The following is a 72,089-nucleotide window of genomic DNA, read 5'->3' as shown; positions in this document are numbered from 1 at the left end:
CTGTAAGATCCGAAGTAGATCTTTATCAGATCAATAGAAGGCAGACATTGTTGTGTGCAGATCTAGGAAGGAATGAATGTTTTGGAGTTAAAAACGGAGATCCAAATCAAACTGGGAACTCCAGTGACATACCAAAATCTGTTATTTTTAGGACTGTGCATGCAGGACCAGCACACACTTCAACACTATGGAGTTGTTAAAGATTCAACCATCATCCTCAATATGAGACTACGAGGCAGGTGCAAAGGAACCAGTTCAAAAACCACAGGTTCCTTCCGAGATGCAGTCAAAGGAAAGGAACCATTACAACACAGTCTAGCACCCACATCAGAGCTTCCAGGCCCCTACATAGTGGAACAAAAGCCAGAATCACCCATGCTTATTGTATCGTTGCCAGAGGTAACATATCTATACACAGATTTAATCCACAATGCTATTATATAGAGATTTGATGGTTATTGGCCCAAAGCAGATTCTCTGCACTAATGGGTTTTTACATCTTGGTCACCTAAATGTGAAATATATCTATGCCCTAAAGGTTTTTTCATAGTCAGATTTAGCACAGAACTGGAATGAGACAATACCATTAATCAGGGACCTTGGTTTTGGGGTAGTGCTAGCCTCTTTATCACCCCCTGGTTCCTGGGTTTTGATGCCAATACCATGGTAGTTTCAACGATGCCAGTTTGGGTAAGGCTGCATAACCTCCCACTGCATTTTTGGCACCGAAAAGCTTTAATAGCCATTGGGAACTCCCTAGGAAAACATCTTAAAACAGATGAAGACAGAGCTATTCGAGGAATTTTCACATATGCCAGAATATGTGTTGAAGTGGATCTAAGTCAAGGATTCCCAGATCACATCACATTGAATTTTAATAACTCACTGTGGATGCAACAACTTGACTACGAGAACACGACATTCAGATGTCGCGGCTGCTTGCAGACAGGGCGCCTTCAATATACATGTCCACAGGCTAGCAAGGAGCCAAAAGGGAACAAGAAACAACAGAAGAAACCCAAAGGTTGGCAGCATACCGAACCACTGGAGGAAGAGGCACTGAACACAAAACCCACAGACGCATGTAGGAGAGAGGAAAAAACATAGGAAGAGAGCACCGAGGGACTCAATTTGGAGCCAGATCACTTGGTACGGCAACAAGAATCACCGCTGGAAATAAACAGCGCCAAACAAGCATATAGCTCCAAAGGATCAGAATCTGATAAAGGACAACCAATGTACACAGAGGAAAACCAACTTGCTATAATTGTTCCCACTCCCAACACTGGAGTCTGGCGCAAAGTAGAGAAGAAAAAGGCAGGAAAACATAGGCCTGCTGGCACAACATTACCTTTCTGTTATTTTTGTTACCTTCCGCTCATTACAGGAACAACCATCCGCTATTTTGTGTTGATTCTACTGTGTGCTGCCTGTCATTACATAGGAACAGCCATCTGCATATGCTTCAAGCATCTACAAAATGTAATTTTGTCAATATGAATAAAATTACGATTTTTTATACGGGAAAAAAGCTATATTAATAATTTAAATTCATGCTATTACTATATTGTTTGTTTGTTTTATGTTTTATGTTTCACTATTTTGGAACACTATTATACTAATCAAGCTCATTATTTAATTCATGTTATTACTATATTGTTCGTTTGTTTTATATTTTATGTTTTACTATTTTGTAACACTATTATACTAATCATTATCATTATTTAATTCGTGTTATTACTATATTGTTTGTTTGTTATATGTTTTACATTTTACTATATTTTAAGACTATCTTGTAACAATATTATACTAATCATTATCATTATTTCATTAATGTTATTACTATATTTTTTGTTTGTTTCATGTTTTATGTTTCACTGTTTTGTAAAACTATTTTGTAACACTATTATACTAAACATTAACATTGTTTAATTCATGTTATTACTATATTGTTGTTTGTTTTATGTTTTACTATTTTTTAACACCATGTTGTAACACTATTATACTAATAATTATGATTATCTAATTAATGTTATTACTATATTGTTTGCTTGTTTTATGTTTTATGTTTTTTGTAACCCTATTTTGTAACACTATTATGCTAATCATTATCATTATTTAATTAATGTTATTACTATATTGTTTGTTTGTTTTATGTTTTGTGTTTTACTATTTTGTAACACTATTATACTAATCATTATCATTATTTAATTCATTTTATTACTATCTTGTTTGTTTGTTTTATGTTTCATGTTTTACTATATTGTAACACTATTATACCAATCATTATAATTATTTAATTCATGTTATTACTATATTGCTGGTTTGTTTTATGTTTTATGTTTTACTATATTGTAGCACTATTTTGTAACACTATTATACTAATCAATATGATTATTTAATTCATGTTATTACTATATTGTTCGTTTTTTTTACTTTTTATGATTTACTATTTTGTAATACTGCTATACTAATCATTATCATTGTTTAATTCATGTTATTAGCATATTGTTTGTTTGTTTTATGTTTTATGTTTTACTAGTTTGCAACACTATTTTGTAACACTACTATACTAATCATTATCATTATTTAATTCATGTTATTACTATATTAGTAATTTTAATTCATCTTATTACTATATTGTTTATTTGTTTTATGTTTCATGTTTTACTATTTTGTAACACTATATTGTAATAGTATTATACTAATCATTATAATTATTTAACTCATGTTATTACTATATTAATAATTATAATTCATGTTCTTACTATATTAATGATTTTAATTTATGATATTAATTTTAATTCATGTTATTACTATATTGATTGTTTGTTTTATGTTTTACATTTTACTATATTGTAAGACTATTTTGTAACACTATTATACTAATCATTATCATTATTTATTTCATGTTATTAATGTATTTTTTGTTTGTTTTATGTTTTATTGTTTTGTAAAACTATTTTTTAAAACTATTATACTAAACATTAACATTATTTAACTCATGTTATTACTATATCGATTGTTCGTTTTATGTTTTATGTTTTACTATATTGTAACACTATTATACTAATCATTATCATTATTTAATACATGTTATTAATATATTAATAATGTTAATTCACTTTATTACTATATTGTTTTTTTTTTTTTTTATGTTTTACAATATTGTAACACTACTATACTAATCATTATCATTATTTAATACATGTTATTAATATATTAATAATTTTAATTCACTTTATTACTATATTGTTTGTTTTTTTTTTTTTTTATGTTTTACAATATTGTAACACTATTATACTAATCATTACCATTATTTAATTCATGTTATTACTATATTGTTTGTTTGTTTTATGTTTTACTATTTTGTAACACTAATATACTAATCATTATCATTATTTAATTCTTGTTATTATCATATTGTTTGTTTATTTTATGTTTTATGTTTTACTAGTTTGCAACACTATTTTGTAACACTACTATACTAATCATTATCATTACTTAATTCATGTTATTACTATATTAATAATTTTAATTCATGTTATTACTATATTGTTAATTTGTTTTATATTTTATGTTTTACTATTTTGTAACAATATTTTGCAGCACTATTATACTAATCATTGTCATTATTTAATTCACGTTATTACTATATTAATAATATTAATACATGTTATTATTATATTCTTTGTTTGTTTTATTCTTTTTCTAATACTATTCTGTAACACTATTATACTAATCATTATCATTATTCAGATCATGTTATTACTATATTGTTTGTTTGTTTGTTTGTTTTATTTTTTACTTTTCTTATAACACTATTTTACTAATCTTATCATTACTTAATTCATGTTATTACTATATATTTTTTTTCATGTTTTATGTTTTACTTTATTGTAGCATTATTTTGTGACACTATTATACTAATCAATATAATTATTTAGTCCATGTTATTACTATATTGCTCGTTCGTTTTATATTTTATGTTTTACTATTTTTTAACACTATTATACTAATCGCTATCATTATTTATTTCATGTTATTACTATATTAATAATTCTAATTCATGTTATTACTATATTGTTTGTTTGTTTTATGTTTTATGTTTTATGTTTTACTATTTTGAATAACTATTTTGTAACACCATTATACTAATCATTATCATTATTTAATTCTTGTTATTGGCATATTGTTTGTTTTATGTTTTACTAGTTTGCAACACTATTTTGTAACAGTACTATACTAATCATTATCATTATTTAATACACATTATTACTATATTAATAATTTTAATTCATGTTATTACAATATTGTTTGTTTCTTTTATGTTTTATGTTTTACTATAATGTAACACTATTTTGTAACATTATTATACTAATTAATATAATTATTTAATTCATGTTATTACTATATTGTTCATTTGTTTTAGATTTTATGTTTTACCATTTTGTAACAATATTATACTAATCATTATCATTATTGATTTCATGTTATTACTATATTGTTTGTTTGTTTTATGTTTTATGTTTTACTATATTGTAAGACTATTTTGTAACACTATACTAATCATTATCATTATTTAATTATTGTTATTAGCATATTGTTTGTTTGTTTTATGTTTTATGTTTTACTATTTTGCAACGCTATTTTGTAACACTACTATATTAATCATAATCATTATTTAATTCATGTTATTACTATATTGTTCGTTTGTTTTATGTTTTATGTTTTACTATTTTGTAACACTATTATACTAATCATTATAATTATTTAATTCATGTTATTACTATATTAATAATTTAAATTCATGCTATTACTATATTGTTTGTTTGTTTTATGTTTTATGTTTCACTATTTTGTAGCACTATCTTGTAACACCACTTTGTAACACTATTATACTAATCATTATCATTATTTAATTCATGTTATGACTATATTGTTTGTTTGTTTTAATATATTGTAACAATATTATACTAATCATTATCATTATTTAAATTCATGTTATTACTATATTATGCGTTTGTTTTATGTTTTATGTCTTACTGTATTGTAACACTATTTTGAAACACTACTATAATAATCATTATAATTATTTAATTCATGTTATTACTATATTAATAATTTTACTTGATGTTATTACTATATTGTTTGTTTGTTTTAAGTTTTATGTTTTACTATTTTCATCACTATGTTGTAACACTGCTATACTAATAATTATGATTATTTAATTAGTGTTATTACTATATTGTTTGTTTGTTTTATGTTTTATGTTTTACTATGTTGTAACACTATTTTTTTAACACTATTTTGGTTCATGTTATTACTATATTGTTTGTTTGTTTTATGTTTTGTGTTTTACTATTTTGTAACACTATTATACTAATCTTTGACATTATTTAATTCATGTTATTACTATATTGTTCATTTGTTTTATATTTTATGTTTTACTATTTTGTAACACTATTATACTAATCATTATCATTATTTATTTCATGTTATTAATATATTAATAATTTTAATTCATGTTATTACTATATTGTTTGTTTTTTTTTTTCCGAAGAAAAAGCGAACTTTTTATTAAGAAAATAAAAAGTTACATTGCATATGCTGAGCATTTCCAATACTGCTGATTGATTGACCATGCAATCAATCAAAATCCTCCTTTCTGTCATTTTGTTCCACTATTTTCAGAGCAAAATTCTGCTGTAGGTAGGAATTTCGTCAGCTGTGTTTGTCTTACAGCCATGATCAAAAGATGTCCTCCCCAAGAGAGGCAGTTTTAAAACAAAATTATATCATATCATTTGGGTCTCCTCAACAGAGAGGAAAACAACCCATATAAAGTAAAAAGAACCATAAAGTCCAGTTGCTTAAACAAAAAAAGAAGTCTGTGGTATATGTCTATGTATGATAAAAATATGAAAAGATAAGTAAAAACAACAGCTGTAGATTATGCATATGGCGGCTCATCTGATGATAGAACCTGTCCTTGGTAGTCTTCCACTATTTTCCAACCTCCAAAAGCTTGCTGCAGACCTTCCTTAGAAAGCTTGTCCGTGGATTCGTTGTTGTCCCTGTAGATATGGCATAGAGAGAAGATGTTAAAAGATGATTTTAATACCTGCAGTTCTTCCAGCATGGGTTTCAAAATTTGGTTTTTGCAAGTGCTTTTCCCATTGACCCAATTTATGACATTGAGAGAGTCTCCAAAGATCTGAATAGTGAAGGTGTTTCTTTGAATTAGCCAACATAGGAGGAGTCTCAGAGCTGACATTTCGGCAAAATTGTTTGATCCTGACCCCAATCCAACTGAGGCTTTGAGGGAGTGGTTTGCATTTAGATGGATGATGATCCCTGCTCCTGCTAGGTTGTTTTGAGAGGCTCCGTCAAAAAAAGCCCATGGAATGCCTTCTTTGATTTGCACTGTCTTATTTACATTTTGAGGTCTTTTCTCCTCTGGTTCTGGGATAGAAGTGTAGATGGAAACCGCTTGAATGGCAGTGGCATTTGGTGGTGTTCCCTTATCTTGAAAAATACTTCTGTTTCTAGGGAGCCAGACTCCCCAGCAGATGATGGGTAGAAGGTTTCTCAAGTTCCCTTCCGGATATTGATGCCACCATTTAGACCATGCCTCGTCCAGATTCCCATTTCCCCAATGAAACTTTTTATTCATCAGTTTCTCTACCTCCCCCCAGATTTTTGTAGTTTCAGTGCAATTTAGAAAAAGATGGTTGATTGATTCCTCTTCATTCTTGCAAAGAGTGCACCTCCCAGGACCATGCATGTATCTAGACTGAAGAATGTCCCAGGTTGGAATTTTCCTTCTTAGAAGGCACCAGAAAAAGAGTCTGGCCTTTGCTGGACATTTTAGCTTCCAAATATGTTTCGACCACCACTCTGGTTCTCCCCATCCTTTCCTGGATAGAATGAACTTGTATCCGTCTTTTGGAGAATAATCTCCGGTTTCTCCGTGGGCCCAAATCAGACTGTCCGGACTGTCTTTAATCCTTACATTGGAGCGAAGAAGTTCTTGAGTAAAAGAATGCCATTCATTCCACCACCTCTGATCCAGCTGAAGGTCCCCTCCATCTTTCCATGCCTGACTCCACAAGCTTGATTGACCTACCTTTTCCACCTGGTCTAGTGTAAAAATGTTTTTTCCTTCTAAATGCCTGATTAATCCAGGTGATAAGGCATAGTTTTCATTGCATCCTATCCAAGGATCTTTCCCAATCTTCAGATTCCTACCATTCCCGATCTTCCATGCCAATCCTTGTTCAATTACCTTGAAAGATTCCACCGTTGCCTTCCATATCACAGAGACATTCTGCTTGTTCTTAACCGGGTTTCTTATCCAATCTTCCAATGGGACAGGGTCTATATATTTTCTTTTTACCACTCTGGTCCATAGGTTTTCCATCTTTATAAGTCTCCAACCCGATTTTGCTGCCAGAGAGAGACTAAAGTCGGGAAGACTTTTAATCCCCCAACCTCCCCATTCCTTAGACCTTGCCACTTTATCCCAGGCCACCCATGGTAGCACCGAGTTTTCCTTGGAGCCATCCCATAAGAATCTGCTACATAGTCTTCTGATCTTCTCCATGATGCCCTTGGGAACCCACGTTAGTGCTGCCCAGTATACTGGTATGGCCAAAAGCACTGATTTTATAAGAGTCAATCTCCCCGCTCTAGAGAGCCATTTGAAACTCCAATGGGAAATCCTGGATTCTATCTTTGCAATCAGCCAGTTCCAATCCTCCTTCTTGTAAGCATTTGGTTTTAGCCAGAAACCTAAGTACTTGAAAGGAAGATCCAAAGTACTAGGCTGGAAAGGGAAGAAAGATTGAAGCCTTGCCCTCTCCTGAGCTGCTATACCTGTCATTATCAGCTGGGATTTCCTGGAGTTTATCTGCATGCCTGTTGCTTTCAGAAACAGATCTAAAATAATTTTTAATTCCTTTGTTTCAATTTGCTCAGTATTTGTGAAGATCAAGATATCATCAACAAAAAGGAGATGTGAGATAAATAAATTAGTAGCTACTTCAATACCTTTAACCTTCCCCTCCCTTCTGGCCTTGTGGATCAGCTGGCTGAGGCCCTCTGCAACTAACAGGAAAAGGAGAGGGGACAAGGGGCATCCCTGCCTCAGGCCCCTTTGACCTTTGAAGAAAGAAGTAGCTGCTCCATTGATGAGAATTGCATAACTTACGTTCGAGATACAACCCATAATCCAGCTGATGAAATCAGGTTTAAAACCAAGATGAGTTAGAAGCAGCCTGATATATAACCAATTTATCCTGTCATATGCTTTGGATAAGTCAATTTTAATAACAACACCCTTCTTATTCTTCTGTCTGACACTATGCATGACCTCCTGAGCAACTCCTATGGCTTCATGAATTTGTCTTCCCGATAAGAAGCCAAATTGCTCCATTGAAATATGCCGCGACAAGATTGGTTTGATTCTGTTCGCTATCACTTTTGCTATGATTTTATAGATACTGTTACATAGCGAAATTGGCCTGAAGTCCTCAAAACAATCAGGAACTTCCTTCTTTGGAATGAGAGCTATAAAAGTAGCATTAAAAGGGCTATAGACCTCACCTTTTTTCCTGGATTCCTCCACCACTTCTGTGATTTCAGCTCCTATTAGGTCAAAGAAGTGGAGGAATAGTTCGATAGACCATCCATCTGGTCCAGGACTTTTCTCTTTTGCCATGGATTTTATTGTTGATTCTACTTCCTCCTTTGTTACCTGGCAATATAGGTCCTCCGCTTCATCCTCCTCTAGGAATCTTGGAAAACATTGAGCAGTCTTTATTACCTCAGCAATAGTGGTCTCTCCTGGATCTGCAAATAGCTTTTGGAAGTGTCTTTGTCCTAACTCAGACAAGGATTTGAAAGTCTGCACTTCCCTTCCTTCTTCGTTTTTTAGGGCCCAGATGGTATTTGCCGATTTCCTCCCTTTAGCATAGTTGTGGAAAAAACTGGTGTTTTCATCTCCAGCTTTTAGCCATATTGCTCTACTCTTTAGTCTCCATTCCTCTTCTTTAGCCAGAAGAATTTGGATCTTGAGTTTCTCAAGGTGAAGAATTTTATCCTTTGAAGCCTGAGACATATATCCGTCCTCCTCTATGCTTTCCAGCTTTTTAAGCTCCTCACATATCTTATTGAAGTCCTCATTCTGGGCTTCCTTCCTAGCCTTTGCCCAGCTTATGGTAGCTTTCTTCAGTCTTTTGAGATTTTCCATAAACAAGAAGCCTTTGTCCTCTTGGACATTGGCTTCAGGGTGCTTCCATGTTTGCTTGAATAGATTGATAAAAGAATCATCTTGTAACCAGGAAGAATTAAATTTAAAAGGTGCAGGAGGCTTTGGAGGGGGAATGGAGAATTCTAAGAAAACTGGGAAGTGATCTGAGAGCCCTCCTTCTTCAATCCATTGTCGAAACATGGGAATCCTGGCCGCTAACTCATCATTTATGAGAAAACGATCCAGCCTTTTTGCCACTCTAGCATCCCCTGTTCTCCTGTTCCTCCAAGTCGGCTTTAATTTGAGCAAATTTATATCGATTAGATTGTTGACAGTGAACATATTTAAGAAAAAACTGACAGGGGGTCTTCCCTGGCCGAAGGACCCCATGCCTCCGCTCTACCTATAGAGAAGTTTAAATCCCCTCCCAGCACCAAGTTTTTATCCTTCAAGAAAGATTTTGACATCAGATCATTCCAGAAAGACACCCTATCCTGGCAGGGGCCATATACATTGCAGATGGTTAGGGGAAAGGCAAAATCCGTGGACTGAACTTCCATTCCCAGCGCCTGTTTCGTCCCCCACTGATTGCAAACCTTAATTCTTCCTTCCCTATAGCCTATTGCCAATCCTCCAGAGTGACCTTCAGAATCAATTGCTAAGAATCTCCAGCCAGGCAACAGAGCATTTAACACTGTCTCCACTTCAACTCCACTTCCAAGGGTCTCTTGAAGAAAAAGGATGTCTGTTTTTGAGTTTAGAAACATCTCCCGGATGGCTAGTTTTTTGGGTTTACTGGCTAAACCCCTACAGTTCCAAGAGGTCAAGATCATTTTATAACCTCTTCCGGGGCCTGCACTGCTCTAAGAGCCCCAGTGATAGACTGTTGTTTTCCATCAGCTACATCAAACTTAGCTTTTATCTGAGCCATGGAGAGGTTGGATTTTCTACCTCTTTTTTTCCTTTTTTGGCTTTGGAAGGGGAGCAGACCAATACCTCCTACAGAATCGGAAATAACAGGCTTATTGTCGAGGGATCTAAGATTGTAGGGGCATGAAGGGAGAATGGCCGAGGGGCCAGGGTCAAGAGAAACACCTTCACTGTTCAGGTCTAGGGAGGGCAAAGCAGCCGAGATGTCTTCAATTCCGGATCCATCAATGATTTCATCATGTTTTATTAATCTATCATTTATATTAGAAAAGACAAGCGTATGAGGAGGAGATTGGTCCATACAAACATCCATAGATTCAGAGATTTGAACAGGAGGAGTGGATGATTCAAAACACATACCCATTGCTCCATCGGTAGGCAGTGTCGTCCCTTCATGAAGCTCCTCCTTTGCTGGGGCAGTCTCCAGTTCCAACTCTTTATCCGCAATAGTGGGCAGAGGAGCCTGTTGAGCTGTTTCCGGCAGCTGCACTTCCATGTGGGCCGCGGTCTCCATATCTACATTTATCTGTTCTGCTGGGAGCTCCTGTCCCTGAGAATGATGGATTGGACTGTAAGCAGTCTCCCACTGAGCCGTTGCCCTTTGAAATCGCCGCCTGCGCCTTCCTAGGGGGCATTCCTTGGCCAGATGCCCATATTCGTGGCATCTGTGGCACCTGAAGGGCAGGTATTCATAATCCAAAATCTGTTCGAACACCATGTCCTTGTATTGCAGATTAATCTTCTTTGCAAGTCCTTTGCCAGGGTTCAAACTGACTAAAATCCGTGCCATGGCTTTGTTCCGGGTTTTCAGAAAGGACATGTCAGCTTCCAGATAATTACCCAATCTGTCCCCTATGGCTTTGAAGACAGATTCGGTCCATAAGAACGATGGCAAACCCGGAGCCCTGACCCAGACCGGGAAGACATCCGTTTTTTCGCGGCCGGCATCGAACAGAGGTGTCCATTTTTTCATGAGAACAAGGATATTCCCAATAACCCAATTCCTTGCAGTCACCCAGTCAGCCGCCTCTTTGTTCTCAAACCGAAACATAAACCATCCTTTCGCCAAAGTTGAGGCTTCGAATGCCCTTTCTTGACCTGACAGCCAGTTCTTTTCTCCCCATTCTTGGAGGAAACTAGAGGAAAATTTCTTCCCTCTCGCCCTACCCACCACAGTGCAGTCTGCCACCTCCAAAGTTTCCTCAATGCTCACTTCCATTCCCAAAACCAGGTTCCCTTCCAATTCCTGATCGCATATGGGTCTTTGTTTTTTCCGCTTCTCCCCTCTTTTCTTTCCGCCGGAGTCTTCCTCCCTTGCCTCCCTGTTTAAATCAGACCCTTCCAAACTAGGGTTTGTTTGAGTGTGCCCAGACTCGGGCCTAAACGATATTGGATTATCCACAGCCTCCCGAAAGAAATTGGCAGGAGATAGATGAGTTACCTGAAGACCCAGGTCCTCTGCATGTGTTGCCTTTTGTAGATCTGAAGAAGAAACAGTCGCATCTTCCGGCCGACCTCCATTTCCCTTTGAAGCGCCCTGATCTTTCCCAATGGAAACCCTTGTTAACGCTGAAACTCTTCCTGCCTTCTTTTCACCCGACTGCTCGGAGCTTGTAATGAAATTTACTATATCCTCTAAACCCCCAGATAGCACTGGCTCCACAGCGGGCGATTTCCCTTTATTTCCTTGGCTCGGATGGCGGAAAACTGCATGCAATGAACCCTCGCCTGGTTTGGCTGGCTGCTGAAAAACATGAAGATCTTGATGAAGCAGAGCGTTCTCATCATAACCCTGAGTCAGTTGAAGGAAAGATTGATTGATCCTGTGCGTTTCCGGCGAAAGGGTTCCGGATCTGAAAGTCCCTGCCTCTCCAAAATACCGTTCTATATTCTTTGCTGTCGGGTCTTTACCCCATACCGACAGGATATCCTCCATAACCGGGTCCAGATCCACAAGCTCATTGGAGTTTACCATGGTTACTGTGCAATTCTCAGGGTTGTTCGCGGAAACGATTTTTTTCTGCCAGCACAAGGGTCAAAAGAATTTTTTACCCTTTGTTCCCAGCTGTCCACCCTGAGCAGTAAAAAAACCTCCAGCTGCCCGTTCTCCTTTCGCTATCTTCTGAAACCCTGCGCGTCGTACATTCGCCCTCCGGTCGACGCTCCCAAGGTAAACCCTAACCCTTGATCAGTCAGGACCTGGTTCCGGCCAGAACCTCCGCGATCGAACCCTCCCCATCATCCTCCTCCGGTCAATATATTGAGTACTATATTGTTTGTTTTATGTTTTATGTTTTACTCTTTTGTAACGCTATTATACTAATCATTACCATTAGTTAATTCACGTTATTACTACATCAATAATTTTCATTGATGTTATTTTTTTTTTGTGTAAATCAGAGGATTATATTAAAAGAGTAAAAATATAGTACAAAAATTCTGCCATAGCAGATTAAGGCCTGAAGAAAACAAGCCAGACACCATGATTTCCATCCAAAAAAACCACAAAAAACTATTAACTGCACACCACGCAGGGTGGCTGATCCTGCTATCTAACATCACCTGAGAATAAAAGATATTAAAACAAGGACTGCAGCCCTTCAACCCGCAGAGACTATGGTAATGACAAAACCCCAGATCTTAGGGAGACCAAAAAAACACCGGTCATGACATATGAACATCCGGTTAAGATGGATGAGAATTAACATCAGAACACAAATATTAAGGGGACTTCCCGAACTTGCTCGCTGTGTCCAAGGCCTGTTCCAGAACATGGTTGTCCGTCCTTGCTTGTAGGGATTGATAGCTGCGGCATTCTGCTTGCTTTTCTTGTTGCGGTCCTCCGCTTTGCCTTGGTTCTGGACTAAGCGTCTGCCTGAGGATCTTAATGAGCACCGTCACCTTCTTGGACAAAGAGTCTACTATCTCATGCACTGCAGTGACTTTGAAATCCAAAGCTTCATAAATGTCATATAGACTTTTCATCTGTGCCTCGGGGATGACCTGGTCACTCTGAGCGAGCCTCTTACTATCTTCCTTCACATCCAAAGCACGCGCCAACAGGGTTTTAACTCTCTAGCTTTACGCCTAAGTGCGCACAAACTGAGTTGTGCATTTAGTTACTGTACCAGGATCTTGAAGCCAGTCAACTTCCTCCACTATATCCTCCTCCGACCACTTTCTCTCTTCTTCCTTCATAGAGGCCTCCAATTCAGATAATTTGCGTTTGTTCTTCGACGCGGTTCTGGTTTCATACATTTCCCTCGCTGTCTTGAGCTCCATATTCGCAGTGGCATTGTGGCAGCCGTCACCTTCCATTCCTATCTTAACACTTGCAACATGAGAACAGGTGCTGAGAGCCGAAAGTAAATGAACCGGAATGATGTATTGCAAAATTCTGTTCATGACTATGCCTCTACTCGCTGTTAAATAGTTGATCTGGAGGATATTGCTCATGACTAACCGATCCTCCCGAAACGACGTGGATGTACTGACATAATTGTTATTGCCTTGAACTGTGTTTTCTTAGTGATGTATCCAACCTTTGACATCAATGTTGCCTCTTCCTTCTCTAATCAGAAATTGCCAAGTGTCCTCCAACTTGCTGTGGTGACGGCGGTGATCGTTGCAGCACATCATTTTAGATTTGTTTCCTTTATTCCCCTTCTGTTGCCATAAATGCATCACAATTACCTGTCCTTTTGTCTTTTTCCAACTTTTAATACCCATATCCACTCCTTTGTGCTTTATCATAAAAAAACGCGGAGTTCGAACACCTTCCGGTTAAGCCCGGTTGGTATTATCCTTGTCTTGTTTGGCCAGCTGGATGCATTTCTTTTTCAGGTCTGGGCAGTTCACCTGCTGCCAACAGCTGTCCCATTCCCTACTTTGGTTGTCGATACCATGATTTTCTAGGTGGTCCGCTATCGCATTCACCTTGCGTCTCACTGCCTGGAAGACTAACCCTCTCATGTCGCTGATTAGCTCGGTTATGTTTTCTGTCACCTTTGCTAATATCCAATGCTTCGTTGCTTTGCTCTCTTTGGTTTCGCCATAGATTCTCTTCGCTACAGAGATTACCAGGGCTGAGTCACCTTCTACCACCGCTGTATAATTTTGTATGTCTTTTAGAATTCGTAGTCCCTGTTCTAAAGCTGCAAACTCCATTTCATTGTCCGTCCCGTCTCCCAGTGCTTTGCAGTAAATATGAAGAATGTCTCCTTTATGGTTTCTTATGATGCCTCTTGTTGGTAAGGTAAATCCCTTCTGCGGACAGAGGCGATCCCACTAGCCTATAACAGAACTAGCCACAAACAAACCACGCTGCTATGCAAGTTCCTAGTTATGCATCAAAGGTGAATCAAGAAGACTAACCTGGAGTCCAATGCTATGATTGAAGCAGAGTTGATATCCTCGCTCCCTTGCTCCAACAGATCACAAACGAACACCTGCACATGAAAAGGAAGAGATAGATACCAACATAAAAACTACCAAGGCACAACTATATTTCAGTCAGAAAGGAAATAAATCAACACATCACCATGATAGATAATGAGATTGGAACAATAATAGCAGTCACTCATCAATTAATAAACAGGAAAAGTTACAACCATTGTTCTGACGTCGACCCTTCTCCTGGCTGGGCGAATAACTATATGTGTCTTGCCATGCATCTCCTCTCTAGCAGTATAACCTCTCTAGCACTCACTAGCATTCCTCTAAGAACTCAAGAACTCAACATCTAACACTCCATGACCAATAATCATCACTACTATCACTCAATCACTAAATCACTAGCACTAACACTAGCTTGTCCAATGAATAATGACAAGCTTATATAGATGAAGAAGGGAGGAGGATGCGATGAACCGAGACACCTTTCGCAGATTAGCAAAAGCCATAAAGATGGATAAAGCTCGACAAAAGACCGATTTTTTATCCTCAAAAAAGCTCCATGTAATGAAGGAAACATCAGTCGGACGTGCGTTAAGGAAAAAAGCACGACTAAATTTGGTTGGCGCGACTGTTGCTCTAAGACAGAACGCCAATGGTCGCGCCCTCTTTTGAGGATCTCCACCATTGGCGCGGGTAGAATACCGTGGACTTGCGCCAATGAAAAAAGAGCACTTTTTAGGGATGATCTGCAGAAGGTGTCTTCAGGGAGCATGGAGTACATACTCAGGGGAACATAATGCAAGTGTTTTTAGCCTTTGTCACTTCTTATAACTCCCGCAATGGGTCCTCCAAGGTACGGCAAGAGGAGTAACAGGGATGGTGACAAATTACTGTGTAACAGATGCCCCCTAAGGCATGAAGTCCGAGAGGTGGAGAGGGGTGAAATGCTTTACAAGAACACACATAAGAGCACATAAGAGCACATATAGTTACTGCCGCCGAGGAGCTGTATTAAGAGACATGACTGATAGTTCAATTACATGATGTACGTGGTATGGTCGCAGCCATCCATAAGAGAGTACATAAATAATCTGGATCCATAGTATGGACGCAACCATCTGGTTAGGATCAATGAACTGACTCAGGTATGGTCGCAGCCATCCAGTGAATGATTCAAGTACCAAGAATCACGCCTGGATTACAATAGACACAATCCAGGGTCTTGTGCTCCATCTCGACCCGAACAAGAGTACAAGTCCAAGCATGTGAATATATGAGCTGAAGTCGAACATGCATGAACATCGTCTGATTACCAGTCGATAATGGAAACTGTTAACAGACGCGAGAGGTACCACCAATAATGACAATGGCCCTCAAGGTACTATAGGTACAATCTACGACGTGTGAATCAATGGTATGAAGTCGAACACCCGTAGAATCATTCGATCGGAGGCCAATGATGAAAACCTCACGTCGAACACGAAGAACCTGCCATTGAGGCATGCAGGCTCCAAGGCACTGGAAGGGAGTCTCTAGGTCAACTTCCTGGATAATGAGTTGAAGTCGACAGGGAGTGACCTTGATCGAAGGTGGGCCATAATGTTTCCCACATCATTGACACGAGACAGAGAGATAATGTTGTGAATCAAGATTGTACGAACTATCAGAGGGAGGTTGTTTTGCAGAGGTCAACTTCTCTTGAACATATCGGCGGCACATTAATGGAATTGGCAGTATTTGACATCAATGTATCAAAGGTCATGATGATGAGGCAATGAGTGAATGAGAGGTCAAATAGGGTACCCAAGTCCATGGACGCAAGTGAAAGATATGAGATGAAATATCCCCACCCCGGACACGAAAGCAAAAAGTGCCATGTTCAAGAGCGACATACTGCCGTTACGACGGTAATTATGGTTCCTTTTTTTCCCCCGCCATTTCTGGCGAGTACCCCAGTTATTTTTAACAAGCTTGATGGGGATAGCATATTCTTGTGTTGTGACAAAATCCGATGTCATTAAGTTTTAACGAGTCTGACAAAGGAAGAACTTAGCGCCTTTTCATGTTTAGAGAGTTTGAAAAGACAGCAAAAAAGGAAACTCCAGGGATGTCCTTTTTCGTAAAGTTATGTCTCTCGGGCCCGAAAAAAGTATAAAATAATACCCGAAAGAACCGCCCGATCATTACAATCGAGGAGTACTTTTCATGATTAGTGACTTCGACCTGAAAAAGTAAAAAAGCGGTCAAAACCATGTCGTTTCGTAACCATTAACGAGTTTGAAACGACAAAAACCCAGTAATCTTTTTATGTTTTAATGGTCGACAAAAAGAACTTAAAACGACCGCCCCTTATCACCATTTAACGAGTCAAGAGGAGCGACTCAGAAATCTTTTCCTCTTTAAATGGTCAGAAAAGAGCTGAAAGCGGACCTCCATTTTTATTTTCTTTAACGAGTCAAAAAGGGAAAAATACTCGGCAATCTTTTCATTTTTTACGAGTCAGAAAAGAGCGTAAAGGCGACTCGTCCTGAAGGAACGAGTGGTATAAGGGATAGCAACTCGTTCCGGTAATGGTGGAACTCGCTTGAAACACGTAAAGGTTAAGAGGCTGGCTAATAAAACCACTCATCGTTGCGGTTCCTCAGGAAAGGAGAAATAACCAAGCGAAAGCATATGATCGGTCAAAAAGACGGTGGCGATGGAATGAAACAACCAAGGCTCATTTAGCAAGATTTAGCAGATAAAAGGCAATCATGAGATGTAAATGGGTTCATTTTTACACAAGCTTGAACCATAGAGAACTTTACTTGTTAAAATTTTTGTTGCATGCCCCCAGCATGATCATACAAATCGAGGTACATGCCCCCCAAGCTTCATGGCATTCACGGAGTGGATGGAATGAAGGTTGACTTGGAAAGACTCGATTTTGAAGGAGGATGCATGCCCCCCGGGCTTCAGTCATGCACCCGGGTGAGCTGCCGTCATCAGAATGACGGGGTGGATGCTGGGGCATTTCCTGTGGAAATAAGACCATTTAGGAATGGCAGATGGCTATATGTGAAGTGTGAACCGTGGAATGAAAGTTGGTCTACGACTTTGATCGTTCTTCCTTCATGCGGAAAACACATCACTCTGAAGAGTGAGGACACAATAGCACGTATGCGATAAATATAGTCTCGTCCAAGGAGTAAATTGTAATCTAACGGACCTTGGACTACCATGAGACCCATTTGGATAGTCTTCCCTTCTAACGTGATAGGTACATTGGGAAGAATTCCTAAAGGTCAAGTGATTTCTCGATGGAAACCTATAAGGTTTCTCATCTCAGGCAGAAGTAGTGGGGAGCCAAGTGCTTCCCAAGCTGTTGAAGAAAGGATACTCACAGGAGATCCCTCATCAATAATTGTACCAACCATAACCATGCGGTCGACTTGGACTATAATTCGAAATGGTATGGAGGCTGGTAACCGAGGATTAACTAGTTGATCCCAATTGAAGGAAACAACTAGGTTGCTTGGAGGTGGGACTGGATAGACAGCCGGATATGATTCTAATGGACTTTCTTCTTGGTGTGAAGGAATGAGAGGGATGCTCACTTGATCATTAACGTCTATGTCAATGAATAGAATTTGGGCGGTGGGTTCTTCATTCTTGGTAGTGATAACATCATTTGAGGAGGTAACTTCTGAAGGCGAAACCGGGTCATTTGTAATCCGGACTGTTTGACTGTTGTCTGGTTTGGATTCAGATGTAGGATCATCTAGGGTTGGAAATTCTAAAAGCAAAACCGGGTCACTTGTAAGCCGGACCTTTTGACTTTTGTTTGGTTTGGATTCAGGTGTAAGAGCATCTAGGGTTGGAAATTCTGAAAGCAAAACCGGGTCACTTGTAAGCCAGACCTTTTGACTTTTGTCTGGTTTGGATTCAGATGTAGGATCATCTAGGGTTGGAAATTCTGAAAGCAAAACCGGGTTACTTGTAAGCCGGACCTTTTGAATTTTGTCTGGTTTCGATTCAGGTGTAAGAGCATTTAAGGATGGAATTTCTGTAGGCAAAACCGGGTCACTTGTAAGCTGGACCTTTTGAAAGACCGGGTCACTTGTAAGTTGGAACTGTGGACTTTCGTTTGGTTTGGACTCAGATGGTTCATCTTTGATGATCAAGTGGTGCGTAGATGATGAACATAAATCACTCGTTCCGACCAGGGACTGGTCTGGAGCAGGCGGAGCACAGGTAGGTTCAGGAAGAGAAAGCTGGACCAAAGAGGAATCATGTTTGATCACTTGGTTAGTGGAGAGATGCTCTGCAGTTTTAAAAAGACGCTGATATCCAACAGGTAGTTGGGGTAAGGGATCCGATAGACTTGCCAAAAGACGGGAAGCTTCATCCATAAGTGGACAAAGGCGAAGGAGATGATTACCTTCACAAAGTCAACAAGGGAAACGAACCTTCCCTTTTCTGTTACCAACTAGTAAGGTATCGTCGATTTGCGACAGTAAGGGGTGAGTCGGGTCACGGGACCATATGTCTAGGATCCTGGGAATGCCAGGATAATAAGAAAGAAAATGGTCCCCTTTGCATAATCGACAAGGAGACCGAAGCTTCCGCGGAGGAGCAGAAGGTGCTTCCACTTCTGATAGCTTCGTGGTAGATACGACCTTTCCCTTAGGAGACTTCTTCTTTTTGCTCTTCTTCTTCTTCTTCTTAGCCACCTGGTTAGTGAAATCCAAGGTTTCACGAGGCGAAGTAGAAGATGAGGACGTAGTAATAGGCGAAGAAGGGAAGGGGTCCACCTTAGAATCAACATGGTCTTGTTCGGGTGGAGGAGGTGGTGGTGGGACAGGAGTCATCACACTTGAGACCACCGAGTTTGAAAACAACCATACGGGTAAACCAATGGTCAACCCAGGCAAAGACAATGTTGCGATATACTGAACGCGAACATTTCCAACAGAAGGAAATGGGTGAGGGTTCCCATCAGGAGGAACACCTTGGCCGGTGGGCACGGGAAAGGCTGCCATTGAACGAGAAATAACCCTGAACTTAACCTTTTCATTTTTTAAGAGTCGAGAAAAGGGTAAAAGATGACTCTAGTCTCCTTCGAATATTTAATGAGCACGAAGTGACAAGATGCTCACAGGCACCTTTTCGTTTAGGGAGTCTGAAAAGGATCAAAAGTGACTGCTCTGGAATTCTAGGTAGAGGGTGTGCCAAAATTTTCGCAAAACCACAGAATACTTTTTAGGGTACGGGTGGTCGATCTTCGTGGATGCTGTGTTCACTGCATTGCGAATCGTAGGGCGGCTGACAGGGCTTCCTATGGATAAAGGCTTTATTCCTATAGGGGTCTCCCAATATATACTCGACGGTACGTGGGAGCATAGTCCGTATTGGCAGCTATCGTTTCACCGTGGAGGAATCACCCAACCACTCGACGATAAACTACCAGGTTTAAAGACACCGGAACACGTCTCTAACCTAGACCTCTAGAGTGTTTGCGTTATGTTCCAATGCATTGTTATGTTCATTGAGTTCATTTTAAAGTTTATCTTTGATTATGTTTCAGTTTTTTGGTCCTACCGTATGTGATATCTCAAAAACTTCTTACATGCAAACTATATGCCAAAATTAAATCATTTGATTTGATGAATTCTATCTACAGGAAGGTTGAGATCTTTTTCACAAACGAAACGATCACTTCAACAAAGAACAAAGATCCTAATGCAGCTAATAACAAGAAACGAAATTTTGTCTTTTTCTTTTTAATAACAACAAATAACAATAAATGCTAACTACTATGATGCAAGAGATTTTTTGTTTTTCTTTCCTTTAAGATGGCATGATGCATGTAAAAAAATTCTAAGAGATATACACAATCCAAGTTCAGTCAATGAAATAGGAGCAATTCTGAAACACTAAAATGAACCATGCAAGCAAGGAAAAACACAAAGACTAGTGAACTCCAACGAGGCTAGAAGTGGAGTATTCAGAGTATAGAAGATCTAGCTTTAAAAAAGCACTGGATAGGTGTAGGACACAACCAACAAGTTGACTAGATGATCAAGAGATCGAAACTTCCCCCAGAAGGCTAGACATGCAAAGTCACTAGATATCCTAGGGCTGAGACGAAAATCAATAGAAATGAGCAAACAGCTGAGGGATACAGGCTAAGACCAGTCAAGCAGAGGTTCAACACAGTTCCAGAGGCTGAAAGAGATATATAAAGAGACTGAATGAGCTTTCCACCTACACACAGGCAAAATTTACAGAGCTGGCGCGACTGTTAGCCTGCAACTTGCGCTACCACAGGATTGGCGCGAGTTGCTTTTGAGCAACATGCGCCAACTGGCGCGACTGTCAGAGAAATAACCGCGCCAATTAAGCTTGCCAACTAGAAAAATAAATGATACGACCTCAGGTCAGATTGATAGTGCTCAGATGGGTCAAACAGTAAAGAATAAGCTCAAAACTGACTCAGGAAGCTCATTCACTCAAGCAAGCAGAAGAAAATCAACATGCAAGACAAAAATCAAATAGTTTTTCCCCAGCGGAGTCGCCAATTTGTTGGTAAGGTAAGTCCCCTCTGCGGACAGAGGCGATCCCACTAGCCTATAACAGAACTAGCCACAAACAAACCATGCTGCTACGCAAGTTCCTAGTTATGCATCAAAGGTGAATCAAGAAGACTAACCTGGAGTCCAACGCTATGATTGAAGCAGAGTTGATATCCTCGCTCCCTTGCTCCAACAGATCACAAACGAACACCTGCACATGCAAAGGAAGAGATAGATACCAACATAAAAACTACCAAGGCACAACTATATTTCAGTCAGAAAAGAAATAAATCAACACATCACCATGATAGATAATGAGATTGGAACTATAATAGCAGTCACTCATCAATTAATAAACAGGAAAAGTTACAACCATTGTTCTGAGGTCGACCCTTCTCCTGGCTGGGCGAATAGCTATATGTGTCTTGCCATGCATCTCCTCTCCGGCAGCATAACCTCTCTAGCACTCACTAGCATTCCTCCAAGAACTCAAGAACTCAACATCTAACACTCCATGACCAATAATCATCACTACTATCACTCAATCACTAAATCACTAGCACTAACACTAGCTTGTCCAATGCATAATGACAAGCTTATATAGATGAAGAAGGGAGGAGGATGCGATGAACCGGGACACCTTTCACGGATTAGCAAAAGCCATAAAGATGGATAAAGCTCGACAAAAGACTGATTTTTTATCCTCAGAAAAGCTCCATGTAATTAAGGAAACATCAGTCGGACATGCGTTAAGGCAAAAAGCACGACTAAATTTGGTTGGCGCAACTGTTGCTCTAAGACAGAGTGCCAATGGTCACGCCCTCTTTTGAGGATCTCCACCATTGGTGCGGGTAGAATATTGTGGACTTGCGCCAATGGAAAAAGAGCACTTTTTAGGGATGATCTGCAGAAGGTGTCTTCAGGGAACATGGAGTACATACTCAGGGGAACATAATGTAAGTGTTTTTAGCCTTTGTCACTTATTATAACTCCCGGGATGGGTCCTCTAAGGTACGGCAAGAGGAGTAATAGGGATGGTGACAAATTACTGTGTAACACCTCTGATACCCACCATCCCAGGGTTTCCTCTGGACGTGCCATCAAAATTCAACTTTAGCTAGCCAACCGGCAGGTAATTCCAACTATTGGACTTAGACTGCAGGCTTTGCTGGCCTCTCGACATAGCCATGCTCTGGTTGATGTGCAACTGGAAGAGTTTTAAAATCCATAAGTCACCAGACGAAGGCTTCTCATTAGTTTCCGCTTTCACTTTTACTTGAATTAACTGTTTAATATTTCTCAAAAGAGTGTCTATGGAATGCTCTGTGTTTCTCTATTCATCTTGGAATATTCTCCTGTTACACTCCTTCCATATGGTCCATGTTAGGAAACCCGACATAACTTTCCAAATGCTGTTGACTCTGGAATTTTTTGAGTAATTTTTTTGCCAGTTTTGTATAGTATCCTGAATGGACTCCCTATTTATGTTAGAGTATAGCATAATACCCTTCGCCCAATTCCATAAATGATAAGCCCAGTCACAGGAATTAAATAAATGATTTATTGTTTCTTCCTCTACCAAGCACATTGGGCATCTGGACGGCCCATGAAAGCCTTTATTGTGTAGATTTTCCCATGTCATGGTTTTTTTCCTCATTAAAAGCCAGAGGAACGTTTTGATTTTTGGCCAAAACAGGCCGTCCCACACGTTATGAATCCAAGGTAAGGCCTCCCTTTGCTCTGCATTTTCTATCAGTTCCCTGGCTTCCTTGAGTGAGAAATTTCCGTTGCCCTTCATTCCCCATCTAAGTTGGTCCTTTTCTTCCATATTCCTTATATTCCTTTTGAGTAGTTGGTCAATTAGATGCTTTGTGTTGTCATTTTCTCCATTGCTGTTGTCAAAGTCGAAGTTTATCCATTCTCTCTAGATGGGATCCATGTTGTTCCAGTTCTAGTATTGATGAACTCTGTGTTGACCCTGGTGTTAGCATTTCTGCTTGAGAAGATCGAGTTCGGGCTTTTCCAATTTCGGGAGCTGCTGCCAAGCATCTTCCCAAAAGAGAGCTAAATGCCCATTTTGGATTTCCCAGAAACTGTTTTCCTGCACCAACTTGAGATTTTTCTTGGCAAGATTCCATATGGGTGATCCCTCAGGAACCTCCTGAAGCCTAATCAGATCCTGATTATTGTGTTCGGGGGTATATTTCTCTCTCCAATGTCTTGCCCAGGGTAGATGGGGCTCTTTTATCCATCGCCACCAGATTTTAGCACCACAAGTCATGTTGATGATTGAAGGATCCACCAGATTTAGGCCTCCCAAAATTTTTGGTTTGCAGAGTTTGTGCCATGCCACAAGCGCCCATTTTTTCTTCTCCCCGTTACCTTTCCATAAAAAGGATCTTTGAATTGTTCTAATTTGTTGGAGGATGCCCTTGGGGGATGAAAGCATGGAAAGTAAGTACTGAGGGATAGCTTGCAGAATTGCCTTTGTCAGAACTAATCTCCCCACAAAATTAAGTGCTCTGTGCGTCCAGTGCTTGCACCTTTTCTCCAGGGTAGCCAAGATTTTCTCCGAGTGCACTTTTTGCCAGGGTTTGAGAGTTAGAGATGCTCCCAAATATCTTGAAGTTAAACATCCTTTTCTGAATCCAAGTAAACTAGAGAGGTGCTTCTGAATAGCTGGATGTGTGTGAAAGAAAAAAATCGTGGATTTGGAAAAATTAATTTCGATTCCGGATGCCTTGCTGAAAAGATCAAGGATTTTCTTAAAAGCCAGAGCCTCTTTCACTGTGGGGGTTCCATGTAACATCATATCATCCACAAATTGCTGGTGCGTTGATGCTGGAATAGATTGGAGAGGCTGAAGGCCCTTGATTTTCCCTTCTCTCTTTGCTTTGGCTATGAGTCTACTGATTCCTTCCATGAGAATTATGAACAGGAAGGGGGAGAGAGGGTCTCCTTGTCTGATTCCACGAGTGGGTGAAGAGGGTTCAGAGGGGGATCCATTGACAAGGATCAAGAATCTGGAGGACTTAATAAGGGCTAGGATCCAATTGATCCATTGCTTGCAAAAGCCGAATGCTTTTAGAATGGCTTCTAGATATTGCCAACTAACTTTATCATAGGCTTTCGATAGATCAAGCTGCATTAACATCCTTGCTACTTTTCTAGTTTGAAGGGTGTGAATCATTTCTTGAGCTAGAAGAATATTGTCTAAGATCTGTCTCTCTTCGACATACTCGGATTGCTCTTCTGATATGAGACCAGGAAGAATTGGCTTTATTCTATTAGCTATAACTTTCAATATGATTTTATAAATGACATTACATAGAGAAATTGGTCTAAACTTCTCAGGAGAGTTTACTTCTTCCATCTTTGGGATAAGCGCTATGAAGGTGGAGTTGAGAGATTTGAGGATGGTACCAGATCTCCTAGAGTCCTCAACAACTTCCCATATCTCATGTTTCACTAGGTTCCAACAGGCTTTGTAAAAATTAATGGTAAAACCATCCAGTCCAGGGGCCTTATCACTAGGCATACTTCTGACTGCTTCCTCCACTTCCTCTAAGGTTATTTCTCTGCTTAGAGCTGAGTTCTGATCGTTGGTAATAGTTTTGCGGATGGCCGAGATGAGCTCCTTTATGGCATTCTCTCTGTTTGCTTGCGATTCCTGGGCAATACTGCTGAAATGCCTAGTTAGTAAAGCCGCTATGTCTTGGTGATTCTTTAAATTTTCACCATTCTCATCTTTGAGTTCTAGAATTCTATTTTCACTTCTGTAATCTAGAGCAGATCTATAAAAAAATTTGGTGTTCTGCTCGCCCTCTTTAAGCCACCGAATTCTGGATTTCTGCTTCCAAAGAGTTTCTTCCTACTGACAGCGTGTATGCCACTAATTAGTTAGATCTCTTTCTTGCTCTACAGACTCCTCACTATTGTTCCCTGAAGCCCACGCTTTGTGAATATGTTCCAGTTTATCTTCTATCAAGCTTTTCTCCTTAAAAATATCTCCAAACTCCGTAATTTTCCATTCTTTAATTTTTTCTTTAGTGTATCTTAGTTTGTTCTGAAGGTTAAACATTTTGGATCCCCCTCCAATCATAGGTTCAGACCACCATTTCTCCACCAGATTGAGGAAGTTGCGGTGTTCCAACCAAATTTTTCGAATCTGAAAGGTTTACTCCTTGGGGTGCCATGGATAGCTGCTATTAAAGATATAGGCTAGTGGTCAGATCCTCTACTTGGAAGGATGTCTGACTCAACTAGAATACCATCCATAATGATGCTCTCAGAGATGATGAATCTATCCAGACGAGAGGCAATCAACCTATCTCTCCATCGTCTGTTATTCCATGTAAAAGTACCACTCTTAGGCAGGATATCCACCAGTTTATCAGTATCAATGAAATTTGTGAATAATTCTGCATCCTTACTGAGTTTTTTTATCCCCCCTTTCTTCTCTAGAAGGGTGGTTATCATGTTAAAGTCACCCCCCATAATGCATTTGGTATATGGATTCCTAGAAATCAAACTTGAAAGAGAGCTTAAAAAGGTTATTTTGTCCTCTATCTTCTGCGGTCCATAAACATTTATACATAAGAAGGATTCAGAGTTACATGTAGGTTGGGCTTCCATAGCCATAAATGCTTTGGTTGGTTCTGCTGAGAGGACTTGAAACATTCTTGAGTCCCACATTGTGACTAAACCTCCTTCTCGCCCCTGACTTTCTACTTCCATATAATTTATGTGATTGCCAAGCTTCTTATTGATGTTAGCCATTCTTTTATTGCTGCTTTTAGTTTCCTGAATGAAAAAGATATCCGGCTTTTCTTTCTGAAATTTTCTTTTTAGAACTCTCTGCTTTGCTTTTTCCCTGACTAGTGGGTTGCTGCTGGGTTCTCTGACTTCTTGTTTTTTCTCCTTGTTTTTCCCGTTGTTCTGCTTGAGCCTTTCGTGTCCTGAAATTCTGACTCCTTCCTGCGCGTAAGCTTCTGCTTCTGCATGACTATTTGTTTAAAAGAAGGGGTCCCAATGGACCCCTCGTTGACCATCTGTAGGGTCAGATCTTGTCCCCTTCTAAGTAAAACCGCTAGCCTCGATCTATTCGCTTCCAGCTCTGTGTCTGTAACAGTGCTCAGAAACCCTAACCTAGAGGCACCGCCATCGTTTCCTTAAACCATCATCTCTCCACTGCTTGATTTACATACTCGAGAATTAGGCTAGTTATAATAAACTCCCACCCATATTTTAAAGTTAAGTCACATCTAGCCCCACCTTGCTTATCTAAGCTGTGATAATTGATGTTATTACTATATTGTTTGTTTGTTTTATTTTTTATGTTTTACTATTTTGTAACACTATTATACAAATCATTATCATTATTCAATTCATGTAATTACTATAATAATAATTTTAATTCATGTTATTACTATATTGTTTGTTTGTTTTATGTTTTACTATTTTGTAACACTATTGTACTAATCATTAAGATTATTTAATTCATTTTATTACTATATTATTAATTTTAATTCATGTTACTACTATATTAATAATTTCAATCCATCTTATTACTATATTACTGTTATACTAATCATTATCATTATTTAATTCATGTTGTTAATATATTAATAATTTTAATTCATTTTATCACTATATTGTTTTTTTATGTTTTATGTTTTACAATATTGGAACACTATTATCCTAATCATTTTCATTATTTAATTCATGTTATAACTGTATTGTTCATTTGTTTTATGTTTTATATTTTACTATTTTGTAACACTAATATACTAATCATTATCATTATTTAATTCTTGTTATTAGCATATTGTTTGTTTGTTTTATGTTTTATGTTTTACTATTTTGCGACACTTTTTTGTAACACTACTATACTAATCATAATCATTATATAATTCATGTTATTACTATATAGTTTGCTTCTTTTATGTTTTATGTTTAACTATTTTGTAACACTATTATAATAATCATTATAATTATTTAATTCATGTTATTACTATATTAATAATTTTTTTCCATTAATTCTTTTGCACAACTTATCAAGGAGCTTCATTTAGGAGCGGATCAATGGCAGCCACTGTAGTAGCTCGTCCTCAGGTATCAGTGCTAAATGTTCAAAGTGAAGGTGTAGAAGGGGGCAGTGATGCTGTTCCCTTTCCGGACGCGATGGAAGCTAGCATCAGGGCCGGTCATCAGATTTCCACAGAGTTATGGAGAACGAGACGAGCGGCTTCCCGAATCCCCCGTGTTGCTAGAGACAGAATGCACAGAGCTGGCCACGGAGCTTTCCGCAACATGTGTCGTGGTGGATGGATGCTCGCTCCCACAAAAATCTAGCGAAAATGACACCAGAAAAGACATGCAGTGGTTTCTGCCCTAGCAACCTCTGCGATCCCTGCCCTTGTCATGGCTCAAGATCACAGGATCGTCTCCATCCCCGAGCTGTCGCTGGTTCTCAACGAAGGCGTTGCAGGGGTTGAGAAAACCCCAGCTACTCTGAAGGCTTTAGCAGAAAGGAATATAAACCCTAGATCCACCATTGATCGGCCAGATCTGGAGATCAATCTAGTAAATCGGGGCTTGGCTAAGGTTGATCTGTAAGATCCAAAGTAGATCTTTATCAGATCAATAGAAGGCAGACATTGTTGTGTGCAGATATGGGAAGGAATGAATGTTTTGGAGTTAAAAATGGAGATCCAAATCAAACTAGGAACTCCAGTGACATACCAAAATCTGTTATTTTCAGGACTCTGCATGTAGGACCAACACACACTTCAACACTATGGAGTTGTTAAAGATTCAACCATCATCCTCAATCTGAGACTACGAGGCGGGTGCAAAGGAACCAGTTCAAAAACCACAGGTTCGTTCCGAGATGCAGTCAAAGGAAAGGAACCATTACAACACAATCCAGCACCCACATCAGAGCTTCCAGGCCCCTACATAGTGGAACAAAAGCCAGAATCACCCATGCTTATTGTATCACTGCCGGAGGTAACAGATCTATACACAGATTTAATCCACAATGCTATTATATAGAGATTTGATGGTTATTGGCCCAAAGCGGATGCTCTGCACCAATGGGTTTTACATCTTGGTCACCTAAATGTGATATATATCTATGCCCTAAAGGTTTTTTCATAGTCAGATTTAGCACAGAACTTGAATGAGACAATATCATTAATCAGGGACCTTGGTTTTGGGGTAGTGCTAGCCTCTTTATCACCCCCTGGTTCCTGGGTTTTGATGCCAATACCATGGTAGTTTCAACGATGCCAGTTTGGGTAAGGATGCATAACCTCCCACTGCATTTTTGGCACCGAAAAGCTTTAACAACCATTGGGAACTCCCTAGGAAAACATCTTAAAACAGATGAAGACAGAGCTATTCGAGGAATTTTCACATATGCCAGAATATGTGTTGAAGTGGATCTAAGTCAAGGACTCCCAGATCAAATCACATTGAATTTTAATAACTCACTGTGGATGCAACAACTTGACTACGAGAACACGACATTCAGATGTCGCGGCTGCTTGCAGACAGGGCACCTTCAATATACATGTCCACAGGCTAGCAAGGAGCCAAAAGGGAACAAGAAACAACAGCAAAAAACCCAAAGCTTGGCAGCATACCGAACCACTGGAGGAAGAGGCACTGAACACAGAACCCACAGACGCACGTAGGAGACAGGAAAAAACATAGGAAGAGAGCACCGAGGGGCCCAATTTGGAGCCAGATCACTTGGTATGGAAAACAAGAATCACCGCTAGAAATAAGCGGAGCCAAACGAGCATATAGCTCCGAAGGATCGGAATCTGATAAAGGACAACCAATGTACACAGAGGAAAACCAACTTGCTATAATTGTTCACACTCCCAACACTGGAGTCTGGCGCAAAGTAGAGAAGAAAAAAGGCAGGAAAACATTGGCCTGCTGGCACAACATTACCTTTTTGTTATTTCTGTTACCTTCTTATCATTACAGGAACAACCATCCGTTATTTTGTGTTGATTCTACTATGCGTTGCCTGTCATTACACAGGAAAAGCCATCTGCATATGCTTCAAGCATCTACAAAATGTAATTTTGTCAATATCAATAAAATTACAATTTTTTATACGGGAAAAAAAAAACTATATTAATAATTTAAATTCATGCTATTACTATATTGTTTGTTTGTTTTATGTTTTATGTTTCACTATTTTGGAACACTATTTTGTAACACTATTATACTAATCAAGATCATTATTTAATTCATGTTATTACTATATTGTTCGTTTGTTTTATATTTTATGTTTTACTATTTTGTAACACTATTATACTAATCATTATCATTATTTAATTCGTGTTATTACTATATTGTTTGTTTGTTTTATGTTTTACATTTTACTATATTTTAAGACTATTTTGTAACAGTATTATACTAATCATTATCATTATTTCGTTAATGTTATTACTATATTTTTTGTTTGTTTCATGTTTTATGTTTCACTGTTTTGTAAAACTATTTTGTAACACTATTATACTAAACATTAACATTATTTAATACATGTTATTACTATATTGTTGTTTGTTTTATGTTTTACTATTTTTTGATACCATGTTGTAACACTATTATACTAATAATTATGATTATCTAGTTAATGTTATTACTATATTGTTTGCTTGTTTTATGTTTTATGTTTTACTATATTCGATCACTATTTTCTTAACACTATTATACTAATAATTATAATTATCTAATTCATGTTATTACTATATTGTTTGTTTGTTTTATGTTTTTTGTAACCCTATTTTGTAACACTATTATGCTAATCATTATCATTATTTAATTAATGTTATTACTATATTGTTTGTTTGTTTTATGTTTTGTGTTTTACTATTTTGTAACACTATTATACTAATCATTATCATTATTTAATTCATGTTATTACTATATTGTTTGTTTGTTTTATGTTTCATGCTTAACACTATTATAACACTATTATACCAATCATTATAATTATTTAATTCAAGTTATTACTATATTGCTTGTTTGTTTTATGTTTTATGTTTTACTATATTGTAGCTCTATTTTGTAACACTATTATACTAATCAATATCATTATTTAATTCATGTTCTTACTATATTGTTCGTTTGTTTTATATTTTGTGTTTTACTATTTTGTAACACTATTATACTAATCATTATCATTACTTATTTCATGTTATTAATATATTAATAATTTTAATTCATGTTATTACTGTATTGTTTGTTTTATGTTTTATGTTTTACTATTTTGTAACACTATTATAATAATCAATATCATTATTTAATTCATGTTATTACTATATTACTAATTTTAATTCATGTTACTACTATATTAATAATTTCAATTCATGTTATTACTATATTGTTTGTTTGTTTTATGTTTTATGTTTTACTATATTGTAACACTATTTTATAAGACTATTATACTGATCATTAATATTATTTAACCCATCTTATTACTATATTAATAATTTCAATTCATGTTATTACTATATTGTTTGTTTGCTTTATGTTTTACTATATTGTAACACTATTATACTAATCATTATCATTATTTAGTTCATGTTATAACTATATTGTTTATTTGTTTTATGTTTTATGTTTTAATATTTTGTAAAACTATTTTGTAACACTTTTATACTAATCATTAACATTATTTAATTCATGTTATTAATATATTAATAATTGTAAGCCAAGTTATTACGATATTGTTTGTTTGTTTTATGTTTTATTTTTTACTATTTTATAACACTAATATACTAATCTTGTCATTATTCAATTCATGTTATTACTATATTAATAATTTTAATTCATGTTATTACTATATTAATAATTTGAATTCAAGTTCTTACTATATTGTTTGTTTGTTTTATGTTTTACTATATTGTAGCACTATTTTGTAACACTATTATACTAATCATTATAATGATTTACTTCATGTTATTACTATATTGTTTGTTTGTTTTATGTTTTATGTTTTACTATTTTGTAGCACTATTATACTAATCAATATCATTATTTAATTCATGTTATTACGACATTGTTTGTTTGTTTTATGTTTTATTTTTTACTATTTTATAACACTATTTTGTAACACTATTATACTAATCTTATATTATTTAATTCATGTTATTACTATATTGTTTGTTTGTTTTATGTTTTATGTTTTACTATTTTGTAAAACTATTATACTAAGCATTATCATTATTTAGTTCATGTTATTAGTATATTAGTAATTTTAATTCATGTCGTTACTATATTGTTTGTTTGTTTTATGTTTTACTATATTGTAGCACTATTTTGTAACACTATTATACTAATCAATATAATTATTTAATTCATTTTATTACTATATTGTTCGATTGTTTTATATTTTATGTTTTACTATTTTGTAACACTAGTATACTAATCATTATCATTATTTATTTCATGTTATTACTATATTCTTTGTTTGTTTTATGTTTTATGTTTTACTATTTTGTAACACTATTATACTAATCATTATCATTATTCAATTCATCTTATTACTATATTGTTTGTTTGTTTTATGTTTTCTTTTATACTATTTTTTAACTCTATTATACTAAACATTATCATTCTTTAGTTCACGTTATTACTATATTAATAATTTTAATTCATGTTATTACTATACTGTTTGTTTTTTTTTATTTTTTTTTGTTTTACTATATCGTAACACTATTATACTAATCATTATCATTATTTATTTCATGTTATTAATGTATTTTTTGTTTGTTTTATGTTTTATTGTTTTGTAAAACTATTATACTAAACATTAACATTATTTAACTCATGTTATTACTATATTGATTGTTCGTTTTATGTTTTATGTTTTACTATATTGTAACACTATTTTGTAACACTGTTATACTAATCATTATCATTATTTAATACATGTTATTAATATATTAATAATTTTAATTCACTTTATTACTATATTGTTTGTTTTTTTTATTTTTATGTTTTACAATATCGTAACACTATTATACTAATCATTATCATTATTTAATACATGTTATTAATATATTAATAATTTTAATTCACTTTATTACTATATTGTTAGTTTTTTTCTTTTTATGTTTTACAATATTGTAACACTATTATACTAATCATGATCATTATTTAATTCATGTTATTACTATATTTTTTGTTTGTTTTATGTTTTACTATTTTGTAACACTAATATACTAATCATTATCATTATTTAATTCTTGTTATTAGCATATTGTTTGTTTATTTTATGTTTTATGTTTTACTATTTTGCAACACTATTTTGTAACACTACTATACTAATCATTATCATTACTTAATTCATGTTATTACTATATTAATAATTTTAATTCATGTTATTACTATATTGTTAGTTTCTTTTATGTTTTATGTTTTACTATAATGTCACACTATTTTGTAACACTATTATACTAATCGATATAATTATTTAATTCATGTTATTACAATATTGTTTGTTTCTTTTGTGTTTTATGTTTTACTATAATGTAACACTATTTTGTAACATTATTATACTAATTAATATAATTATTTAATTCATGGTATTACTATATTGTTCATTTGTTTTAGATTTTATGTTTTACTATTTTGTAACAATATTATAATAATCATTATCATTATTGATTTCATGTTATTACAATATTAATAATTTTAATTCATGTTATTACTGTATTGTTTGTTTGTTTTATGTTTTACTATATTGTAACACTATTATACTAATCATTATTATTATTTAACTCAAGTTATTATTATATTAATAATTTTAATTTATTTTATTACTATATTGTTTGTTTCTTTTATGTTTTTCTATTTTGTAACGATATTATACGAATCATTATCATTATTCAATTCATGTTATTACTATATTAATAATTTTAATTCATGTCGATACTATATTGTTTATTTGTTTTATGTTTTACTATTTTGTAACACTATTGTACTAATCATTAAGATTATTTAATTCATTTTATTACTATATTAATAATTTTAATTCATGTTATTACGATATCGTTTGATTGTTTTATGTTTTATGTTTTACTATTTGTAACACTATTATACTAATCATTATCATTATTTAATTCATGTTATTACTATATTGTTTGTTTGTTTTATGTTTTATTATTTTGTAACTGTATTATACTAATCATTATAATTATTTAATTCATGTTATTACTATATTTTTTATTTGTTTTATGTTTTATATTTTACAATTTTGTAACACAATTTTGTAACACAATTTTGTAGCACTATTTTGTAACACTATTATACTCATCATTATCGTTATTTAATTCATGTTATTACTATATCGTTTGTTTTATGTTTTACATTTTACTACATTGTAAGACTATTTTGTAACACTATTATACTAATCATTATCATTATTTAATTCATGTTATTAATGTATTTTTTGTTTGTTTTATGTTTTCCTATTTTGTAAAACTATTATACTAAACATTAACATTATCTAATTCATGGTATTAATATATTGTTTGTTTGTTTTATGTTTTATTTTTTACTACATTGTAACACTATTTTGTAACACAATACTAATCATTATCATTATTTAATTCTTGTTATTAGCATATTGTTTGTTCGTTTTATGTTTTATGTTTTACTATTTTGCAACACTATTTTGTAACACTACTATATTAATCATAACCATTATTTAATTCATGTTATTACTATATTTTTTGTTTGTTTTATGTTTTATCTTTTACTATTTTGTAACACTATTATACTAATCATTATAATTATTTAATTCACGTTATTACTATTTAATAATTTAAATTCATGCTATTACTATATTGTTTGTTTGTTTTATGTTTTCTGTTTCACTATTTTGTAGCACTATTTTGTAACACCACTTTGTAACACTATTATAGTAATAATTATCATTATTTAATTGATGTTATTACTATATTTTTTGTTTGTTTTATGTTTTAATATATTGTAACAATATTATACTAATCATTATCATTATTTAAATTCGTGTTATTACTATATTATGCATTTGTTTTATTTTTTATGTCTTACTGTATTGTAACACTATTTTGAAACACTACTATACTAATAATTATAATTATTTAATTCATGTTATTACTATATTAATAATTTTACTTGATGTTATTACTATATTGTTTGTTTGTTTTAAGTTTTATTTTTTACTATTTTCAACACTACGTTGTATCATCATTATACTAATAATTATGATTATTTAATTAATGTTGTTACTATATTGTTTGTTTGTTTTATGTTTTATGTTTTACTATGTTGTAACACTATTTTTTTAATACTATTTTTGGTTCATGTTATTACTATATTGTTTGTTTGTTTTATGTTTCATGTTTTACTATATTGTAACGCTATTTTGTAACACTATTATACCAATCATTATAATTATTTAATTCATGTTATTACTATATTGCTTGTTTGTTTTATTTTTTATGTTTTACAATATTGTAGCACTATTTTGTAACACTATTATACTAATCAATATCATTATTTAATTCAGGTTATTACTATATTGTTCGTTTTTTTATATTTTATGTTTTACTATTTTGTAACACTATTATACTAATCATTACCATTAGTTAATTCATGTTATTACTACATTAATGATTTTAATTGATGTTATTTTTTTTTTTTGTAAGTAAGAGGATTATATTAAAAGAGTAAAAATATAGTACAAAAATTCTGCCATAGCAGATTAAGGCCTGAAGAAAACAAGCCAGACACCATGATTTCCATCCAAAAAAACCACAAAAAACTATCAATTGCACACCACGCAGGGTGGCTGATCTTGCTATCTAACATCGCCTGAGAATAAAAGATATTAAAACAAGGACCGCAGCCCTTCAACCCGCAGAGACTATGGTAATGACAAAACCCGAGATCTTGGGGAGACCAAAAAAACACCGGTCACGACATATGAACATCCGGTTAAGATGGATGAGAATTTTCATCAGAACACGAATATTAAGGGGACTTCCCGAACTTGCTCGTTGTGTCCAAGGCCTGTTCCAAAACATGGTTTCCGTCCTTGCTTGCAGGGATCAATAGCTGCGGCATTCCGCCTGCTTTTCTTGCTGCGGTCCTCCAGTTTGCCTTGCTTCTAGACTGAGTGTCTACCTGAGGAGCTTAATGAGCACCGTCACCTTCTTGGACAGAGAGTCTACTATCTCAAGCACTACAGTGACTTTGAAATCCAAAGCTTCATAAATGTCATATAGACTTTTCATCTGTGCCTCGGGGATGACCTGGTCACTCTGAGCCAGCCTCTTACTATCTTTCTTCACATCCAGAGCATGCGCCAGTAGGGTTTTAACTCTCTAGCTTTCCACCTGAGCGCGCACAAACTGAGTTGTGCGTTTAGTTACTGTACCAGGATCTTGAAGCTAGTCAACTTCCTGCACTATATCCTCCTCCGACCGCTTTTGCTCTTCTTCCTTCACAGAGGCCTCCAGTTTAGACAATTTGCGTTTGTTCTTCGACGCGGTTCTGGTTTCATACATTTCCCTCGTTGTCTTGAGCTCCATATTCGCAGTGGCATTGCGGCAGCCGTCACCTTCCATTCTTATCTTAACACTTGCAACGTGAGAAAAGGTGGTGAGAGCCGAAAGTAAATGAACCGGAACGATGTACTGCAAAATTCTATTCATGACTATGCCTCTACTCACTGTTAAATAATTGATCTGGAGGATATTTCTCATGATTAACCGATCCTCCCGAAACGACGTGGATGTACTGACATAATTGTTACTACCTTGAACTGTGTTTTCCGAGTGATGTATCCAACCGTTGACATCAATGTTGCCTCTTCCTTCTCTAATCAGAAATTTCCAAGTGTCCTCCAACTTGCTGTGGTGATGGCGGTGATAGTTGCAGCACATCATTTTAGATTTGTTTCCTTTATTCCCCTTCTCTTGCCATAAACACACTGGAATTACCTATCCTTTTGTCTTTTGCAAACTTTTAATACCCGTATCCACTCCTTTGTACTTTATCATAGAAAAATGCGGAGTCCGAATGCCTTCCGGTTAATCCCGGATGGCATTATCCTTGTCTTGTTTGGCCAGCTGGATGCATTTCCTTTTCAGGTCTGGGCAGTTCACCTGCTGCCAATAGCTATCCCATTCCCTATTTTGGTTGTCGATGCCATGATTTGCTAGGTGGTCCGCTATCGCATTCACCTTATGTCTCACCGCCTGGAAGACTAACCCTCTCATGCCGCTGATTAGCTCGGCTATGTTTTCCATCACCTTTGCTAATCTCCAATGCTTCGTTGCTTTGCTCGCTTTGGTTCCGCCCTAGATTCTCTTTGCCATAGAGATTACTAGGGCCGAGTCACCTTCTATCACCGCTGTATAATTCTGCATGTCTTTTAGAATCCGTAGTCCCTGTTCTAAAGCTGCAAACTCCATTTCATTTTTCATCCCTTCTCCCAGTGCTTTGCAGTAAATATGAAGAATGTCTCCTTTATGGTTTCTTATGATGCCTCCGATACCCGCCATCCCAGGGTTTCCTCTGGACATGCCATCAAAATTCAACTTTAGCCAACCAACGGGCGGGTAATTCCAACTATTGGACTCAGACTGCGGGCTTTGCTGGCCTCTCGACGTAGCCATGCTCTAGTTGATGTGTAGCTGGAAGAGTTTTAAAATCTGTAAGTCACCAGATGAAGGCTTCTCATTAGTTTCCGCTTTCACTTTTACTTGAATTAACTGTTTAATATTTCTCATAAGCATGTCTATGGCATGCTCTGTGTTTCTCTATTCATCTTGGAATATTCTCCTGTTACGCTCCTTCCATATGGTCCATATTAAGAAACCCGGCATAACTTTCCAAATGCTGTTGACTCTGGAATTTTTTGAGTAATTTTTTTGCCAATTTTGTATAGTATCCTGAATGGACTCCCTATTTCTGTTAGAGTATAGCATAATACCCTCCGCCCAATTCCATAAATGACAAGCCCAGTCACAGGAATTAAATAAATGATTTATTGTTTCTTCCTCTACCAGGCACATTGGGCATCTGGACGGCCCATGAAAGCCTTTATTGCGTAGATTTTCCCATGTCAAGGTTTTTTTCCTCATTAAAAGCCAGAGGAACGTTTTGATTTTTGGCCAAAATAGGCCGTCCCACACGTTATGACTCCAACGTAAGACCTCCCTTTGCTCTGCATTTTCTATTTGTTCCCTGGCTTCGTTGAGTGAGAAATTTCCTTTGCCCTTCATTCCCCATCTAAGCTGGTCCTTTTATTCTGTATTCCTTATCTTCCTTTTGAGTAGTTGGTCAATTAGATTCTTTGTGCTGTCATTTTCCCCATTGATGTTGTCAAAGTCGAAGTTTATCCATTCTCTCCAGATGGGATCCCTGCTATTCCAGTTCCAGTATTGATGAACTCTGTGTCGACCCTCATGTTAGCATTTATGCTTGAGAAGATCGAGTTCAGGCTTTTCCAGTTTTGGGAGCTCCTACCAAGCATCTTCCCAAAAGAGAGCTGAATGCCCATTCCGGATTTCCCAGAAACTATTTTCTTGCACCAATTTGCGATTTTTCCTGGCAAGATTCCATATGGGTGATCCCTTAGGAACTTCCTGAAGCCTAATCAGATCCTGATTATTGTGTTCAGGGGTATATTTCTCTTTCCAATGTCTTGCACAGGGTCGATGGGGCTCTTCTATCCATCGTCGCCAGAGTTTAGCACCAAAAGTCATGTTGATGATTGAAGGATCCACCAGATTTAGGCCTCCCAAAATTTTTGGTTTGCAGAGTTTGTGCCATGCCACAAGCGCCCATTTTTTCTTCTCCCCATTACCATTCCATAAAAAGGATCTTTGGATTGTTCTAATTTGTTGGAGGATGCCCTTGGGGGATGGACGCATGGAAAGTAAGTACTGAAGGATAGCTTACAGAACTACCTTTGTAAGAACTAATCTCCCCGCAAAATTAAGTGCTATGTGCGTCCAGTGCTTGCACCTTTTCTCCAGGCTAGCCAAGATTTTCTCCCAGTGCACTTTTTGCCAGGGTTTGAGAGTTAGAGGTGCTCCCAAATATCTTGAAGGTAGACATCCTTTTCTGAATCCAAGTAAACTAGAGAGGTGCTTCTGAATAGCTAGATGTGTGTGAAAGAAAAAAATCGTGGATTTGGAAAAATTAATTTCCATTCTGGATGCCTTGCTGATAAGATCAAGGATTTTCTTAAAAGCCATAGCCTCTCTCACTGTGGGGGTTCCATGTAACATCGTATCATCCACAAAGTGTTGGTGCATTGTTGCTGGAATAGATTGGAGAGGCTGAAGGCCCTTGATTTTCCCTTCTCTTTTTGCTTTGGCTATGAGTCTACTAAGTCCTTCCATGAGAATTACGAACAGGAAGGGGGAGAGAGGGTCTCCTTGTCTGATTCCACGAGTGGGTGAAAAGGGTTCAGAGGGGGATCCATTGACAAGGATCGGGAATCTAGAGGACTTAATAAGGGCCAGCATCCAATTGATCCATTGCTTGCAAAAAACGAAGGCTTTTAGAATGGCTTCTAGATATTGCCAACTAACTTTATCATAGGCTTTCGATAGATCAAGATGCATTAACATCCCTGCTACTTTTCTAGTTTGAAGGGTGTGAATCATTTCTTGAGCTAGAAGAATATTGTCTAAGATTTGTCTCTCTTCGACATACCCGGATTGCTCTTATGATATGAGACCAGGAAGAATTTGCTTTACTCTATTAACTATAACTTTTGATATGATTTTATAAATGACATTACATAGAGCAATTGGTCTAAACTTCTCAGGAGCGTTTTCTTCTTCCATCTTTGGGATAAGCGCTATGAAGGTGGAGTTGAGAGATTTGAGGATGGTACCGGATCGCGTAGAGTCCTCAACAACTTCCCATATCTCATGTTTCACTAGGTTCCAGCAGGCTTTGTAAAAATTAATGGTAAAACCATCCGGCCCATGGGCCGTATCACTAGGCATACTTCTGACTGCTTCCTCCACTTCCTCTAAGGTTATTTCTCTGCTTAGAGCTAAGTTCTGATCATTGGTAATAGTTTTGGGGATGGACGATATGAGCTCCTTTATGGCATTCTCTCTGTTTGCTTGCGGTTCCTAGGCAATACTGTTGAAATGCCTAGTTAGTAAAGCCGCTATGTCTTGGTGATTCTTTAAAGTTTCACCATTCTCATCTTTGAGGTTTAGAATTCTTTTCGCACTTCTGTTATCTATAGCAGATCTATGAAAAAATTTGGTGTTCTTCTCACCCTCTTTAAGCCACCGAATTCTGGATTTCTACTTCCAAAGAGTTTCTTCCTACTGATAGCGTGTATGCCACTGATTAGTTAGATCTCTTTGCTGCTCTACAAACTCCTCACTGTTGTGCCCTGAAGCCCACGCTTTGTGAATCTGTTCCAGTTTATCTTCTATCAAGGTTTTCTCCTTAAAAATATCTCCAAACTCTGTAATGCTCCATTCTTTAATTTTGGCTATAGTGTACCTTAGTTTCTTCTGAAGGTTAAATATTTTGGATCCCCCTCCAATCATAGGTTCAGACCACCATTTCTCCACCAGATTGAGGATGTTGGGGTGTTCCAACCAAAATTTTTCGAATCTGAAAGGTTTATTCCTTGGGGTCACATGGATAGCTGCTATTAAAGATATAGGCCAGTGGTCAGAGCCTCCACTTGGAAGGATGTCTAACTCAACAAGAATACCATCCATAATGATGCTCTCAGAGATGATGAATCTATCCAGATGAGAGGCAATCAGCCTATCTCCCCCTCGTCTGTTATTCCATGTGAAGGTACCACTCTTAGGTGGGATATCCATTAGTTTATCATTATCAATGAAATTTCTGAGTAATTATGCATCCTTACTGAGTTTTCGTATCCCCCCTTTCTTCTCCAGAAGGGTGGTTATCATGTTAAAGTCACCCCCCATAATGCATTTGGTATATGGATGCCTAGAAATCAAACTTGACAGAGAGCTTAAAAAGGTTATTTTATCCTATATCTTCTGCGGTCCATAAACATTTATACATAAGAAGGATTCAGAGTTACCTGTAGGTTGGGCTTCCACAGCCATAAATTCTCTAGTTGCTCCTGCTGAGAGGACTTGAAACATTCTTGAGTCCCACATTGTGACTAAACCTCCTTCTCGCCCTTGACTTTCTACTTCCATATAATTTATGTGATTGCCAAGCTTCTTATTGATGTTAGCCATGCTTGTATTTATGCTTTTAGTTTCCTGAATGAAAAAAATATCCGACTTTTCTTTCTAAAATTTTATTTTCAGAACTCTCTACTTTGCTTGGCTGTTTAGCCCTCTTGCATTCCATGATATAATTTTCATGATTAACTAGAAGAATTATTGGTAAGACGGGAAGGCATTTAGAGCCTTCATCTTCCCTGAGTTTATCATTATTATCCCAAGCTCCTGCAGAGCTTCACCACTTGTTCTCCATCCTCTTTTCTTCTTTTTCTTAGAACTGGTGGAGTTGCAGAGGACACTGTTTGGGTGGTTCCCAGCTCCTCCTGTTATACCTGAATTTCTACTTTGCCTTTCTAACTCTGCTTTTTTCCTTGCTATGAATAGCTCATTGACCTTCCTGATTTCTTCTTCCGACACGTTTTCTATGCCTCGAGCTTTCCAGTTCTCTGCATGACTGGTAGGTTCATCCCTTCCTTTGCTAGAACCTCCTCCAGTTCTAAATCATCGCTTCCTCCATCGCTGGTGAGTATGTCTGCATCCTCCTCAGGCTCTTCTATTTGTTCCTTCATTTGGACTTCTGTGCTGATAATGGTTTCTTCTGTTTCTCTTGGGGTTTGTCCAGTTTTACCTATTGGCCCTCCATTGGAGGTGAGAGCTTTATTCAGATCCTCTGAATCTGTATCTAACTCTAAGATTTCGAAAGTGTTCCTATGGTTCCCTCGTTCTGTTTCTATTCTGTTTGTTCTTCTTCGGTTGGCTCTTTGTCTTATCTTTGGTTTTACAAAGTTGTCTAAAATTATGTGTTGCATTTCTAAGGATTGCACCTATATTTATGATTTATAGTATACAAATTGGGTATTTTGAAATTGAGAGTGATGTGAATGCGGGTTGTGGCAAATCAATGATATGAACTTCCAACATCACATGGAATATTAATATTCATTGTATTAACCATGGTAAGTCCATTAGCATGTTCAACTTAAATTCTACTCAGATCACATTCATTCATTTGTAACTTTTACCTTTTGACATCGAACAAAAATATTTTGAAGAATTTTAAGTCACACTCAAGTATATCTTGCAAATACTAGTATCTATTTTGAGAGACTTCTTGATATATATCACTTCGAAAGGAAACATTAGTAATCTAAAATGCTTTGAAATTCCCAATATTAGAAGTTTTCATCTTTTCATTTAACATTTTTTCATGGAATTTGTGGCCATTAAACCACATAGACTCATAGTGTTTCAATTACATAATACCACAGATGTAAAAAAAGCATTCTCAATTCATAAAAATATTTATACCTAGAATATATGGAAATTGAGAAAAGACACACAAAATAAACCAATATAATATTTAAAAACCAAATAGTATGGGGGGATATGCCATCCTATTTATTTTTTAAGCCATTTTATAAATCAATGTGTTTCTATGTATTTTTGGTATCCCTCTCACGTTCAACTTCATTAACCAATGTAGGCACACCATGCCATGATAAGCCGTGATAAGTTACCATAAAATTTTTTTTCTCCATCATTCAATCCATACCACCATGAAATCAATGTTGTTTTCAATGTATAAATGTAATGCATCACACTCTCATGCAAATATATTAAAATAAAAAATTAGCATACAATTAGTTACCTTCATAATAATGAATTACATAGAAAGACTAAAACTTAAATAAGTACGATGTAGATAAAAAATGTCAAATGTGTTTTAAATCTCCACCATGTGCTTACATGTCACATTCCTCATTCCAATTTTCCCCAATAGGTGCTCCCCTTATTATGGTGTATATTTAAATCAATAATTAAGATAAAAATAGAAATTCAAGAAACACGCATCTATAGCCTCCCATTGGGGTTGAGAAAACATCACGAAGTGAGGCTCAAGGAGGTCCATGCCATTAATTTGACCTTAATTATAATTAATGATGGGTGGCTTGTGACCCCCCAACTATGCAAGAACATGTGAATTTATGCTAACTGATGAGAGGAATTTTTATTAATTACAAAAAGATGATGGAGGTGGTAGTAGCTATGTTGGTTCATGCATGGCACTTTTGGCATTGTGTGCTTGAATTGGGGATCAACTGAGCATTAATATGGGAGATTTTACCTTCTACAATGACTTCTATGAGGTTTTACACTAATCAAGATGATATGGTATAGGGCAAGTCTAGGATCATTCCAATCTTGTCTAATCAAAGCACCCCTTTAGCTCTTTGAAAGAAATTTCCTTGCTGTTTTACAATGCTAAATGGTAGAAAAAATAATGTTCTTAGTCAAATTTTACATAGTAGAGAAACAATGAGATGTGCTAGTATGTATTTGGCATAGAGGAGTATGTAAATTGTTTATACATCACTAATCTAGGTTCATTATCTAGGTGTTGATGTCATCAACTCCGTGTTAGTCTTTTTGGTGTCTAGGAACTACAATAATTAACTAGTCTTAGCCTTATTCTTAATTACCCATGAACATTCACTCTTTAATTTTCTCGATCGACATTATGGTTGTTTACAAGGCTTTGTATTAGGTCAAAGTTTATTTTTCGTGATGGGGCGAATTATATTAGTGGGTGAACTAGAATACATAGGGTCGTCATTATTTTAAAGGTTTATCAAGTTTCTGGTGTTTTGATGGAGGATTGGGTGTGTTTATCGTCTCAGGTTGCGAATCTTAGCCCTGACACATTGTATATTTCTTTGATATACACATTTTGGTTATGGGGGTATTAAATCTAGGTGTATTGATGTTTGTTTCTATGGCAATAGTTTTTTGGTTTGTAGGAAGTATTGTTATATTGCTTGTAGTGCAATGCTTCATCAATGAGGTAGATATAGAAGTGGAATTCCAGAGAGGGTTCAACAATAAATATACTTTGAGGGAGGTTAGGGGCATCGTGAGACCCTCGACCCCATTCCAGTCTGCATCCTTGGAGTTGAGGACGTAGTTCATCCCAATACAACCTTATTGGTAAATTGAGACATATCAACAATCCTATGGAGAATATCAATAATGACCAATGTGAAGAGAAGAATACATCTGTTATTTTGATGAATGATTTGGAAAGAAACCATTCACATATGCTTGATCTTTTTCATAGCATGAAAAGGGGACAATAGCTCTTATAACATAAATTGGATCACTTTTAAGCACGTCCACTATGACATTAGGCCTCCTCCATCACTACAGTCTAGATTGTAGCACCTTGCCCCTATAAATTCATATGGTTTGTAATGATAGTAAGTTACATCATGATCTTGAAGGTCTTCTAATATATTGTGTCTTTTTGGTAATTCATTATATTTTTTGATAGTTACCTACTGGCCAAAAAATATGGTATGGGTGAGCACTTATGATATGATGAAAGTTATTAAATTAACAAAAAATGAAAAAAACATCTATATCCATGCAAGAGAGATCACTAGTTTATAAAGAATGATACATGTGGAAAATTTTAATTACTGAACAACAAAATGGAATGAAATAAATAGGGTGCTAAATTTGTGAAAAACACTAATCGGATTAGAGAATGATAAGAAAATAAATGATGAAATGTTTTCTATGATATTTTACTATAAATTTGAAAACTTACAAAAAAATTATAAGTATTTAAAAACAAGTAATATACATATATGGATTGACTGATTATATGCAACTCTGAGTTAGATTGGTATAAAATAGTTAAATAATCATGCATTCTCAATATAATTTATAGTTGTAAATAATATTTGGATTCATATATATACTTTTATAAAGTTAGTGGATACAATTGGATTCAAAATTTCAAATAAATTATAATTAAAACAAGATAATTTGAAAATAGTTTCTGCAACCACATTACCGTTCTCATAAAATTTATAAATTAAATTTATGTTCTTAAGATTTTTTTTATAGAAATAATGTTGGATACTAAATATGTTTTGTTGGAAAAGCCCTTGCACTCTTATTAAACCAAGATATAGACTAACAAACATCTATCACATATAGGAACCGGCCAGTTTCTAGTTTCATTTATGTTGTTGTTAACCATTAAAGTATGGAAAAATGTAACATTAAGAGAAAAATTGAGATCAACAATCTTTCAACTATTTTTTTATAAAAACATCCCAAAATATAATATCAATAAATGGAATTAAATATTAAATTCTATTGATTGCATTATTGGTGCTCTACATCCCCTGTATAAGGGAGAAGTGTAAGTAATGGATGCTAGATTTAAGTATTCTCTCAAGGATATTGTTTGTCTCTGTCCGAAACATGTTTCTTCCAAACTTTATCTACATGTGACGATTTGAATCCATGAATTGTAACACTATTTTGTATAGTTTCATATTCATAGAGCTATGGATATAAAGAAGATATACTGTCATTGAAAATATATAAGATCCTTGTTAAGATATAGAAAAAAGATATAGAAAAGTTCTTAAAAATTGTTTGGCGAGCTATCACCTTATTAACTAGTGCTTTCATGTATACTACTATGCTTGATTCCATCAAGAGTAAAAAAACACACAAGCTTATGAGTGATGTCAAACTTATCGGAAACTCTAGATCTTTGAACTTAGAGGCCACTGATTATGTGTTTTCAGGAAATATCCACACGCTAGAAATAGAAGTTGAAGGGGGTGAGATTATCCCAATCGTATGTCTATCTGTAATGGATAAAAATGTAGAGGGATGAATAGAGAATCAAACATGGATCTTGGTCTAGATTGTGCAATGTAGGGATTTTTTGAGGTAATGAAAACTAATTGTCACTCTGTTGTTTTCAACTAGTCATAGATCTAGTTTAGTTGAAATGTCGACATACAAATTAAATTTCTTCCCTCTCTTTAAAGGATATTTTTTTTGCTCAAATATATTTATATTATTATAAAATAATATAATACCAAACACGACCTTTTATTTTATGCCTCTCCTCTAAAACAATTAACATCTACAATTTTAATTTTTTTTTATGAAGATCAGATAAAAAAATATCTTCTTAGTTATTTATGTCGTTATTTGAATTATAATTTTGATCATTTACTTAAATTGAAAATTCATGAGTATTTTAGAATTTATAATTGTAAAACAATAAAATATAGATTTAAACATTTATCAAGGTTTTTTAGAACTAAACAATATTATCTAGAATTTTGTAATAGTTTTTGCATTTTGGTCACCATCTAATGTTGTGGGGAGAAAATACGAGGAATACATATTTCTATGTAGCAATTTTTATCATATTACTTGTATGATTTTATGTGATAAAATAAAATTATATTCAACACCCTTAACATTGTCATAGTTATATAAATTAATATTAGATGTCAGAAGACATCAATGCATTCTCTCAATCTGAATTTGTTATGCTAATAAATTGGTTACACCTTTTGACTTGCAAAATATTTCCTAAGTTTTGTACCCACAAAAGAGGGTTGTGCGTAAAAATATTTGATTTGGATTTAGGATAGATATAGGTTTGTTCACCTACACAATAAATTACCGTGTTTTGCCTACAATGTTTTGGTTGAAAGGAAAAAAAAGTTGTTAAAAAAGACAAATTCCAAAACAAATGTAAAATGGCAACAACAAACACTTCATTGAAAGGGAATCCATATAATTAGGAAATATTTGTAATATATTCATTTTAAAATATTTAAATAAATTTTAGTCAACATCAAGTTGTCTTCTAGTGTTGTTTACAAAAATGGCCTAAATCTATTTACACAAATATGATTGAGGATAAAATAAATAACCAAAAAAATATTCCTCCATAGAGTCACACATGTTCAATGAGATACATTTATAGAAAATAAACCAAATGAAAACCCGATTTAAAATAAATAAATTTCTAATAAAAGATCCACAAAATAAGAATTTCATGGTGTATAGTCATATATATGACCTACAGAATCATTAACCAAGTTAGACCATTCCTTTGCCAAAGAAATATTTACCCACATAAATTTACACAAAATAGATCAATTGGTATTGACACAATACCTTTTTAAATAAAAATCTATATATCTCGTAAAAGGACCATGTTTCCTATATAAAATGAAATTAATACACATACAAACAAATAAATTAAATAAAATCCTAATTTTTCCCTTTCTCATTTAAAATTATTAAGAATCTATTTAAACATTGTAAAACAATAATATCATATATAGAAAATTTTCCTATCATAGTCATCCATGCTATGAAAATAAAATCATTGGAAGTAATTCTCAATGAAAATAAAATGCAAAAACACTTGAAATAGCATCAAATGAATCAAATGAAACCCCATATTTTTTTTCCTTCCCATTTAAAATTTTCAATGATCTATTCAAACAAAATACAACCCCCTTATCCTCTTCATTATCTATGAAAAATCTATGTGGAAAACAACACAAGTTTTAAAGGTTCAACGCTCTAAAGGTTTTAGCATAAATTCATGGTTCTCCCAATGGAACTTAGGGCATAGATATTCATGAGAAAATATGAGAGATGCTAGTTCAAAAAATCCATTTTTCAATAAATTCCAATGAGAATATTTCTTCAAATGATAAATAAATTAAAAATGTGTATGCATATTATGAAAAAAAAATTAAGGGTCAAAATACGACCTCCCTCATTCCATCCCTCCGTCCCTCTGTCTTTCTCTCTCTCACTCCCTATAACTCTTGTTATCTCTCTCTCTTACATTGTTTCTCAATCATTCTCTATCTTTGTCTCTATCAATATATGACCATCTCATTCTCTCCCTTACTCTCTCTTACTCTCTCTTCCTGATGCGGGAGCACCAGCGCCAAAGAAAGCAAATGTGGACCAAAGGATCAGAACAGAGGAAAGTTTATTTTAAAGTAGAAAAATAGAACTAAAGCAGATTTAAAGCATATAAATTTAAAGTATCTTTAAAGCAGATATGTCTTGAGGAGACTTACTATTGATAACAACAATGCACGCTTTTGGAGAGCTTTAGTTGGAGGAAAAACAGGAGAGGATAGGATCAATCCTTCCTAAAACTCTTATATAAATGTAACGCAATAGGCGTGTAATAGATATCGTGTTTTTGAGGAAATTGTGAGTGGGAAAATGTAGTCGATTGTGAGCTTGGTTTTAAGGCTGAAATGCCTTAGCCTTAATATGTAATTGTTCTGTGTTTATATGAAAGCATGCTTCAGTGTTATGTACGCCTATGTGTCTTATAAATAATTCAAATCCTGTGTTGTAAATTTGTTGATCGACTATGGATTGCTTCGTGGGTCGATGGCGATCTAATTTAACTGTTTGAACGAATGTAGATTGTTGTGATGGTTTTGTAGTTGAATAAGCGTTGGGCCAATGCATTTTTAAACCCAACGCAATGACTTAAAGCGCCCGCAGTGAATTTTTTCATGTGAGTTTGAATCAAACATGCAGAATTGAGCCTGGAAAAGTCGTGATTTGATGGCGCAGCATTGGGAAGAATTGATTTTTATTGATTTGTGTTAATTATGGGTAAATTGTTGAGTACTGGGTGAATTGACGTCGATGCTATTGACTAAAGATTCAACTCAATTTGCATACACTCGCTTGTTAATATATATTGTGCTGACATGGGTTGAACGCAGCCACAGAATGCGAGGAATTAGAATGTAACATGCAGGAAAAGTCGATTCAACGGAATGAAGTGTTTAACAATTGAATTGTTTAAATTCTGGAGCAGATAAAGCGGATTGGAAGACGCAGAAGCGTATGGGGAATGTGTCGCTGTGACCATGGCTTATTAAAACTCCACACACATATTGTTTTTATATTGTTTATCTCCAATGTATGGATGTTAAATTTTAGAAGAGATCCACGGTTGGATATTTAATGAAGAGCTATGCTTTAACAGATAAAAAGGTTTAAAGTTGTTTAAATCGCTTCCGACGGGAGTTGTGGGCCATAACCCACAGCCCCAGGTTTGAGTTTTTTTAAAGGAATAGGGATTTTGGGCAACCCCCAAATTCTCATCCCATCACTTCCCCTCTTTCCCTCTCTTTCTTCGTCTCTCGCCCTCACTCCCCTTCTACCTCCTCCTCCCTCCCCCATTCTATCATTCTCTCTCTTCTCATCCCCCCTTCTCTCTCTCCCTCTTTATCTATTTCTCACTTTCTCTCCCTCACTCTTTGTATCTCCCTCTCTCATTATCTCCCAATATTTGTCTTTCTCACTCTCAAAATGGCTCTTTCACATACACTCGCTGACATTATATCCTCCTCACTCTCTCTCTCTTTGTAAAACTCTTCCCCTCTCTCCCCTTCTCTCCTTTTCCCACTCTCTCTTTCCCACTACCTCTCTCATTCCGTCTCCACCCTCTCTCTAATTCCCTCTCTCCATCCCTCTCTCCTTTTCTCTCTTTCCCTCACTCGATCTCTTTATGTCACTATTTTTTCTCTCTCTCTCACATTCACTCTCACTGCCTCTCTCCCCACTCTCTACCATTTTAAGTATTTCTTTCCCTCTCTCTCCTTTCCCTCTCTCCCCCTCCTCCTCCCTCACTCTCCCTCTCTTTCCTACTCTCTCCCTCTGTCTCTCATTCCCCCCTCTCTCATTCTTTCCCTCTCTCCCCCTCTCTCTCAATATCCACCCTTCTCTCTCAATGCCACCCCATCTCTCTCTCCCCCTCTCCCTCCCTTTTTCTTTCCCACTTTCTCTCCCCCTTTCTCTATCCTCTCTCCCTTAATCTTTTTATCTCTCATTCTCTCTCCCCTAACTCTCTCCCCTCTTTCTCATTCTCTCTCCCCTATTTCTCATTCTCTCTCCCCCCTTACTCTCTCCTTATCTTAACATAACATCATAAAATCTATATCCGAGTCTCTCACATTCTTGTCACTCTCTTTCTAATTCTCTCCTCTCCTGGTACCCCTCTATGTCACCATCACCACCCCCTGTCTCACCCGTAATCCTAAAATCCTAAAAAGTTAAATCTAATTTATAAACATGACTTGACTTAAGATTACTTAGCATTAAGTGAAACTAATTCTTTTAAAAAACATATATAGTCATAATATACAATTTTGTAGACATTATAAACTTGAAATTTGTTTTAAAATATTAATATAATAAATACACCCCATTATGATATTTGAAGTGCAAATTAAAAAACTAAAAATAGATATATACATTCTAGCAATTAAAAAAAAATACATTGTAACATGAGTATTTTCTATAAAACAATAATAATACATTATTTCAATATATATTAAATAAATATACATTTTCATACTTAAAAGAAGAGATATTCACAAAAAAAAAAAAATAACATAAATAAATTAATAAATTAATATTACATTACATGAAAAATATATATTTCACCATAAACTGAATTAAATGAGTTTTATAATGAAAAAAATATATATGTGATTGTAGAAAATAAAACATTAATCATAATCAAAAAATGCTTTTTTAATATCTTTACAAGAGACAATAAGAGAATTTTAGATTTGTTTCCCTACAATATTTCATATTAAAAATGGTGGGGTTAAACAAAATAAAGTAAAACTAATAATGGAGACACGATTTAATGAATGTTGTAACAAGGCCCCAAATACATACTCCATTTGTAAAAAAAAAGTAACTCCATTTGTAAAACAAAAAAGTTAATGAAGTATAATTTGTCCATGGTGTGACCCAGCGTAATACTTTCCCAATGACATGATAATGGACCAAACATTAGACTTGCCCAATGACAAGATAATAGACGGAATGAGGTTTTCAAGGAAGGAAAGCATGGGAGTTAAAAAATTTCCCATCCGAGGAACACTATTTTGTAACACTATTATACTAATCATTATCATTACTTAATTCATGTTATTACTATATTGTTTGTGTCTGTCCATAACATGTTTTTTCCAACCTTTATCTACATGCGACAATTTGAATCCATGAATTGTAACACTATTATATTAATCTTTATCATTATGCAATTCATGTTACTACTATATTAATAATTTTAATTCACGTTATTACTATATTGTTTGTCTCTATCTGTAACATGTTTTTTCCAACCTTTATCTACATGTGACAATTTGAATCCATGAATTGTAACACTATATTGTAACACTATTTATGTTTTATGTTTTACTAATATACTAATCATTATCATTATTTAATTCATGTTATTACTATATTAATAATTTTAATTCATGTTATTACAATATTGTTTATTTGTTTTATGTTTTACTATATTGTAACACTATTTTGCAACACTATTATACTAATCATTATCATTATTTAACTCATGTTATTACTATATTAATAATTTTAATTCATGTTATTACTACATTCCTTGTTTGTTTTATTATTTTTCTAACACTATTCTGTAACACTATTATACTAATCATTATCATTATTTAAGTCATGTTATTATTATATTGTTTGTTTGTTTTGTGTTTTATTTTTTACTATTTTATAACACTATTTTGTAACACTATTATACTAATCTTATCATTATTTAATTCATGTTATTACTATATTTTTTTTTGTTTTATGTTTTACTATATTGTAACACTATTATACTAATAATTATAATTATTTAATTCATGTTATTACTATATTGTTTATTTGTTTTATGTTTTATGTTTTACTATTTTGTAACACTATTATACTAATCATTATCATTATTTAGTTCATGTTATTACTATATTAATAATTTTAATTGATGTTGTTACTATATTTTTTGTTTCTTTTATGTTTTACTATATTGTAGCACTATTCTATAACACTATTATTCTAATCAATATAATTATTTAATTCATGTTATTACTATATTGTTTGTTTGTTTTATGTTTTACTATTTTGTATCACTATTTTGTAACATTATTATACTAATCATTATCATTATTTAATTCATGTTATTACTATCTTGTTTGTTTGTTTTTTTATGTTTTATGTTTCACAATACTGTAGCACTATTATACTAATCAATATCATTATTTAATTCATGTTATTACAATATTGTTTGTTTGTTTTATATTATGTGTTTTAATATTCTGTAACATTATTATACTAATCATTATCATTATTTATTTCATGATTAATATTTTTAATTCAAGTTATTACTATATTGTTTATTTTATGTTTTACTATTCTGTAACACTCTTATACAAATCATTATCATTATTAAATTCATGTTATTACTATATTAATAATTTTAATTCATGTTGATACTATATTGTTTGTTTGTTCTATGTTTTATGTTTTACTAATTTGTAACAGTATTATACTAATCATTATAATTATCTAATTCGTGTTATTACTATACTAATGATTTTAATTCATGTTATTACTATATTGTTTGTCTTTTTTATGTTTTATTTTTTGTTGTTTTTCCACACTATTTTATAACACTATTATACTAATCATTTTTATTATTCAATTCATGTTATTACTATATTGTTTGTTCGTTTTATGTTTGATGTTTGACTACATTGTGACACTATTTCGTAACATTATTATACTAATCATTGTAATTATTTAATTCATGTTATTACTATATTAATAATTTTAATTCATGTTATTACTATATTGTTTGTTTGTTTTCTGTTTTACTTTTTTGTAACACTATTATACTAATCATTGTCATTATTTAGTCAATGTTATTACTATATTAATGATTTTATTTCATGTTATTACTATATTGTTTGTTTGTTTTATGTTTTATGTTTTACTATATTGTAGCACTATTTTGGAACACTATTATACTAATCAATATCGTTATTTAATTCATGTTATTTCCATATTGTTAGATTGTTTTATATTTTATGTTTTACTATTTGTAACACTATTATACTAATCATTATCATTATTTATTACATGTTATTACTATATCAAAAATTTAATCCATGTTATTACTATATTGTTTGTTTTATGTTTTATGTTTTACTATTATGTAACACTGTTATACTGATCATTATCATTATTTAATTCATGTTATTACTATATTAATAATTTTAGTTCATGTTATTACTATATTGTTTGTTTGTTTTATGTTTTATGTTTTACTATTTTGTAACACTATTATACTAATCATTATTATTATTTAATTCATGTTGTTACTATATTAATAATTTTAATTCATGTTATTACTATATTGTTTGTTTGTTTTTTGTTTTACGTTTTACTATTTTGCAACGGTATTTTGTAACACTATTATACTAATCACTATCAATATTCAATTCATGTTATTACTATATTAATAATTTTAATTCATGTTATTGCTATATTTTTTTGTTTGTTTTATGTTTTACTATTTTGTAACACTATTGTATTAATCATTAACATTATTTAATTCATTTTATTACTATATTATTAATCTTAATTCATGTTATTACTATATTAATAATTTCACTTCATGTTATTACTATATTGTTTGTTTGTTTTATGTTTTATAATTTAATATATTGTAACACTATTATACTAACCATTATCATTATTTAATTCATGTTATAACTATATTGTTTGTTTGTTTATATTTTATGTTTTACTATTAGGTAAAACTATTTTTTTAACACTATTATACTAATCATTAACATTATTTAATTCATGTTATTACTATATTTTCTATTTGTTTTATGTTTTATGTTTTACTATATTGTAGCATTGTTTTGTAACACTATTATGTTAATCATTACAATTATTTAATGCATGTTATTACTTTATTGTTCGTTTGTTTTATGTTTTATATTTTACTATTTTGTAACACTATCATATTAATCAATGTCATTATTTGATTCATGTTATTACTATATTGTTTGTTTGTTCTATGTTTTATGTTTTACTATTTTGTAACACTATTATACTAATAATTATCATTATTTAATTCATGTTATTACTATATTGTATGTTTGTTTTATTTTTTGTTTATAGCTATTTTGAAACACTATTATATTAATCATTATGATTATTTAATTCATGTTACTACTAAACTAATTATTTTAATTCATGTTATTACTAACTTAATAATTTTAATTCATGTTGTTTTATGTTTTATGTTTTACTATATTGTAACAATTATTTGCAACAATATTATACTCATAATTATAATTATTTAATTCATGTTATTACTATACTGTTTGTTTGTTGTACGTTTTATGTTTTACTATATTGTAGCACTATTTTGTAACATTGTTATAATAATCAATATCATTATTTAATTCATGATATTACTATATTGTTTGTTTGTTTTTCATTTTATGTTTTGTTATTTTGTAAAACCATTTTGTAACACTATTATACTAATCATTATCATAATTAAATTATTTAAATTACTATATTGTTTGTTTCCTCTATGTTTTATGTTTTACTATTTTGTAACACTATTATACGAATCATTATCATTATTCAATTCATGTTATTACTATATTAATAATTTTAATTCATGTTATTACTATATTTTTTGTTTGTTTTATGCTTTACTATTTTGTAACACTATTGTACTAATCATTAACATTATTTAATTCAATTTATTACTATATTATTAATTTTAATTCATGTTATTACTATATTAATAATTTCAATTCATGTTGTTACTATATTGTTTGATTGTTTTATGTTTTACTATATTGTAACACTATTTTGTAACACTATTATACTAATCATTAACATTATTTAATTCATGTTATTACTATATTAATAATTTTAAGCCATGTTATTACGATATTGTTTGTTTGTTTTATGTTTTATTTTTTACTATTTTATAACACTATTTTGTAACATTATTGTACTAATCTTATCATTCATTCATGTTATTACTATGTTAATAATTTTAGTTCATGTTTTTACTATATTGTCTATTTATTTTATGTTTTATGTTTTACTATATTGTAACACTATTTTGTAACACTATTATACTAATCATTATAATTATTTAATTCATGTTATTACTATATTGTTTGTTTGTTTTATGTTCTATGTTTTACTATATTGTAGCACTATTTTTGTAACACTATTATACTAATAATTTGATGCGGGAGCATGTGACTCAGGGGGGAGAAACCTTCCAAATTATTCCAAAAAAAAAAAAAAAAAAAATCTACAGGCAAGGGAGTGGGGTCCTTTAGCCTCCAATTTCTATGCTTTCTTAGTTAAAAATAGAATAAATTCTAGCAATAAATCATGCTATTTGTAACAGAGCTTTTCAAGCTTTAAATCATCTTGTAAAGCATGCTTTTCTTTGTATCGGATAAGGACTGAGAGGGCCTATCCTTAGTTATAAATAAAGAGGCAGCAAAGCTCTCCAGAGATAGAGGAGAGCGGCGAGTGCCATAGTATTATTTTGGAAAAAAAAATTCTCTCAGTGCCTCTTATTAAACGACTCAGTAATATGCATGCATAGATAGTGCCGACGGTTATGAATGGTTCTTATTTCCACACGCTGCAAATGATGTGTATTAATCATTGAAATTATTTTCCTTTCTTTTTATGTTATACAACTTTGACTTTATAAATGCGCATATGTCCTAAGAACTTTTGCAAATTCCCATTAAGTGGCTGTAGCGGAATTGAACTTTATAACTATAAGTTCTCACCAAATTGGTTCAAGACCATATCGGCGCTAAGAGGTCCTTTGGAACTGTTAGTCGAATGATCAATTTAGAAAGCCTTTCGGTGCGAAGGGAGTATAGCTCTACAGGTCGAGTTCTGAATTTGGAGCAGAATTGGTATAAATTACAGTATATACTTATCGCTGAGTCCGTCATTTAGGAGGTGGAAAGGTTGTTAATTGAGTCGACTGCCGAAAAGCAGAACCACCGATTTATTAAAGCTTATGTATAAGTACATCGAGTCCGTCGATGCAGAGGACAGAGGATTATTGTTGAGCGATTGCCGACTTGTATGCACATTGACTGAAGCCAACATAGAAGGTAGGGATATATAGCTGAGAGTAGGGATATATATATAACCATCGGTTCATTATAAACGAGCCTTGGTCCATATAACTACCGCCGATGCGATCTAGCATCAGGCCAAAGAGCTAAGGGAGAAAAAACATGGCATATATGTATACATTATATTACGTAAGTCCGCCAATTGGATATCGCTGTTAAGACTTCACCGAAAAGCCACAGTTTGTTAATAAAGCATGATATTGGGATTTTTTAAGAAATGAAATATCATTTTAATGACTGATGCTCTCAATCCAGAAGAAAGGGAAATTGATGAAGACATAGAAGAGCTTGCTGGTAGAATAGAGAAATTGTCTCTAAAGCCTGCACCCTCACCATCATTAGTGGTATCAAAGCCCACAACTGACATTGGATTGAATCTCAGGAGCAGAAGAAGGATGGCTTTCAGAGTTGGAAGAGGACGAGGACGTGGTGGAAGAGAATGACCTGCTGCAAATGTTGAATTAATGGAAACAGTAGAAGAGCTGCGAGCTAGAGTGGATGCATTAACTTCAGATAGAAATATAGATGATGGAGATGTCAGTCAGCCCGAAATTGAAGCTGCTGAAGAGGAGGAAGCTGTAAAGGTTACTCCTGAGGTGAGGTTCTTTCAGTTAGTGTTAAAATCCACAACGAGTCCATGGAACCAATTAGTACCGGTATATCAAGGAGGACTGAATCCAGAAGAATTGATCGGCTGGATTAACAACCTGGAGAAATTCTTCGATTACGAGGAAACATAAGATGAGAAGAAAGTAAAGTTTGTTGTAACCAAGTGAAAAGGCCACACAACACTCTGGTGGGATGGTGTGCAGGCAGAAAGGAAGAGACTTGGTAAGAAGCCAATCAAGAACTGGAGACGAATGGTAGCAAAGTTAAGAGGTAAGTTCTTGCCAAGTAATTATCAGCAAACATTGTTTAGACAAATGCAAAATCTTAGACAGAGAGCTTTAACAGTAAAAGAATATACAAAAGAATTTTATAAAGTAAGTATAAGAGCAGGAGAAGCCCAAGACACAGATGAGAAGGTGGCTAGATATATGAATGGCCTCAGAATGGACATTCAGGATGAGATAAGTCTGTTGTCTCCTAAAACAGTAGAGGAAGCTTATCAGATAGCGCTGAAAGCTAAGGAAAATCTCATAAGGAAGCAGTCTGCCAAAGGGAAAGGGGCTTTCAGAGGAAAAGGAAGTCAAGGTGGTAGAGGAAGATCTACAACACCTAGAGATGGAGCTAGCAGTAGCTCAACCCAGCATGCAACCAGAGAAGGTGATGCAAGAGGCAGAGGGAGTTCTTCCAGAGGAAGAGGAGGCAGAGGAAGAGGCAGAGAAATAAGATGTTACAGATGTAACAAGCTGGGACACAAAGCTTTTGAGTGCCCAGATAATGCAGACATAAATCAGAGGAATGCAATTGTTGCTCCAGCTGAAGAAGAAGCACCAGCGGCAGCGGTAGCAGAAGAACAAAATACACCAGAAAGAGGTGAATCTCTGGTGGTTAATAAAGTCTTAGTTAAGCTAGTGAAAGAGGTGGCTGCTGAACTGCCACAAAGGAAAACTTTATTCAGGACAGTGTGCAAAGTCGAAGGGAAATGTTGCGAGATGATAATTGATAGTGGAAGCACTGATAATTTGGTCTCTACAGAAGTAGTGGAGAAATTGAATCTGAAGACAATGAAGCACCCAACACCTTATATGGTGTCATGGTTACAAAAGGGACATCAACTGTTGGTAAGTGAACAGTGTGAAGTGGAATTTCAAGTGGGCAAGTACAAAGATAAAATTCTTTGTGATGTGATGCCTATGGACGTGTGTCATATATTGCTTGGAAGGCCTTGGCAATATGACATAGGAGCCATACATGACGGGAAGAGAAACACCTACAAATTTGGAAAAGATGGTGTTAATCATACATTGTTGCCTCTGCAAGAAGAAGATGTATCGGGACAGAAGACTGGTCCAAAAACTCTGTTACTTGGAGGCAAGGAATACTTGAAGCAGATTGAAGAAAATGAGGTAAATTTTGCTATAATTTGCAAGCCCAAGGTAATATTGACTTCTACTAAAATTTCTGAATTACCCATTGAAATTCAAGAAATGCTGGAGAATTATTATGATATTATTGTTGATGATTTTGCTAATGAATTGCCGCCAATTCGGAAAATCAGTCATCATATAGACTTGATTCCTCGAGCAAGCCTACCTAACAAAGCAGCATATAGAATGACTCCTGCAGAAAATGAAGAAGTTAAGAAATAGGTGCAAGAATTTCTTGACAAGGGGTTGGTTAAGGAAAGCCTGAGTCCTTGTGCGGTGCCAACAGTGCTGAGCCCGAAGAAAGATGGAGGCTGGAGAATGTGTACAGATTCAAGAGCCATCAATAAGATTACAATCAGGTACAGATTTCCATTACCCAGAATTGAAGATTTAATGGATTGCTTGTCTGGCGCAAAATATTTGTCAAAGTTAAATCTTAAAAGTGGCTATCATCAGATAAGGATAAGAGAAGGGGATGAATGGAAAACTGCTTTTAAGACCAATGAAGGACTATATGAATGGAGAGTGATGCCTTTTGGGTTGTCCAATGCACCAAGTACATTCATGAGGCTTATGAATGAAGTTCTTAAATAATTCATTGGTAAATTTGTAATCGTATATCTGGATGATATATTAGTCTATAGTAGATCCAAGGAGGAACACTTGAGGCATTTAAATTATGTTTTACAGAAGCTGCAGCAAGAAAAATTATTGTTGAATCTGAAGAAGTGTTTGTTTATGAAAGAGGAGCTGGTGTACTTGGGATTTTTTATCTCAGATGAAGGATTGAAGATGGATCCAGAAAAGATCAAAGCAATTGTGGAGTGGCCTTCACCCAAGAGTATTTTTGAGGTAAGGAGTTTTCATGGTCTTGCTAGTTTTTACAGAAAATTCATTAAGAATTTTAGTAAGATTAATGCACCTATTATTGAGACCATAAAGAAAGATAAACAACTATTTAAGTGGACTGCTGAAGCAGAGATAAATTTTCAGCTGTTAAAGAAGAAAATAACTGAAAAGTCTGTTTTGGTTCTTCCTGATTTTAACAAAACTTTTCAAGTTAACTCTGATGCCAGCGCAGAAGAAATTGGAGGAGTTTTAAGCCAAGAAGATAGACCAATAGCTTACTTCAGTGAAAAGCTAAATGATGCAAAAAAGAAGTATTCTTCTTATGATAAGGAGTTTTACGCAGTTGTGCAGGCACTAAAGAAGTGGAGGCATTATTTAATGTCGAAAGAATTTATTCTTTATTCAGATGACCATGCATTGTAGTTTATAATGCAGCAGCCAAAACTCGGCCAGAGACATGCTAAATGGGTAGAATATCTTCAAGGATTTCATTTTGTGTTAAAGCATATAACTGGATAGTCAAACAAAGTCGCAGATGCCTTGAGTAGGAGAAGTGTATTGCTGCAAGAAAGTCAAATCCACGTGCTGGGGTTTGATTTTCTTAAGGAATTATATGAGACCGATTCAGATTTTAAGGAGGCATTTGAGGCTTGTAAAATCCTGTTTTGATGGACAGGAGCAAGTGGCTGGATTATTTTATACAAGATGGACTGTTGTTTAAGAAAAATCAGTTGTGCATACCAAACTATTCAATGAGAGAAAATTTAATCAAAGAGAAGCATAGTGGAGGACTTGCAGGACATTTTGGTAGAGAGAAGACCTTTGAACAACTCAACAGATTTTACTTCCAGCCAAAAATGAAATCTGAAGTAGAGAAGTATGTAAGAAATTGTAAAGTTTTCCAGTATGCAAAAGGAAGGAGCCAGAACACAGGGTTGTATATTCCATTACCAATTCTAGACAGGCCTTGGGATATGGTAAGTATGGATTTTGTGCTAGGATTGCCAAAGACTCAAAGAGGATATAATTCAATTTTTGTTGTAGTGGATAAATTTTCAAAAATGGCACACTTTATTCCATGTTATAAAACTAGTGATGCTTCTCATATTGCTAACTTGTTTTTTAAAGAAATTGTAAGATTACGTGGATTGCCCAAAAGCATTGTTTCATATAGGGATTCAAAGTTTGTTGGACATTTCTAGAGAACACTATGGAAGAACTTGGGAACTAAATTAAGTTTCAGTTCTGCCTATCATCCACAAACTGATGGACAGACTGAAGTTGTGAACAAAAGTTTAGGCAATCTTTGGAGGAGCTTTACTGCAGAACATCCAAAGCAATGGGATCAAGTGTTACCACAAGTTGAATATGCATATAATGACTCACCAAACAGGAGCACAGAACAGAGCCTATTCCATATTGTTTATGGAATGCACCCTAGGGGAATATCTGAATTAAGGAATTTGAGAAAAGAAGAAGTGAGAAGCACAGAAGGTGAAGACTTTGCTTCAAGAATGCACGCGATACATGAATAGGTGAAACAACAGCTACAAGACAGCAACATTCAATATAAAACCAGAGCAGACATGAGGAGAAGAGAAATGAACTTTGAAGTTGGAGACTTGGTTTTAGCGCACCTCAGAAAAGAGAGATTTCCAAAGGGAAAGTATAATAAGTTAAAATCCAAGAAAATTGGACCATGCAAGGTGCTAAGGAAATTCTCTGCAAAGGGTTATGAGATTGAATTACCACCTGGTGTGGGAATATCACCAATTTTTAATGTTGTAGACTTGTACAAGTATGAGAATGAAGCTGCAGATGATACAACACAGGATCAAGATACTCCAGAGATTGACAGGGTAAAATAGTTACCCACAGCCAAGGATTTACAGCCACAAAGAATTCTAGATAAGAAAGTGTATAAAAAGAAAAGGGAACGAGAATATTTCCAGTATCTGGTTACAGAAGACATTCTACAGAAATTGGGCAAATCTGTAGATGAGCTCATGGACAGGAGCCCATGAAGAATTTTGTCCTAGGAGTCTGATGCGGGAGCATGTGACTCAGGGGGGAGAAATCTTCCAAATTGTTCCAAAGATCAAAAAAAAAAAATCTACAGGCAAGGGAGTGGGGTCCTTTAACCTGCAATTTCTATGCTTTCTTAGTTAAAAATAGAATAAATTATAGCAATAAATCATGCTATTTGTAACAGAGATTTTCAAGCTTTAAATCATCCTGTAAAGCATGCTTTTCTTTGTATCGGATAAGGACCGAGAGGGCCTATCCTTAGTTATAAATAAAGAGGTAGCAAATCTCTCTAGAGACAGAGGAGAGGGGCGAGTGCTATAGTATTATTCTGGAAAAAAAAATTCTCTCAGTGTCTCTTATTAAACGACTCAGTAATATGCATGCATAGATAGTGCCGACGGTTATGAATGGTTCTTATTTCCACACGCTGCAAATGATGTGTATTAATCATTGAAATTATTTTCCTTTCATTTTATGTTATACAGGCTTGATTTTATAATTACGCATATGTCCTAAGAACTTTTGCAAATTCCCATTAAGTGGCTGTAGCAGAATTGACCTTTATAACTGTAAGTTCTCACCAAATTGGTTCGAGACCATATCGGCGCCAAGAGGTCCTTTGGAACTTTTAGTCGTATGATCGATTTACAAAGCCTTTCGGTGCGAAGGGAGTATAGCTCTACAGGTCGAGTTCCGAATTTGGAGCCGAATTGATATAAATTACAGTATATACTTATCGCTGAGTCCATCATTTCAGAGGTGGAAAGGTTGTTAATTGAGTCAACTGCCGAAAAGCAGAACCACTGATTTATTAAAGGTTGCGTATATGTGCATTGGGTCCGTTGATGCGGAGGACATAGGATTATTGTTGAGTGATTGTCGACTTGTATGCACATTGACCGAAGCCAACGTAGAAGGCGGGGATATATAGCCGAGAGCAGGGATATATATATATATATATATATATATATATATATATATATATATATATATATATATATATATATATAACCATCGGTTCATTATAAACGAGCCTTGCTCCATATAACTACCGCCGATGCGATCTAGCATCAGGCCAAAGAGCTAAGGGAGAACAAATGTGGCATATATATATACATTATATTGCGTAAGTCTGCCAATTGGATATCGCTGTTAAGACTTCACTGAAAAGCCACGAATTTTTAATAAAGCATGATATTAGGATTTTTTAAGAAATGAAATATCAGTTTAATGACTAATGCGCTTAATCCAGAAGAAAGGGAAATTGATGAATACATAGAAGAGCTTGCTGGTAGAATAGAGAAATTGTCTCTAAAGCCTACACCCTCACCATCATCATTATAATTATTTGATTCATGTTATTAATATATTGTTTGTTTGCTTTATGTTCTATGTTTTACTGTTTTGAAACACTATTATACTAATCAATATCATTATTTAATTCATATTATTGCTATATTAATAATTTTAATTCATGTTATTACGATATTTTTTTTTGTTTTATGTTTTATGTTCTACTATTTTGTAACACTATTTTGTAGCACTATCTTGCAACACTTTTTTGTAACATTATTTTCTAACACTATTATACTAATCATTATAATTATTTAATTCATATTATTACTATATGAATAATTTTAATTCATGTTATTACTATATTGTTTGTTTGTTTTGTGTTTTATGTTTTACTATATTATAACACTATATTTTAACACTATTATACGAATCATTATCATTATTTAATTCATGTTATTAGTATATTGTTTGTTTTTTTTATGTTTTATGTTTTACTATATTGTAACACTATTTTGTAAGAGTATATCATTATATAATTCATTATATTACTATATTAATAATTTTAATTCATGTTATTACTATACTAATAATTTTAACTCATTTTATTACTATATTGCTTGTTTTTTCCATGTTTTATGTTTTATTAATTTGTAACACTATTACAATAATCATTATCATTATGTAATTCATGTTATGACTATATTGTTTGCCTCTTTACGTCTTATGTTTTACTATATTATAACAATATTTTGTAGCACTATTATACTAATCATTATAACTATTTAATTCATATTATTACTATATTAATAATTTTAATTTATGTTATTACTATAGTAATAATTTTAATTTATGTTATTACTATATTAATAATTTTAATTCATGTTATTACTATATTGTTTGTTTGTTTTATGTTTTACTATATTGTAACACTATTTTGTAACATTATTATACTAATCATTATCATTAATTAATTCATGTTATTACTATATTATTTGTTTATTTTATGTTTTATGTTTTACTATATTGTAACACTATTATACTAATTATTATCATTATTTAATTCATGTTACTACTATATTGTTTGTTTCTTTTATGTTTTATTTTATACTATTTCGTAACACTATTATACTAAACATTATGATTCTTTAGTTCATGTTATTACTATATTAACAATTTTAATTTATGATATTATTATATAGTTTCTTTTTTTATGTTTTTTGTTACTATATTGTAACACTATTATACTAATCAATATCATTATTTAGTTCATGTTATTACTATATTGTACGTTTGTTTTATGTTTTATGTTTTACAATTTTGTAGCACTATTATGTAGCACTATTATACTCATCATTATCATTATTTAATTCATGTTATTACTATATTGTTTGTTTTTTTTATTTTTTTTTATTTTACTATATTGTAAGACTATTATACTAATCATTATCATTACTTAATTCATGTTATTAATGTATTTTTTGTTCGTTTAATGTTTTACTGTTTTGTAAAACTATTATACTAAACAGTAACATTATTTAAATCATGGTATTACTATATTGTTTGTTTCATGTTTTATGTTTTACTATATTGTAACACTATTATACTAATCATTATCATTATTTAATTCACGTTATTAATATATTAATAATTTTAATTCATTCTATCACTATATTGTTTTTTCTTTTTATGTTTTATGTTTTACAATATTGGAACACTATTTTGTAACACTATTATCCTAATCATTATCATTATTTAATTCATGTTATTACTATATTGTTCATTTGTTTTATGTTTTATGTTTTACTATTTTGTAGCACTAATATACTAATCATTATCATTATTTAGTTCTTGTTATTAGCATATTGTTTGTTTGTTTTATGTTTTACTATTTTGTAACACCTTTTTGTAACACTATTATACTAATCATTATCATTTTTTAATTCATGTTATTACTATATTGTTTGTTTGTTTTATGTTTTACATTTTACTATATTTTAAGACTATTTTGTAACAATATTATACTAATCATTATCATTATTTAATTAATGTTATTAATCTATTTTTTGTTTGTTTCATGGTTTATGTTTTATGTTTGACTGTTTTGTAATACTATTTTGTAACACTATTATACTAGACATTAACATTATTTAATTCATGTTATTACCATATTGTTTGTTTGTTTTATGTTTTATGATATTGTAACAATATTATACTAGTCATTATCATTATTTAACTCATGTTATTACTATATTGTAACACTATTTTGAAACACTACTATACTAATCATTATAATTATTTAATTCATGTTATTGCTATATTGTTTGTTGGTTTTATGTTTTTTGTAACCCTATTTTGTAACACTATTATGCTAATCATTATCAATATCTAATTCATGTTATTACTATATTCTTTGTTTGTTTTATGTTTCATTTTTTACTATATTGTAACCCTATTATACCAATCATTATAATTATTTAATTCATGTTATTACTATATTGCTTGTTTGTTTTATGTTTTATGTTTTACTATATTGTAGCACTATTTTGTAACACTATTATACTAATCATCATCATTATTTATTTCATGTTATTAATATATTAATAATTTTAATTCATGTTATTATTATATTGTTTTTTTATGTTTTATGTTTTACTATTTTATAACACTATTATACTATCATTATCATTATTTAATTCATTTTATTACTACATTAATAATCATAATTCATGTTATTACTATATTGTTCGTTTGTTTTATTTTTTATGTTTTACTATTTTGCAACACTATTATACTAATCATTATCATTATTTAATTCATGTTATTACTATATTGTTTGTTTATTTTATGTTTTAAGTTTTACTATTTTGTAACACTATTATATGAATCATTATCATTATTCAGTTAATGTTATGACTATATTAATAATTTTAATTCATGTTATTACTATATTGTCTGTTTGTTTTACGTTTTACTATTTTGTAACACTATTGTACTAATCATTAAGATTATTTAATTCATTTTATTACTATATTATTAATTTTAATTCATGTTACTACTATATTAATAATTTCAATTCATGTTATTACTATATTGTTTGTTTACTTTATGTTTTACTATATTGTAATACTGTTATACTAATCATTATCATTATTTAATTCATGTTATAACTATATTGTTTATTTGTTTTATGTTTTATGTTTAACTATTTTGTAACACTATTATACAAATCATAAACATTATTTAATTCATGTTATTATTATATTAATAATTTTAAGCCATGTTATTACGATATTGTTGGTTTGTTTTATGTTTTATTTTTTACTATTTTATAACACTATTATACTACTCTTATCATTATTTAATTCATGTTATTATTATATTAATAATTTTAATTCATGTGATTACTATATTGTCTATTTGTTTTTTGTTTTATGTTTTACTATATTGTAACACTATTATACTAATCATTAAAATTATTTAATTCATGTTATTACTATATTCTTTGTTTGTTTTATGTTTTATGTTTTACTATTTTGTAACTTATACTAATCAATATCATTATTTAATTCATGTTATTAATATATTAATAATTTTAATTCATGTTATTACGATATTGTTTGTTTGTTTTATGTTTTGCTATTTTGTAACACTATTTTGTAGCACTATTTTGTAACTCTATTATACTTATCATTATCATTATTTAATTCATGTTCTTACTATATTGTTCATTTGTTTTATATTTTATATTTTACTATTTGATAAAAATATTATACTAAACATTATCATTATTTATTTTATGCTATTACTATATTAATAATTTTAATTCATGTTACTACTATATTGTTTGTTTGTTTTTTGTTTACTATATTGTAACAATTTTTTGCAACATTATTATACAAATCATTATAATTATTTAATTCACGTTATTACTATATTAATAATTATAATTCATATTATTACTATATTGTTGAATTAATAATTATAATTATAATTTTAATTCATTTTATCACTATATTGTTTTTTTTGTTATGTTTTATGTTTTACAATATTGGAACACTATTTTGTAACCCTATTATCCTAATCATTATCATTAATTAATTCCTGTTATTACTATATTGTTCGTTTGTTTTATGTTTTATGTTTTACTATTTTGTAACACTAATTTACTAATCATTATCATTATTTAATTCTTGTTATTAGCATAGTGTTTGTTTGTTTTATGTTTTATGTTTTACTATTTTGCAACACTATTTTGTAACACTACTATACTAATCATAATCATTATTTAATTCATGTTATTACTATATTGTTTGTTTGTTTTATGTTTTATGTTTTACTATTTTGTAACACTATTATACTAATGAACATCATTATTTAATTCATGTTATTACTATGTTGTTCGTTTGTTTTATATTTTATGTGTTACTATTTTGTAACACCATTTTGTAACACTATTATACTAATCATTATCATTTATTCATTAATGTTATTACTGTAATTTTTTGCTTGTTTTATATTTTATGTTTTATGTTGTACTATTTTGTAACACTATTATACTAAACATTAACATTATTTAATTCATGTTATTACTATATTGTTTGTTTGTTTTATGTTTTACTATATTGTAACAATATTATACTCATGATTATCATTATATAATTCATGTTATTACTATATTGTGTGTTCGTTTTATGTTTTATGTCTTACTATATTGTAACACTATTTAATTATTATAATTATTTAATTCATGTTATTAATATATTAATAATTTTACTTGATGTTATTACTATATTGTTTGTTTGTTTTAAGTTTTATGTTTTACTATTTTTTAACACCATCTTGTAACACTATTATACTAATAATTAAGATTATTTAATTAATGTTATTACTATATTGTTTGCTTGTTTTATGTTTTATGTTTTACTATATTGGAACACTATTTTTTTAACACTATTACACTAATCATTATAATTATTTAATTTATGTTATTACTATATTGTTTGTTTGTTTTATGTTTTTTGTAACCCTATTTTGTAACACTATTATGCTAATCATTATCATTATTTAATTCATGTTATTACTATATTGTTTGTTTGTTTTATGTTTTTTGTTTTACTATTTTGTAACACTATTATACTAATCATTGACATTATTTAATTCATGTTATTACTATATTAATTATTTTAATTCATTTTATTCCTATATTTTTTGTTTGTTTTATGTTTTATGTTTTACTCTATCATAATAGTATTTTCTAACATTATTATACTAATCATTATCATTATTTAATTCATGTTATTACTATATTATTTGCTTGTTTTATGTTTCATGTTTTACTGTATTGTAACACTATTATACCAATCATTATAATTATTTAATTCATGCTATTACTATATTGTTTGTTTTATGTTTTATGTTTTACTATTTTGTAACACTATCATACTAATCATTATCATTATTTAAATCATGTTATTACTATATTTTTTGTTTGTTTGTTTGTTTGGACTGCCCTGTAAGTCGATTGCACTGGAATAAAATGGGTTGCTTTACTCAGTTTATCAACTACCACCATAATAGAGTCATTGTTTCTCTTTGTTCTAGGCAACCCAGTTATAAAATCCATGGATATAATTTCCCATTTCCATTCCGGAACTAGTAGAGGTTGTAATAACCCAGCCAGATGCTGATGCTCTGTCTTGATTTGCTGGCATTCTAGACATCGCGCTAAATATTCAGCTACACGTCTTTCCATTCCTGGCCAGTAGTACTCTTTCCAAAGTGCAGCAAGCATTTTCTGATATCCAGGATGACCTGCGTAGTGACTGGTATGAAACTCATTCAGAATTAAGTCTCTAAGATTATTGTCATTTGGTACAAACAATCTCTTTTTATAAAACATCATTCCATCTTTGCTCACTTCATACCCTTGCTGGCTTCCCTGGCTAGAAAGTGACTTTTGTTGCTTCATTTGCTGGTATTCGGCATCCAGGTTTGCTGTTGTTTTTATCTTTTCTTGCAAGGAGTTCTCCCACTTGCTGAGAGTAACTTCATATAAACAATGTACTTTTCGGCTTAGAGTGTCTGCTACACGATTTTCTTTTCCTTTCAGATGCTTGATATCAAAATCGAATCCGCTTAAGAAATCTTCCCAGCAGGCTTGCCTTTCATTCAGAGTGGGCTGACTGAAATAGTTTATCAAGCTATGATGGTCTATTAATAGAAGAAATTTCTTACCCAAAAGATAATGTCGCCACATTTTAAGGGCATGTATGACGGCTGCCAGTTCCAAGTCGTAGGCAGAGTACTTCTGCTCATGTTCTTTCAGATTTCTTGACTCATAGGCGATCACTCTTCCCTCTTGCATTAACACACCTCCAACGCCTTCTCGACTAGCGTCGGTGCATACTACATAATCCTTATTAGGATCAGCTATGCTTAGAACGGGTGCCGTAGTGAGTAAGTGTTTAAGTCATTCAAAACTTTGCTGACATTCCAAAGTCCATTTGAATGTCCTTCCTTTCTTTTGTAAAGATGTGATAGGATATGCCACCCTCGAGAAACCCTCCACGAATCTTCTGTAGTACCCTGCTAACCCCATGAAAGATCTGATATCTGCCACATCTTTGGGCACAGGCCAATTCATTATGGTTTTAATTTTCTCAGGATCCACTGCAATCCCTTCCTTGGTAATCACATGGCCTAAATACTGAATCTCTTCTTTGTAGAAATCGTACTTGCTGAATTTAGCATACAGCTGATGCTCTCGCAGGGTTTGCAGCACTATCCGGAGTTGCTCCTCGTGTTCCTTCCTGGAACGAGAATAGATCAGAATATCATCAATGAATATTAGTACAAACTTGTCTAAAAACTGATGGAACACGCTGTTCATCAAACACATGAATGTGGCGGGTGCATTAGTCAATCCGAAAGGCAACACTACAAATTCGTAGTGCCCATATCGGGTTCTAAAGGCTGTTTTAGCAATATCTTCTTCTTTAATTCTGATTTGATGATAACCAGATCGCAGATCGATTTTGGAGAATACTGTCGCCCCCTTGACCTGGTCAAAAAGCTCATCAATCCGAGGTAAGGGGTATTTATTTTTGATTGTGAGTTTGTTCAGCTGCCGGTAATCGATACACATTCGAAAGGTTCCATCTTTCTTCTTGACAAACAGCACCGGTGCTCCCCATGGATATACACTGGGACGGATATACTTTTTATCCAACAATTCTTGTAATTGCATTTTCAGCTCAGTCAACTCAGGTACACTCATCCTATAAGGTTTCCGCGAAACTGGGTCATCACCTGGTATTAACTCAATGGTGAAGTCAACATCCTGCTTCGGAGGTAATCCCGGAATTTCCTCCGGAAACACATCCGCGAATTGTTTTATTATTGGAAGATGGTCCAGAGGACCCCCTTTATCTTTGGTTTTTGCATAATTTATCTAAATGGCATACACTTGGCATCTTTTCCGAATGCATTTCACTAACTGGGATGCAGTGATAGGCCAGATCTTCACTGGCCGTTTAATTCCCTGCATCTCCTGTTCCATTCCCGAGTCATCCTTGAATCGTATCGCTTTCGTTTTGCAGTTCACTAAAGCCCAATGCTTTTCTAACCAATCCATTCCAATCAGGACGTCATAGGACCTAAGTGGAAGCATGTTCAGATCTGCTACCACCGGCTGTCCTGCCACCGTTATGGAATAGTTTCTAATTTTTGCCATTACTCGCCTTTTAGCCCCTGTAGCTAGCTGTACTAGCCATGGATTCTTAAATTTTTCAGGCTGCAGTTTACACCATTCAACTATCTTTGGACTAATATAACTTAAAGTATCTCCTGGGTCAATTAGAACAGTGATAGAAAGGTTTGAAATTTTACCTTCGAATTCTACCATGGTGGGCTGATATTCTGCCTGGTGGTCGTCCAAGGCTACATTAATTTTGTGCACACTTCGTCCCACGTCGCCCATGGTTGATGCCTCATGAATCTTAGAGATCTGATCAGTTCCTTTCCGCTGCGGGCAGTTCTTGACATAGTGTGGTCCGCCACAGCCCAACACTGTACTGAGGGTCTGTTTACTCCCTCATTATCAAATTTGATGGATGGCTCTCCCATTCTAGTTTCATTAACAGGCTTGGGTCTCAATGACCTTCTTGGTGCTGCTTTGCTACTCTGGCCTTTGACACTTCCTTTAGCTCCACCAACCCAGCCTCCTCTATTGTTTCCCACAACTTTACTACCCTTTTTCTCATTCCATTTCCTATTGGAACTACCCCCTTTCTGCTTGCTCTGCTGGTAGCACATTCTTGCTTTACGGATAGCTTCGTCCATGGTTCTGGGATTGTCAAATTCAATCCTTTCTCTCATATACATGGGCAAACTGCTAATGAACCTTTGCACCTTTTCTTTTTCTTCTTTAAGGTAGGGTACATAACGGAGCAAGGATGTGAAACGATTGATGAACTCATCCATAGTCTGCTGTCCCAATCGCAGATCATGGAATTCCTTTGCTTTTTCGTCATAAAAGCGCTCTGTCAAATATCTCTCTTTAAAGTATTTTTGAAATTTTTCCCATGTTATGGTTCGCTCGCTTACCCCCTTTACAATTTTAACTTCTTCCCACCACAATGTTGCCTTCCCTTGCAACTGAAAAATGGCTAATCTCGCCTTCAGGTTATGGTCATACTCATATAGCTGGAAATATTTATTCATGTTAATCAGCCATGCTTCAGCTGCTTCTTCTTGCTCTCCATCGTAGTGTGGGGGTTTGATTTTCCAGAATTCTCCCTGCAATTCTACCTTCTGCCACTTTAAAGTCTGTTGTTCTGAGGCATTATCATATTGATCTTCTCCATCTTCTGGAATCTCAGATTCTGCGTGATAACGCTGCTCCTCCGTCATTCTCGGCTGCTCTGCACTAGGGTTGGCCAGTGGCGGGTTCTGTTTGTCAGACAAACTTTTTAATATCCTTTCCTGCTCCATTGTCAAACGTGCATTGTCTTCACGCAACCGAGCCATTTCATTCTTCAGCTCTTGAACTGTTTCTAATATGGCCAGATTTGTACTACGGGTCTCTTCTCCCAACTGCACCCACAACTCTGGGTTGTTCCTCAGATTCATTTTTCCTGTATTCACCTGGTCTGGTCTAATCATAAAACAATCAACATTGTGAGCTTCTGGCACAATTTAATCACACCAATCAAGAAATATCAATACTATCAGGACTCTTTTTTTTTTTTTTCTTTTAAAGGAAAACATGCTATTCATATCCCAGAGGCCACAGTATGGCAACCTGGGCTCTGATACCAATTGTCACATCTCCACCCATATTAACACCAGGTAATATAATTTTTTTTTTGGGTTATGGCAATAACACCAACTATATATATATATATATATATATATATATATATATATAGATATATACGGCAATAGCACCAACTATATATATATATATATATATATATGTATACTTAATCGAAAGGTGTTTGCTGTGGAAATTTACCACAACGTATGTCAGTGTTTTGATTTGTTAAATACTGTAAAGTCTTAACGTTAATACGAAGCATCTGCGCCTCAAATATTATACCATGGATATTTTTTTATTACTACACGACTATGTGTTTTAATACTGTACTGTATGCATGAGCTGGCAATGTCATCTCGGAACACCTGGAGTCAGCATTTAAGTTTACTGACTTGTTCACGTGATCTGGGCATGGCTCCCGCATGGGGAACTTTCCCGCTTTTCCTCGTTGGTATTCCCACTTCGATCTACGGTGAGAAAAATTTGGCAGAGATCAATGGAGGAGATAGCTCCATGTCTCCTAGGTTGGCTCTTTGCATTTATAGGGTGGATCCTCCGGATACTTCACGATTTCTTTGGTTCTGCTCGGCGCTCCATTGCCTCCGCGCCATTTTGTCACTGCTACGAGTCTATCCCTTGGTTCTGTTCCGATTTTCCTCCAGCATGCAACACCGCCATGGCGCCACCGCTCCAGGGATGCAAGCTACCTAGCTGGCTCGGTAAGCTTTCTACCTGTTTAAGAAAGGTTGCAAGGTTTCCTATGATTAACTTTAAGGAACGACCGGTAATGAACTTCTCTCTTGACAGGTTTTGAATGGCGGCCATTGGAGCTTATCGGCGGTATGCACTTTCCCTCAGGTGCTAACCGGCCGGACTTTCCACAGGTGCACAAAGAAATCTTCTCTTACACCCGATGTATCTCATGGTTAAAACATTACTTGTCTTCTATCATAGGGTTATTCTCCGAGCTGGTTCTGAGTTCCCAACCTTACTTCTTCATCATTGGGTACAGATGGCGGAGAACAATTATCTTCGTGACTGCTGGGTTAAATCCCTTTTCTAGTTACCGCAGAACAGAGGAATGTCAGTCTCTGGTTCATGAGACTGTACTGCTCAGCCGCTGAGTAATATGGCTATATGAGCCTGATTCCTCTCTATGTTATTGTGCTTAAGTTTAATTTAATATACTTTGTGAATTCTCAGCATATGTTTCCCGGCTCTGGACCCATTGTGGGATGGCGGCCCTTTGTTTAATACG

The 72,089-nt window shown here is 33.9% G+C and overlaps 1 protein-coding gene across 1 annotated transcript; it reads right to left on the bottom strand.

Annotated features, from left to right (window-relative positions):
- Window positions 1–39,512: 39,512 nt before the first annotated feature.
- Window positions 39,513–40,028, bottom strand: LOC149159174 (uncharacterized). Its single transcript, XM_089434219.1, has one exon. It carries the CDS (start codon window positions 40,026–40,028, stop codon window positions 39,513–39,515), a length of 516 nt encoding a protein of 171 aa, XP_089290345.1.
- Window positions 40,029–72,089: the final 32,061 nt, after the last annotated feature.

This window comes from Pinus tabuliformis, chromosome 5_2 (genome assembly GCF_031772625.1).
Source record: "Pinus tabuliformis cultivar Carrire ecotype Pingquan chromosome 5_2, CPIR1, whole genome shotgun sequence".
In the NCBI taxonomy this organism is placed as follows: domain Eukaryota; kingdom Viridiplantae; phylum Streptophyta; class Pinopsida; order Pinales; family Pinaceae; genus Pinus; species Pinus tabuliformis.
The sequence above is the reverse complement of the archived record's forward strand: the minus strand, read 5'-3'. Positions and strand labels throughout refer to the sequence as shown.

Coding starts and splice junctions, on each gene's coding strand:
- LOC149159174 (XM_089434219.1), bottom strand. CDS start 40,028: ATGGATATCCCACCTAAGAGTGGTACCTTCACATGGAATAACAGACGA.